The sequence below is a fragment of the Lacerta agilis genome, chromosome 11, assembly GCF_009819535.1.
Source record: "Lacerta agilis isolate rLacAgi1 chromosome 11, rLacAgi1.pri, whole genome shotgun sequence".
NCBI classification, from domain to species: domain Eukaryota; kingdom Metazoa; phylum Chordata; class Lepidosauria; order Squamata; family Lacertidae; genus Lacerta; species Lacerta agilis.
In genome coordinates, this window is record NC_046322.1 from 28,265,597 (window position 1) to 28,337,685 (window position 72,089).

Here is a 72,089-nt window from a genome sequence, read left to right on the forward strand (position 1 = left end):
CCCAGCCAGATGAGCGGGTTATAAATAAAATAATCATCGTCACCATCATCATCCCAAGTCTTTTCCTCCTGTAAGGTGCTCTGGAAAACAACGACGACGACGACACGTAAAGTAACTAAATAAATAAATACTTGTTTTCGGATGCCCTTTCTCTTGACACCGCCACCCCTCCCAATGCCCGCATGATACACGTTCCTTGCCTTAGTCAGGGACCAGGATCTTGCGCGGAGGACTACGACCCCCGAAATGCACCGGGCCTCCCCTCGGAGAAGTCTCGAGGGGCGGAAGTGTTGCCTGAGGAGAAGGTGGCTTTCGGTCGGGCCCGGGCGTCCTGTGGTCGTTTGCAAGGAGGGGCAACTGGCTTCGGGCAAAGAGCAAAAGTCCCTGAGAGGGGGTGTGGGGGGTGAGGGGCGTAAGTAGCAGGCAGCCATGTCGGAGGGAGGCGGCACCTGCGAGACCGACAGCGATGAGACGATAGTGGAGGGTTCCGTCCCTGAGAGCGACTGGGACGAAGTGGAGCTGCACGCTAGGAGGTGACACACGCGTTACAATTAGTTGTGCAAACACTTCACAGAGGCGTCACAAGTCACCCTCTGGGGCCGACTGTGTTTAAATACAGGCAAAGGGCGTATGGCTACTCAGAAGTAAGCCGCCCTGAGTTCAGTGGGACTTGCTCATCTGGTATAGGATTGCTGCCTGAAGGATATGCCAATTGCTTCTGTTACTCATTCAGATGCACGGTAAAATTAATTGTGTGTGTGGCCCTTCCGCCCATACAACCGTGCTAAATGGCTGCCTACTCTCTCCACATAACGCCCCAAACAGAAAACAAAATACAACCAACTACCCGTGGGATTGAAATGTGCCTTTTTTAGGCCCCATATTTGGAAACACGGTCTTCAGTCAAACGGTTCAGATAGGGTTCAGTTAGGGTTTACTCTAAAAACGGCAATTAAGGTTCACTGAAGGTGTGTGTTGCTATCCTTGCCTCCTCAAGTTCAGGAAATAGTGAGATCAATGGTGTTGGGGGCACAGGCAGCAGGTGCAATCCCTCTCCCAACACCACACACCAGTATTTCACAAATAACAGTATGTCTTGTGAACAGGGCTTCTGCATCAAGCTCCTGAATCTATATGAGGTGGCAAAATCTCAGATGTTTTTGGCAAGGCCTGAGCCACTAACTTCTCTCTCTTACCTTTACCACACTGCAGTGGAAATGTGCTCTAAATACCACAGCTCCTTAAAACATTCATATCAGTCTAGCTAAGTTCTTGGCAGGAGTAAACCCAGCCTAAACTCCATTTTAAATAAATAAGTAAATAATATAGAAATATTTGGTACTGAAGAGATAGGAACATAGTTTTCTTTCTCCCCCCCCCCATAAGATGTTATTAAAGCTTTTTTCGTGATACAATAAAACAAAAAAAAGGGGGGACTTCCGGTGTGAGCGCCATTCCGAGCAGTCGGGAGCTGTCTCGGTTCCGAGACAGCTCCGGTGCCTTCGGGGATTGGAGCTACCGCAACTGCGCTGCGGGCTCCGTTAAACCGCGGGAAGAGCGTCCCGCGGTCCTGGGTTTCTAGTGGGTGCCAGAAGTCCCAACCCTGCTCTTAGGCAACCCTTGTAAAAGGGAGGCTTGAGCGAGCGGGGCTCCGGGACGGCGCTGAAGAAGCCACCTCTAACCGAAGGCACGAAGCAGCGGGAACTGCCGGATTTTGAGCGCTCCGCTTTTCCTCAATTTGGATCCAAAACAAGGACTCTGTAAGTACAGAGCTTAATTTGAACCTAAAAGTCTGGAATTTGGCTTACGGAGAGAGATTTAAAATGAGGAAGTCCGTCTCTCTGACAGCGGCAAGATCAAAGTAACGTCAATGGAGCTGGAGCCGCTTAAGACTTGCTTTAAAGTTTAGCGCTGATTTTGTATACTTTAGAGAACCCTCTTGGTGGGGTAAGACTGAGAGTTTGATTGATTTCTTCCTGTGGATTATAAAGTAAAAGAGTGACACCGTTAACCCTCTGGCCAAGGAGCCTGGGTCGGTCAGGGAATGGCGGCTGCAGACCGGCTGGCGCAGCTGGAAAAATACTGAGACCCTATCACTTCCTGCCTACTTAATTCCCACGGTCTCCTTAGACTCAACAATGACACCAATCCAGGAAAGACTATTGCTTGAATTACAATCACTTCAGAAGAACGTTATAGAAATGTTTACCCAGATTGGAGCTACTTTGAAAAACTGTTCTATATATCCACTTGATAGAAAGGATGGAATGAAGGCTGACCCAGTGGAATTTTTAGAAGAGGAACATGCTCAAGTTGCTAAACAAGAAAGGCATCTCTGGTGTGAGAGGCGGGGAGCCCCTAGTGTGGACAGTACAATGAGCTTCTGGGGTGGCAGCCCAGAGGTTCAAGAACAACAACCCTGGAAAGTGCAACAAGAAGTTGAGAGTGGAGGAAAGAAACTTTGTGATGAACTTATTGAAACTACTTATCAAGGAGTCTGCTACATTCTGGAGAAGAAGAAGCTACATCTGAAGGGAACAACAGAAGGAAAAGAAGTAGAATTAAACATGAAGGAGATAATAGAAGAAGGAGAACCTGGTCTGGTGGAATGTTAGGGGGAGACTGGGGGGGGGAAGGCAAAGGGATGGGTGGTGTTGGACAGGAGGGGGGTGGGGTAAAGTAAGAATTAGTAGGGTTTGAAAGGCTGATCAAGGTACTCCAACACCAGAGGGAAAACGGATTATGAGACTGGAAGAAATATCTAGGTATTTGTTAAAATGTGATGTTTTTTATATATATTTGAAATTGGAATCAGAAGAAATATAGGCCACAGCATAACAAAGTTAAGTGAAGAGAGGATAAAAGAGGTAGAGATGTGTAATTTGATGTTCTAGTTGGAAAATAAGATTTTAGAGTTGAGATATGTTGTTAAGAATAAGATTTAAGGTTTAAGATATATTGATTATAATTGTAAGATTAAGATTAGGTGTGAAAAAGTAGATTTTACAATGTTACAAAGTTACTAAAGAAGATTAGAAATGAACGCAAAAGAAAGGATGTGAGGAAGTCCCAAGTTTAAGATTATAAAGAAGATTAGGATGAGGAATTGATTGTTTTGTTTGTGTCTATTTTGTGTAGTTTGTGAAGTGTGTGTGTATTTTGTGTATTTTATTTTGAAAATCCAATAAATTCTCATTAAAAAAAAAAACAAACAAAAGGAATGAATCTAGATAAAAACAAAGAAAAAAGGAAATACAGAGTCCTAGCTCTTAACCAGTGCTTTTTTTCAGGGGGTGCACAAGGGTACACAGTACCAGCACCTCTTTTTTGTTGTGTGGCATTTACTGTAATATCTTCATGGTGAGTACCAGCACCTATTTATTTAGGAAAAAAGCACTGCTTTTAACCCTTATCTCACACAAAAATAGTGGACCCTTCCAGCTCTCACCTGGGAGCTTTCCTGTCTTCTTCCATTCAGTCACCCTGGGAGGTTTTCCCTTCCCTGGCTCTTATCCAGGGTCCTTCCATCCATCCACAACCTTCAAGTGTGTGTAATCCTGAACCCCAATAACAGCCCAGAGCAGAGGACACCATAGTAAAGAGAGGGAGAGAAGAAAAAAGATAAAAAGAAGAGATGTATATAAGAAGAAGAAAAAGAAGACAAAAATATAAAGGACTTCTGATTCTCCGTCTGCCAGTTACATAGAAGAAATTATTTATCCTATGTTGTCTGCTTGCATTCCCAATCTCCTCAGGTAGAATGTAAAATGCATCCAGTCAGATATCCAAATGATAATTTCAAAAACAAGAGCTTTCTTCAAACAAGGATTCCTGGGATTCAGACTATTATAGCGTTATTTTAAGAATATCAGTGAATGGCAATTAATAACTAAATTACCGGTACCTTTTAGTTTATGCACAAGTAGTAAAGGGGTGGAATTTTTGTTTTGTTTTTAAGTGTAACTTATGTGAGAATGTTCCAGGTTATTTTCAGGAAGTACGTATTTGCATAGGATAGTGAGAACAGTTACATAAGTATGAATTTTACTAATCCTTAGGGTGTGGTTACTGAAGAATGTTGGATTATGTTAAGCAACTAATTGAGGAATGTAATTAAATATGTTATTCATTTTCATAGAATCATAGAATTGTAGGGTTGGAAAGGACCTGAGGGTTATCTAGTCCAACCCCCTGCAATGTAGGAACCCTGCCCACAGCCGTCCCTGGGTGGACTTGAACCACCAACTTTCTTGTTAACAGCCAGATGCACTGACCCATTGCACCAGTGGGGGTGATCATTTTTTTAAAAAGAAACAAGTTACTTCATGCAAATATGAAACAAACAAATAAATTTGCTGCTTTACATGAAAAGATACATTATATATTTCATTTCTGTATGCCTTATAAAACATGGAATTGTGTAGACTAGTGCCTGCTGTCCTGGTTTAGGTATTGTATCTATGCATGTCCTTTCATTAAATTACACTCTTGGAAATATCAGAGTTTGAAGACAGTGTTCAGGTGGACCTTTGTTGGTTCTTATGTAAAAATCTGAGTCATAATTCCATTTAGAAGTGGCATCGATCCATTATTTGAATATTGAGCTATATTTAGTTTATTAATGTCAAATCCAAATTCTGCTATTAGGATAAATATAGCATAGTTCTATGATAAATATAGCATACCTTGAATCATAGACTTGAACCATAAATTCATAGAGTTGCAAGGGACCCTTGGGATCATCATTCTAGTCCAACTCCCTGCAATGCAGGAACATTCAGATGTCCCTCATGGGGATCAAACCTTCAACCATAGCATTATCAGCAGCATGCTGTAATCAACAGAGCTACTATATGTGTTAAACTTCACATATTCATTGATCGGTTCATGATTAAAATATTTTAATTCGATTTTTCTTTTTTTACTTTGATCACCTAATCAGGACCAACCCAAGGCAACTTGCTGCCTGCGGCAAACACTAAAGATGGTGCCCTCTGCATTCTACATGCATAAACCAATTGATACGCAGTTCAATCTTACTTTATCATGGACAAACAAGGTGCATGTTTTACTGCACTACGGGACAGCAGGCTACCATAGGGAGTGCAGGGCAGTATGTGGGGCACATGCAGCTCTTTCCTCCAACACTTTGGTGCTGCTTGCTCACTGCTCCACCTGGTGTCTTTTCACTTCCCACTCAAATGTTGCAAAGCAGCAGCGGCACCATAGCCACCACCACCACCATGTATGATGTGAGCAGAGCAGTACATATGTGATGCCTGCTGGAATGCCTGCTCACCTGATATGGGGCAGGGGTGCCAACTTGAATAAAATATTTGGGGGGGGCAGGTAAGCCCCACCCTGCATAATTGATCACAGTATGTGGCACATGCATACCATTTGAATGCCGTCCATCAACATGTGGGGCAGCCACCCCTAATATTTTATGGGGGGGGCAAAGGGACATCGACCCCAAGGAGTTGGCTCCTATGATTATGGGTTTTTCCCATCAGTGCTGTCTCTGATATGTTGGGAAACATTCCACTTGCCCAGTCCAGCAAGCATCACTACTGGTGGGTTGCTGGCTCAGTAGGATAGGAATGGTGGAGGGGGGAGGACTCTGCGGAGTGTCTGTGGGGGCTACTCACACCCACAGCACCTCCTGCCTGGGTTGGTTGTTTCACTCAATCTAATGGTAGGGCTGGTTTTTTTTTTAATCTAATGCATAAAAAGTTAGCTCTCATCAATGTGTTGTAGGGGAAGAATAAGAACCTCCTCCCCTGCAGCTGAAAATAGCAGCAAAAGACGCAATGGAGAAATGGATCTAAATAAAGAGCAAGATTCAGGAGATACTACATGATATATATGGGATAAGATAAATTCATTTTAAATAAGAGAGATAACATTTCTTGTTCCAAGCTGGGCCAGGTTATTGTGTTCACCACTCAGGTGTGGCTTCTTTTAATAATAGAAATATTGAACAGGGAAGATTTATTACTATAGGTTCTGTATTAAATATCAGATGGTGTGTCATCTGTTCATGTAGTTAAAGGTGTAAGCAGATGTTTTCTGCCTTACATCTGCCAGAAATTGCATCAGAATGAATGGATGTACTTACAAGCAGGGTTTAATTAAAATCAGAAAACTATGACATTAATCCAATAATTACAACTTTCATCTAAAAATCACCTGATCATCTAATTTTGCAATTTTTCATGCAATATAACTCATCAACTGTGTTGGGCTGTTGAAATCCTATAGATTTTTCAGTTGCATAATTATGTTATTTAACCTTAATTACAGGTTGTTATGTTAAGTACAAAATGTACATTGTTCCAATCTGTCCTGGTTCCTTCAAACTCCTCACCTGGCTGCTACTTATTCCTTCAAACCTTGCTAAGCTTCACTGGACTTACAGTAGCTTAGTCTAAAGACGATGCTTTCTCATTTTTCTGTCTTGGTTTCCTTAACTGACAACTCTAATAAGTATTCTTCAAGTCATCAATATAATCTAATCTTCATAGATTCAAGGCAACCATGGCTTTAACAAATTGCCTGGTTGTAGACCTTATGCACCCAAGAATTCCATGTTGGCCAGTGAGCAAGCTGGTGGAGGATGAATGGAACTCATGAGAGAGCCCTTCTCTGTCAGTCCACTTCGTTTCTGTTCTAGCCATGAGAGAAGGAAAGTTCTTTCCTATGCAAATTCATCTGGAAATGTACAGTGCTAACCTATTAGTAGACTGATGACTTTTGTGGGTTTATTTACAAGGCTGAATTAACAACCATGCAATAACCATGCAGGGACATAACAAAGGAAGATCTGCCATTGAAACCAAGAATGTTTAGTTGAGATTCTTGCATTGCGGGGGGTTGTACTAGATGGCCCTTCCAGCTCTACAATTCTATGATTATATATTATCTTCTTCCCGCTGAATGTTCTGGCTGCTGCTGTCACTGTCTCCTCCTCCTTCCGTTGATAGATGCTGTCTATGACTTGTTGCCTGATGCAAGAGGAGGTTGCATTGCTTCCATCTCTGGTACCCCACTGTGGGGTGGTTCCTTTCCCTGCTCAATCACCTGCCCGCTCACTACCACCACCACATCTTCCTGAAAAAGAAAGTGCTTGCAGCTGAATGTCTGTGGTGGAAGCAAACAGTATAATGCTCCTACCTCAGTCAACTGGCTGTGGGCTGCTTCATTCTCCAACGGGTGGAGGAAGTAGTAGTTAAAGCATAAGCCAGGAAGGAGTAGCAGGATGACATTCTAGCATTTGCTTTGCTGGAATATTGTGGGCACACATACACAGAGAGAGAGCTCAAAATGCATCCACAGTGCTTTGTGTTTCTTTTTATATTTTGCCCTTACATGCTTGTTACAGAAGTGATAGAGAACAGTTCACTTCATATTTATAAAATGATTTTAATGGATATGAATAAGTAGCTCAGAACTTTGCAGGAGTGAGTCAAACCAGAATGCCTCATTTTTTTTTAAATCAGGACTGAATCTTGCAAATTAATTTCTAGATATCACCATAACAGGCTATTTAGGAATAGAGAAGCTACATTTTCAGAGGTAATGTGTTTAGGTGATGATGCTATCTCAGTGCTAGATGGTTTTTGATTGCTATCTAGTCAAGTGAATCCAACTTTGCCTTTGGTTTTGCCTTGAGCATTTGCCCTTTGTGGGGGTTTAAAAAAAAAAACCTGTATCTGTATTCCTCCTCTGTATTCCTAATCATATTCTCACGCACATTTTATTCAGAAGCAAATTCACCATGCTTACCTGTTTCTCAGATACTCAGAAAAATATATGGACAAATTCAGTGCTTTTTGTCTGGTGGTATGTACTGATATGCAGTACCAGCACCTCCACCCTCCTCAGAGCCTTGCACCTTTCCCCCAAAGCCCAGGAAGCTTCTGCCTGGCTTAGGGAGGGAGGCACGATGTTCTGGCAGTGTCTGAGAGCCTTCCCACCTCCTCCATAAAGCTTGCCCAGTTTTGGGAAGGAGGCAGGAGGGCTGCAGGATCCTGTCAGACTCCTCATACCTCCTTCTCAAAGCCTGGGAAGCTTCTGCCAGGCTTAGGAAGGGAGGTGCAATGTTCTGGCAGGGTCCAAGAGCCCTCACTTGCAGGCTGAGTACTGGCACCTTTTTTCTAGAAAAAAGCACTAGACAATCTACATCTTTCATTGAATAGCCCAAGCTTCAGGATTGTAGTCAGAGAGATGGCAAGGGAGGGCTCTTGGACCCTGCCAGAGCAATGTTTTGTTATCAGCAGTAAAACGATCATGATAGATTTGATGCTTTAGTTTTTTATTTGATTAAGAAAAAAGAATCGTTTTTCTAAAGCCATAATTTGTATGTGTCATTGCATCAGCCACCTGTCATGCAACACCAAGTGCAGAATTGGATAGAAAAAAGTTAGAACTGATTATCTTTTTACATTCCAATACTGTGCATGTTTGCTTGGAAGTAAGGCCTACTATACTCATTGGGACTTACTCCCAAGTAAATGTGATTACAACTGCAGCTTTAGTCTCCCTGATTTCAACTTTTAAAGTTTTAGATAACATATGTATGTTTTGTTTTAGAAAGAGTACCTTTTAAGCACTTTAGAAATCCTGATGATTTCATGTATTTGTGTGAAACAAATTGTTAACATACATTCATCATTATATCAGCTACAAATATGTGTGAAGGATCTGAGTAAAACAGAGATTACAATCAAGGCTAAATCACCCAAACATGCAAAGTAAATTAATCTTATCTGTTCTTTTCCTTTCTAGAACTGGGATAAACTGTCCTGTCATTGTTACAGGTATTTGCCAACTTGATCGTTCACCAGCTGCTATTGTACATGGATGATACAAGCTTTTTATCTGCATGTTTATATAATGGAGAGTAACTTGCTTAAGTATAGTTATTACATGGTTTGCAGAAAATATCAAACAGATATATACATGTATCTATACAGCATAGTAAGGAACTAAATGGCTTTTGGAGTTTCAGTCTCAGAAAGGAGTTTGCAATTGGCCTCCCACTGTTACTTTCTGTGCAGTTGTTTTACCTAATGCCTATTAGCGTGGTCACCTAGAACTTCACAAGGCATTGCAGTCCATTAAGAGGAAGGTTACCTAAATCCATTGTGAAATGATTTCTTCCTCCCTCCCACCCTGCCCTCATACTGCATCCCATAATTCTGGATTTGAACTAAATTGCCAGTTTTATATATATAGATATATATAGATATATATAGATCACCTGGAGGTACCTGTTCCTATAAGCCCTATTCAGGTTAAATAGGGCTTAAACTAGGGAAGGGTCACATACACAACCCACCCCCAATATATACATCCATTTCAGGCTCACCATTTAGCACAATGGTTTGAAGGAGGATTCTAAGTGCCTGTAAAGGGCAAACTGTAAATAGCAGCCACGGGAAAGCTTGAGCAGTCTTGGGGCCATGGAGAGTCCACAGTCCTGATGAAAATTACCTCTCTGAAGCTGCTATTTGTAGTTCAAGGGATGCTCCCACTGGTGCAAGTGAAAGCTTCCGGATACAAGTTCTGCTTGTTAAGTTACAGATTAATTTTAGGTGGCACACTAGGTATAAAGTCCATAGAAGCTTTATTGTGAGGGGAGGCTATGCTTTCCTCATAGGTGGTCAGAAGCTCTTCTTCCTTCAGTTCCAGGATGGCTAAATTTGGTATTAACTGTTTCCCTTCAAAGACCATACAATGTTTTAAAGGATATTCAAAGTGTTATTCATTGAAAATAAAGTTTAAAATTCACTTATTTGCTGTTGTTTTAGGTTTAGATTCTGAAGTGGCTGGATTTCTGGAAACATTAGACAGAAATGTACCGGTAGGTCTGTTAGTGTTCCCCTGCCCCCCCATTGTAACTATATAATCTCTGTTTTTCAATTAATTTATGCCTCATGGACCCCCCCCCCCCGGTGAAAACCTCTGAACATGTTTTCTCCATATATTTAAAATAAATAACTGTAATCTTAACAAAGATGTCATTTCAAACATTTAGTCTGAGTTTGAGCTTGCTGTTTTTATGCAAATCGACCAGCATGCCCATAGGAGGTGTATAATGATACTGTATTGTGATACATTCTTTCACAATATTGTATGGTGTAATACTTTGTAACAGGTCAGATTTGCCAACATAGTATGTTGAGTATTGAAAATGCACATTTGTAATTTTCCTGCAGTAGCTCCATTGGTCCTATTATGAGCACTGAACTAGATGTGATATTAATTGCATGAATGAAATTAACACACACATTTTTTCTTATGTAACTAGCAGTCTTGGAACCTTTGGGAAGGGAAGTTTAACTTTTTCTTCTCCTTGCCATGGTCCCGACCAAAATAGCTTCTTTGAAGCTGCCATTTGCATTTCAAGAGTAACTATTTTTGTTGGGACCATGGAAGAGAGTTTTTTTTTTTGAAACTTTGTGTGCTTGTGACACCCCCATCATTTACACAGACACCAATCAGTGCATGGCAATAGCCAAAAAACTTCGTGATTTCACTCTATCTAGGATACACACAAAAGATAACAGGGTAGCCACAAAGACAACATGCCACCCTCCCATGTGAAGACCTCCATAGCATAGTGAACAGGAAGGTGGCATCCCTAGTAACCATGTACTCCAAGTTTCTCCACAGAAAGGGTTTTGATTCCCTTGACATCCATGTTATTTTGATCATTCCCTGTCATCCTATCCAACCACAGTTCTCATGTCCACTTATTTGATTTCCTGTGTCTGCTAGCATTATCCCAGCAGATTTCACTCCATTCAGCCCCCTCTCTGCTGCTTGACTTGTCATAATATCAGCAGCACTCTGGAGAAAGCAATAAGATTATTGGAGCCCGCCATATTGCCTGTGGTGATGCTCTAGTAGTAGACCTCCAATTGTACTAAAGAAAAAGTTTTTCTTCAGCTTTTTTACAATGGGTTATATATGTTTTCTGGGTGGGTTCCCAGGCTAATAACAGGACCAGGCTTGAAATTTATTATTTGGTATTGTGTTATGGTACTTTATGCTGTGGAGCACTTTGATATTTTATGTAATTGGGCGTATAGAAATACTTTTATCAATCAATTTATTTTTTGCATTTATACTTTCCCATTAACTCACTCCTCTGGGGAGGTTATGAAAAATAGAAAATACAAGACAGAGAAAATTAAAATAAAACCAATTTTTAAGCAATACAAATCAACCCACAAAGCCATCTAAAGGCCAGAGAAAATACATAGCTTCATCAGTACAACGGCATCAGATGCCTTCACATCATAAGAAAAAATATAATAATGAATGAATGATACTGATAAAATACACATTTAAATGTAAAAGACTGATAACGAGTAAAGGTTGGCTGTAAGCTCCCTGGAAGCAGACTGAGGGATCATAAGAAACCATTAAAGTTTTTAGCTCAGTGTAGCAGGGTAAACCCTTTTTCTTTAAGTATCTTAAAACCATTATGTAAATATGCAGTCTAGAAAATTGTGCACTTTTGTCTCAGATTAAAAATAATATAATAGAACTGGGGAAGGTATGAAAACAGCTCTTTTAAAAAGTTATTTTAAAAAGAGCTATGAAGAGGAAGCAGCATTTTCTTTGAAGAAAGCTTTGCAAATGTGTGCTTTTGAGTGTTAAACTAGGATATGTTTTTATCATTAGCTTCCAGAGACTTTAAATGTTGAAGTGTATCCAGAAATAAGCCTTCTTTCTGGTATGGATGCAATAGAGGATTCAATTCCACAAGATACAGAGATGTCAGAGGTTTTTCAAATTGTTAGTAAGGAAGATATGACAGAAAACCATCCATTTCTTGAAACAGTGCAGTCAAGTATAAGTGTAGATGAAATAATGGCTGTGGAATTTGAAGATTTGATGGAACCACTTGATGATTCTGAGACCCCCAAAATGCTTGACATATTGGAAAATCAGGGCGGTGCTATGTCTATGCCTATGTCTGTAAATAAGGAGAGCAATGCCCTGCCTGTAGAGCTTCTCACAGCACTGAACTCCATGTCAGAATTTGCAGCAGCATCTGTCTGTCAGCCAGAAGGCAAGGGAAGTTGGTTCATCATCGCAGACAAACAGCTGACACCAGACCAAACAGATGGTGATTGCACACAAATAACAGATATAAATGTAAAATCTCAGCTTAATATAAAACACCTTGAAGAAACAGAAGCTTTAATGATGACCACATTGCCATATGCTTCAGAGGAACAAGTATGTATGCTTTAAAGTTGAAATGTTAGTTTACAATTTATATTGTAAAGCCCTCTTATTATAAGTTTACAGTTTGCTCAACCAGTCTTCCCTTTCTGTTTCTCCTTATGCAATCCACTGTACTCCTGACAACCCTCTCCATGGTGTGTGTGTGTGTGTATACATGTGCGTGCTCCTGAACAGTGAACAGCAGTGGGATATGGGGCTGCAGTGGGAAGGAAGAATAATCCCAAATCAGATGGAGGGATGTTACTTAAGTGAGAGCTTTGCTGACACAAGAGTCCTCTGGTTTTCAGGTGATTCCCTCTCTCACTGCAGCTTCATATGACATGGTCCACACTTGTACATGGGGCTGCAGGAAGGAGGCAAAAGAACAGCTGCCTTCCACTATTATTTTTAATTATTATTTATTAAATTTATATATTGCCTTTCATCTGAAGATCTTTTCTTAGCATCCATCTCTCTATTGAGAGACAACAGAGTGTGCCTCTGGGGGTGAGGTCAAACTGCTGGAGAATCACAGCACCTGCTGTGGCTGCAGAGACTGGTAACCAGAACATTTAGCACCAGCTTGGCTGCTGGAGTTTCTGGAGGGAGGTGTACAAGACACTGTTCAGCCATTTTACTTTACTCCAGATTTGTGTAGGGTTTACTCCTTAGCCTTTTCTTTCCCTAAGATGCCCACAAGGCAGCGGGTATCTTGAGGATCACAGGGCAGTTTATAGTATATAAATACAGAATGAAAGCACAAAATATATAACATAACAAAAAGAAGCAAACAAAATACATAGCATATCAAAAACAGAAAAACCAATACCCCCTCTCTCACAAACACATTTAAAAGATCATAGATTGTTTAATCAGCCAAAGCACAATAATTTGAAACAACCATATATAATAATCTCTTGTCTCCATTAATTATTTTAGAATGATTTAGGAAGCTGGCTTATACCATTGGTCCATATAGCTCAGTATTGTCTACACTGATCGGCAGCATTGCTCCAGTGTTTCAGACTGAGGGTATTCCAGCTCGACTTGGAAATGCTAGAAATTGAACCTGGGACTTTTTGCATGTAAAACAAAGACATTGTAGTCCCTCTTACCAAATGAAGCACCCTTCAGACCTATTTCCTCCCCAGAAGCTCCTACAAGGAAGTCCTCACCCAACTCAAGTGCAACTGAAGGTTCTTTGGTGACCAGCACATTTAGTCTGTCTTGATAATTTGCCTTTGCATGTTTGTTTCTGATATGTATGTGTGTATGAAGAAATGTAGGTTGTGCATCGTCACTAAACAAATCCATATATTTATTACATATCCTCTGTATATCAGTACCGGCAACTCCCCTTTTACATGCATTCAAAGCATGTGTGACCATTCCTCTTGCACAACAAGGCATAAAAACTGTGTCTAACAATCTATTGAGCCTTTGCAAATGCAATCCCATAAGCCCTTGTGCAAACTGTGGCGAGTTGGAGTTTCAGCAAGGAGTTTGGAGGGTGTTTGCTGCCTTTTTCAGCGGTGTTCACGCAATTTTACTTAAATGTGTGGTGCCTCGGAACACAACCCCCGTGTAAATGGGGAGTTGTGTTTATATCAAAACACCAGTTTCCAATCCCTCTCTTTTGAAAAAGTGTAAAAATATTTTTAAGGGTCTACTGAAACGGTAACTGAGGGAATAAGAATAGAGAACACCAATGCTCATTGGTTTGAAAACATGCCCCCTTGTGTATATAGTCAGCATGGGTAGTAGGTGCTGCGTTAAATGATGTTGTTGTGTGAAGGTTTGTACAATTGCAAACTGCTATGTACACTGTGAAAAAATTACCCTTGTGTGTTTCATAGGGTGTGTGTATACACAGCCCCAGAACAGACAAATGAAACTACGTTTTCACACTGCACATAGCTGAACTATGAAATTTGCTCCCACAAGAGGCAGTGATGGCCACCCACTTGTGTGGATTAGACATTTTTGATGGAGGGTAACTAGCATGCATAATGGCTGTGTTTTGCCTCCACTGTCATAGACAGTATCCCCCTGTAGAGCTGTTGCTGGGAATCACAAGTGGAGAGAGTGCTGTTGCATCCAGGTCCTGGTTGTGGGATTTCCATAGGCATCTGGTTGGCCACTCTGAGAGCAGGATGCTGGGCTAGATGGGCCTTTGTTCAGATCCAGCAGAGCTCTACTTGCACGGTTACACTCAATGGAACAGCAATTACACAGACTGTAGGTAACAACAAGGAAAGAAGCATAAGAGATTTTCTCCCCTTGGTTGCTCCAGGGAATGAGGAAGATAAGTAGCAGCAGAGCACTCAGATTTCTGGAACTTACAAATACAAAGCCAGATAACTGGTCTGTGCTAATTTTCATTGCATAGTTCTGTGAAAGAGTTATAAAACAGGCTTAACTTGTTGATTTATGTTGCTTGAATTGGACAAAATTGGTGGCATGGCATTCAGTGGGATATGCTATCAGCACACACTGGTTAGGAGGAGGATGCAACATTGCACAACATTTCCAGTTAGTAATATTGATAATGAACTTTAACATCCAGAACTGCTAGACCTATGCCATAGAAGGAGTGCTTGCATCTAAGGCAGGCAGCCTGAGGCCCTTTAGATGTTGTTTGACTCTGATCATCACTAACCACTGCCCATGCTAGCTGGGACTAATGGATGTTGGAATCTATCAACCTCTGGAGGGGTACAGGTTCCCCATTTCTGTTTCATTAGCATGTTCTTTTCAGTGACTGTAGCTCAACTGCACCTGTAGTTCTGCCATAGCACTGTTTGGTCATATTAGAAGATAACTCAGAAACAGTAAAATGCAGTGGCTCACCTTCTAGGTGGAGTTAATAGAGCTATGTTGCACCTGTTTTTAAAGATTTGCACTGGCTGTCTGCTTTGTTCCAGTCCAAATTAAAGGTTCTACAGCTGATGTATAAAACCCTAAATAGCTTGGTAACTAAAAACCTGAAGGAGCAACCCAAGAGTTAAGATCCTTAGTGTCCTGCCAGTGGGTTTTATACATTTGCTGGTGATGCATGTGTAGGAGTTCTATGTACTCCTATCCTGGCTTTGGAACCTCCTGCCACTTGAAATTTTGGAAGTTAACACTGATATTCAGCTTACAGTTTTGTGATGCATAGTTTTTTTTAATTGAGTTTTTTGTGATTTTATGGTTACTGTTATTTTAATAAAATGATGAGATCTTCTGAGGAGAGGCAGTGGTGTGACCACTCCTAAAGAAATCAGCTCTGGGTCCTTTGGATTGAATCTGCTATTGGCCAGTTGTCAATACAGTACTCCCTTTTGGGGGAAGTTGGTGGAGGGGGCCATGGTGGAGCAACCGCAAGCATTCTTGGAGGACACAGATTATTAAGATCCATTCTAATCTGGGTTCAGGTCTGGCAGCAGAACTGAGTCACCCTTAGTCACCCGTATGGATTACCTTTGCAGAGAGCGGGACAAGGGGAGTATGACTTTGCTCCTACTTCTTCATCTCTCATTGACATTTGATACCATCAACCATGAAATCGTCCTGGACCAGCTCCAGGAAATGGGAATTGGGGGCACTGTATTACAGTCATTCCAATCTTACCTTCAGGACTGAATCCAGAGAGTAGCATTGAGAGTTTGCCTTTTGATCCCCTGGCAGCTACATTATGGTGTAGCTACATTAACTGCAATCAACATTAATGTCTAAGAGATTCTACCTTCAGAAGATTCAACAGGAAAGCTGTTGTCAAATCCTCCAGATGCAGTCACAATGCTGGAAACCCCTTATAGATAATAGTATCAGGAGGCAGCAATGAAAACCATCCCAATGAAAAGGAAATGCAAGAAAGCAAAGTGGCTGTCCAATGAGGCCTTACAAATAGTGGGGAGAGAAGGCAAGCAAAATGCGAGGGAGATAGTGAAAGATACAGGAAATTGAATGCAAATTTCCCAAAAAATAGCAAGGAGAGACAAGAGGGCCTTCTTAAACGAGCAATGCAAAGAAATAGAGGAAAACAACAGAATGGGAAAAACCAGAGATCTGTTCAAGAAAATTGGAGATATGAAAGGAACATTTCGTCCAAAGATTACCATAATAAAGGACAAAAGTGGAAAGGACCTAACAGAAGCAGAAGACATCAAGAAGAGGTGGCAAGAATACACAGAGGAATTATACCAGAAAGATATGGAGGTCTCGTAAACCCCAGATAGTGTGGTTACTGACCTTGAGCCAGACATCCTGGAGAGTGAAGTCAAATGGGCCTTAGAAAGCAGTGCTAATAACAAGGCCAGTGGAAGTGATGATATTCCAGCTGAACTATTTAAAATTTTAAAAAATGATGCTATTAAGGTGCTACACTCAATATGCCAGCAAATTTGGAAAACTCAGTAGTGGCCAGAAGACTGGAGAAGATCAGTCTACATCCCAATCTCAAAGAAGAGCAGTGCCAAAGAATGCTCCAACTACTGCACAATTGCGCTCATTTCACACGCTAGCGAGGTTATGCTTAAAATTCTACAAGGCAGGCTTAAGCAGTATGTGGACCGAGAACTCCCAGAAGTGCAAGCTGGATTTCGAAGGGGCAGAGGAACCAGAGACCAAATTGTAAACATGCGCTGGATTATGGAGAAAGCTAGAGAGTTCCAAAAAAAAATCTACTTCTGCTTCATTGACTACGCAAAAGCTTTTGACTGTGTTGACAACAGCAAACTATGGCAAGTTCTTAAAGAAATGGGAGTGCCTGATCACCTCATCTGTCTCCTGAGAAATCTCTATGTGGGACAAGAAGCTACAGTTAGAACTGGATATGGAACAACTGATTGGTTCAAGATTGGGAAAGGAGTACGACAAGGCTGTATATTGTCTTCCTGCTTATTTAATTTATATGCAAAATTCATCATGTGATAGGCTGGACTGGATGAATCCCAAACTGGAATTAAGATTGCCGGAAGAAATATCAACAACCTGAGATATGCTGATGACACAACCCTGATGGCAGAAAGTGAGGAGGAATTAAAGAACCTTTTTAATGAGGGTGAAAGAGGAGAGCGCAAAATATGGTCTGAAGTTCAACATCAAAAAAATTAAGATCATGGCCACTGGTCCCATCACCTCCTGGCAAATAGAAGGGGAAGAAATGGAGGCAGTGAGAGATTTACTTTCTTGGGTTCCATGATCACTGCAGATGGTGACAGCAGTCACGAAATTAAAGGCGCCTGCTTCTTGGGAGAAAAGCAATAACAAACCTAGACAGCATCTTAAAAAGCAGAGACATCACCTTGCCGACAAAGGTCCGTATAGTTAAAGCTATGGTTTTCCCAGTAGCAATGTATGGAAGTGAGAGCTGGACTACAAAGAAGGCTGATCACCAAAGAATTGATGCTTTTGAATTATGGTGCTGGAGGAGACTCTTGAGAGTCCCATGGACTGCAATAAGATCAAACATATCCATTCTTAAGGAAATCAGCCCTGAGTGCTCACTGGAAGGACAGATCCTGAAGCTGAGGCTCCAATACTTTGGCCACCTCATGAGAAGAGAAGACTCCCTGGAAAAGACCCTGATGTTGGGAAAGATTGAGGGCACAAGGAGAAGGGGACGACAGAGGATGAGATGGTTGGACAGTGTTCTCGAAGCTACCAACATGGGTCTGACCAAACTGCGGGAGGCATTGGAAGACAGGAGTGCCTGGTGTGCTCTGGTCCATGGGGTCATGAAGAGTCGGGTACGACTAAACAACTAAACAACAACAATCATTCTTATGCACCTTAAATAGTTATGTGAATAAAATATAACTGAAAATTGGTACACCTTCACAATTTTAAAAATTATTGTTCATAACATCTATTTTTTGCATTAAATAATCATCTACACTGAAGCTATATGCATACAAAGAAGTAGAAAATTATTTCTATAAAATATTTTACATTCTAAAATAATTGGGTATGTGAAGGAAATGCAATGTGATACTCTATTCCCTCCAAAAGCCCCATCCAGCTCAAGGAAGAAACACAGTATTGTGTAACTAGAAAAAGCACCATTCTTCACATACATTGTACAGCTCAGTTATCTCTTTTCTTATGAAGCAAATGACATCTAACCTTTGTCAGAAAAAATTAGGGGTTATGGTAAGAGGCTGTCTCATTATAATTTTACTAAACCTATGATGCTAGTCCTGGAAGATCTCTAAATTTGACAGTGATTTCATTGTTCATACTTTTAAAACAGAAGTTTAAATACATGTAGCTGTACCTAGGGCTGCCATATTTCAGTGTAAAGCACCTGGGTTTTCCTGGACATTTTTCTGATTTACAAAAATTCCACCCTGACACTATTTCCGACGGATGAATCCGAGATATGTCCAGGAAATCCCGGGTGTATGGCAGCCCTACGATGTACCAATATGTTTTACTGCTCTACTGATAATTTTGACCTCTTTTATGATTGTTATTTCACAGGTTGGCTGTAGTCAGAATATGCACAAATTAGTCCATTCAGAACACCAGAATATTTCCTCTTGTGACAGACCAGCTGAAAAAGGAGATTCTATTTTAAAGGATAGCAGTTCATGTGAACAAACTATCCAGGTTGCTCCACGTACATTAAAGAATTCAGCACAAAAAAGGAAGAAGCTTACTCTAAATGATACTGATCCTACTTCCAGTTGTCAGTTTCTAGAAGGGATGCATCAGAATATACACAGTTTCGAGGCTCAAACAAGAGAGTAAGCTAACGCTTTTGAATATGATATAAATTTTTACAGTGGTTAATGGGAAAGCCTATATTTAATCGAACATTTTTACCACTTTGAGATATTTTATATAATGTGTTATGGAAATGGAAATAATAATATAAATAAGTATATCCTGAGAAGGTTAAAAAAAGTTTCCATGTGAAGTTTGGGTGAGACTAAATATACAGTTTTCCTTATCATTTTCAATAAAAATGTTTTAAAATGTATATGGACATCATGCGGAGTATAGAGAAATGCATTTGGTAATTTAAATTGTTTCGTTTGTCAGCAGATCTGACACTAAAGATAAGGAAGATGACTGTTCACAGATGGGAACTGGATTATGCCACTTCTCAACTACAGATACAAATACTAAAGTTGAGCAAGTGAGGAAAAGTCAGAGGATTGCCAAGAATAGAAGTAACCAGTGTTTATTTTATCTTCTGTTTGTAGCCTGAAGGACATATGCTTTCCTTCCCTAAATATGTCACTGTGACAAAGTGTCCCAGTTCATGTTACCATTTCTGGGCGTTAACAGAAGCTCTGCGTCCATTGCTATGAATTCTCTGTCTTGTACTGGGTTGGAAGAAACTATTGTAACCAAAAGTGGAATTTAATTAGAGCAAGGGACACCTTCATTTTCTAGGTCTAAGCAAGAAGGCTTCACTGGCATTTCCCCTTACTCAAATCTAAAGGCCAAAGTGCTAAACTCATGATCCTCAATATTACCTCAGGTTTGGGGTAGGGGATAAAATTTGATTCAGTTAAAGGTGAACCTACCTAATTTGCACTTTTTAAAACAATATGCGAACAAAAAAGCCTTCTTTTGAAATTCACATTTCTCTTAATTTTGCAATGTTGCTCTCACCCCAAATTATGTGTACGATAATGCTCATACTAGGGTAAAGTGTACATAAAAAGGCATATATTGTATCAGTAATGTACAAAAATAAATTGCAAAACTCTATGTATTGGGCAAAATTGTACACAAACATGCATATTAAGAGAAATTCACACTTAAAGGCGAATGAATTTCAATGAAGACATTTTAAATTTTGTTTTGCAAACTGATGCAGAAATGTGGAGATAAGAACTTAAGGCTACAAAAATGAGAAGCTGAAAGAAACCAAAATTGATTGATTTGTCCATCCCTATGCCAGATTCAATTTTACTACATCATCCTTATTGAGTAGAAAGCTTTTAGGGCTTGGGCATGCAGTTTGCTCCTTGGCCACTAGAGTCAGTTCCTATTACTTTTAGAAGACATTTTTTTAATTGGAAGTGCATCATTATTTGAAATCCATGATCACTGGGTTGGGCATGAAGTATTCATAATGAGGGGAGGAAACATGTTTGCCTATATGAGTAGATGCTGTGGGGAACCTTAGTTGATTGGGAATTCTCCACTGTATCCATTTATATCACAAACACATATTTTAAAATATTAAAATTTGCATATTTATCATGTAGGATACACATGCATACTAAAACAGCATTATGAGTCTGTTCTGCATATACTATTACTGTCTTGGTTTGTACAATAAATCTGCAAGTATCAGGATAAAGTAATTAAAAGTTAAAAGCACAGTCCATTGATACATGACTTCTTGTTATCCAGCAGAGGGCAATGGATATAGTACTTACCAGTAGTAACTTTGGATTGGCAACTGGAAGTTTTGCTTTAATTACCGGTACATGTATTTATTTAGTACGTGCATGTGCCATCTTGGAATTTTTTTTAATGTATGGGGCAGCTTATAAATAAATGCATTTGCTAAAATAAATAAGCTAAATTTGTTGCCTGCTGTTCATGATACCCTTTCAGATGTTTGAAAAATTGAGTTTAATATGCATATTGTGTTAAATATGCAACTCAGATATTTGATATTAAGTACATGAATAACATTAGTTGATGAAACAAAATAAAAATTAAAAAAATCCTTCTAGTAGCACCTTAGAGACCAACTAAATTTGTTCTTGGTATGAGCTTTCGTGTGCATGCACACTTCTTCAGATACACTGAAACAGAAGTCACTAGACCACGGGTGTCAAACACAAGGCCCGGGGGCCTAATCTGGCCCGCCAGACCTTGTCATGTGGCCCGCGCGCACCTCCCTCCCTCCCGGCGCCCGCCCGCCCGCACTGGGGAGGGAGGGCACGCGCGCTCACTGCACGCACGTAAACACACACGCACAGGCGCGCGCACACAGAGCAACCTCCTTCCCCTTCCCCCTGATCACGTGCCCCACTGCTGCCGGGACGGTCACCAGCACCACCCCCTCCCTGCATCTACACACACACACACACACATAGCCGCACAGCTGGCCTCTCTTGTTCCGTCCGCAGCCGGCACAGGCGCTTCCCCTCCGGGAGCCTTGCGGAGAAAGAGGCGCCGCGGCGGGGAGGAAGAGAGAAGTAGCAGCCGGCGCCGATCTCCTGTTTCGCCACCGGCGGAGGATCCTTCTCCTTCCTGCTCCTCTTTCCTGCCGCCACCGCCTGGAGGTAGCTTTTCTCCTTGGCGTTGCCGGCCGGCTCTCCTCCCTTTCCCCGCGCGCCCTTGCGCCGCTCTCTCGGGGGGCCATGGGGCTCCTGTCGCAGGGCTCCCCGCTGAGCTGGGAGAAGACACAGCGCCACGCGGAGCACGTGCGCAAACACGGCATCCTCCAGTTCCTGCACATCTACCGGGCGGTGGGCGAGAGGCACAAGGACGTGCTCAAGTGGGGCGACGAGGTGAGTGAGGGCCGGGGAGATGGAGCTGAAGACCGGATGGATCCAAGAAGCTGCCTTCCTTCCTTTCCTCTCCTCTCCTTCCTTCTTTTTTTCCTCTCTCTCTTCTTTCTTTCGTCCACCCACCATGGCGCGCTTTTGCTGCTGCTGCTTCAACTTCAACACAACAACCTTGGGAGGTAGACCGCTGGCGGCTCTGCCCTCGCCCAACACCACTGCATGGTGCACATGTTCATAGCTGTCAACTTTTCCCTTTTCTTGCGAGGAATCCTATTCGGAATAAGGGAATTTCCCTTTAAAAAAGGGAAAAGTTGACAGCTATGCATGTTGCATGGGGAGCGAGTTTACTGGGCGTCGACGGGGTTTGCCCTGACGAAAAAGTTTGGGGTTGTTATGGTTGTTATTGTTATTTGTTAAATTTGTTTGCTGCCCTTGGATCTCAGGATAGTTTACGACATGAAAAAGCACAACATACATAATAAAGCAAACCAATAAGACACACACACTCACACACGTGGGTTCCCTTGCACCCCCAATTCTGCTGGTTCACACTCAACCGAGACCATTTTTTGCAGTGTGAAACCTGTGTCACCTTGGAAAGCCACAAGCACATCCGATTTAAAGCTTGTGTCTCACATTCGGTTTCAGAAGTGGTTTAAAAGGCTTGTATAGCATCACTTATGAAAATGCCCTTCAGCTTCCCTCCTGCATGTAACAGATTGCTTTGTGCCTGGGTCTTCTCACATGGTGACTATTCAGTAGGCATGGTGCTTGTTTACTAATTAATGGGTTTGTGTATGCTAGTCCTATCAGAAGGGCCATGATTTACACCAGTGCCACCGTGCTCTCCTTTCACCGCAAGTTAAAATGATTGAAGTAGTGCACGGAGTGGACACATAGTCCTACAGATAAAACCGGCCCTTTGAGGGTGACCAAACTGCTAATGCGGCCCCCGATGAATTTGAGTTTGACACCCCTGCACTAGACCCTTATATATAGTGAGAGGGTGGGGAGGGGTATGACTCATAAGGGTGGTGGGAATGGGTGATTGGTGTTGGTAAACCTGTTGACGACTGCAATTGGTCTTACAGCAAAAAGCTTTTTCCTATCAGCCAATCACCCATTCCGACCCCACTTCTGAGTCATACCCCTCCCCACCCTCTCACTATACAGTATATAAGGGTCTGGTGACTTCTGTTTCAGTGTATCTGAAGAAGTGTGCATGCACACGAAAGCTCATACCAAGAACAAACTCAGTTGGTCTCTAAGGTGCTACTGGAAGGATTTTTTTATTTTTTTAATCTGTAATTAATGATACATTTCACCAGAGCTTTCCAAACTTTTCACATTGGTGACACTTTTTAGACATGCATCATTTTGTGACACAGTAATTCAGTTTTACTAGCAAACTAGAGGTTAAACGAACCCCTTTCCAGCCCTGGAAGGAGTGCCGTGAGCATTTGCCTGGCACATCTACACCCTGCAGCCAACACACTAACGTGTCACAACCTATAGTTTGGAAAGCTCTGCATTAAACCATGATTCATAGAAGCAAACTAATACTATTAGATTAGATTACACAACAATAAGCAACCTGCAATATTTTTGCTTATTGCATTCTTTTGTTTTGTGCATATTTCTCAGGGAGGCAAGCCACTTGGAACGGTTCCTCTGACTCCTCGTATAACTACATTTCATTATCCAAAATCAATAGAAGAGATTTATTTGGTCAGACATTGTTGCACAGAGCTGCTGTGGAAGATGACCTAGATGGTTTACGTGCAATGATAAAAGCTGGTGGAAATGTAAATACTCAGGATTATGCAGGTGAGCATAGTCTCCAATGTTAATTTCATCCAATGATGAAATAATAATGTGTAATAATAAACTTGAGCAAGGCACAACTTAATACTAAGCATGTTTACTTACCGTGTGTTCTGTGATATGCTTGTTTTAGAAGTAAGTGCTTAGGGCTGTGCCTGTGATTCCTGTTAACTACCATTTTGTGAAATGGTAGTTAACACAAATCATTTCCTGTTCAATCCAGGAGAAAAGGGGGAAAGTCTGGGAAATTGAAGCCAAACATAACTGTGCATGAAGGGGTTCAGACCACAGACCTGTGTTCCTAGACTCAATTAGGTCATGCTCCCACCTCCGATGAGGGCGGAAATGAAGCTTCTTCTCTTTCCTTTCCTTACCCTCTTTGTGCCTTGTAACCAACCAGGAAGGACATGTCTGAGCTTGCTCCAATCTCAGATCTCATACTTGAAACTATAGTCTGTATTGTGCATCCAAGTATATTCTACCTGTGTTCACCTTTGGATTTTGTAAGTAAAACATTTTAAAACTTACTTAACAGTGTGTGGTCTGTTCATTTTCTCATTACTTTCCTGATGGACATGTGGTAATATGCCTCCAGCAGCTCCTGCTTATCCTTTAACCTCTGGAATTTGAAGGAGAAATGTGGGAGGGGGTGTCTGAATGCCAGGATGTTTACAAAGAACTGTTCGAAACCACCATGGTTTGCTTTGAATTCCCAATAATCAGGGCTTCAAAGGGAAGCATCACCTGATATTACTATGACATCAAGTCATTGACGGGTGGGCAGCCCCAGCCACCTGTCAGCTTTGGTCTGTCAGCAGTTGGGGAGATAAAGATTTGGTCCTCTGGCCAGAAACTTTCTTCACTTTATTTGCACGACCTTTTGGTATGTGCTTGAATTTCTCTCACAGAATTAACTGTTGGCACCTTTAGCCACCATAGCAGTTCTAAGATATACAATAGGTTGCTAGTGTTCCATTCCTCCCCTTTCCACTACTAATCCCTCAAAAACCAGTCATAGTCTCCAGGAGGGGAATGTTTTCTGGCCAGAGGGAAGTGTTAAGTCGTTAGAAAATAATCCTATAAAATATATGGCCTAAATTCTAAGAAAGGAACACATTGTCCCATTTGGAGAAATTAAGTATTTTTTTGATGCTACAGGTTGGACTCCACTGCATGACGCCAGTCTTGCTGGGTTTTGGGGGACAACAAATGAGCTTTTAAAAGCAGGAGCTGATGTTAACTGTAAAGGAAGTGAAAAAATAACACCATTACATGATGCAGTTAAAGGTGGTCACTATAAGGTAATGCTTCTGTATTTCAAAATACGTTGCCGTTTATCTTCTACAGAAAGCCACAAGGAAAGACATTGTTTTTCCTTCTTAAATATACAGATGCTATTGTTTTGGGGTGCTGCTGCAGTGGAAGCTGCCAACCATGTGACAAGGACCAGGAGGCAGGGATTAAAATAGGGAAAATAAAGATTTAGAGGCCTGGTCCATTTGTTTTTATGTATTGGTTTGTCTGCAAAAAAAAAAAAAAAATAGTGGGTAGCCCATCTCCAGATAATTTCTGGATACGGAAATCACCCAACCTAGTAGTTAGTTATAAAGAAGCTTTGTTATCTCTTGTTTTGAGCTCTTGTCTTGCACCATCTAGTGGAAAAAAGAAAGAAATAACTGTTTCTCTTTATTTTTCAAATGATTGAGAAGGTTCAAGAGTTCTCGTATGCAATAAAACTTCTGCAAGATTTGCCATCATTTCTGCCTGAAGTCCTGTTTAGCTGTGGAGAGTACTTACCTGTCTGAAGCTGTTCCCAAGTACTGGGAGTCTTTAGTTCACTTATATTTAAGAAATACCCTTTCCTTTCCTTTCCTATCCTGTCACAATTTGCATTCCTTCCATTTTTGCATGTATTTTGCTAATTTTATCATAATTAGCTTTACTTAGAAAATCGGGGGGGGGGGGGTATTTATTTTAGACATTCAATAAGACATCTGTGGAATGTAAACCTAGACTAAATTGATCCTGTTTCTCTCTTCTAAAAGAGCTTACATATTCCATTAGTCTTCTGCGGTGGTATTCAACTGAGTTTCACTCAGAGTAAACCCACTGAAATTACTTGACCTAACTTAGTCATATTCATTAATTTCAGTGGGTGTCCTCTGAGTAAAACTTACCACCTCTGATTTGTAGATTTCTTAAACCATCTACCATATTTTACATAAGAAGTGTGAGTTTATTTATGACAGTGTTGTAACCGCTCCTTTTTTGTTTTTGCTGACAGTGGCAACAATGTTTAAATTTGATTTTAGGGACCTAACAAGTCAGAATGCTGCACAAGCCTAGTGGTGTCCAGAGCCATTGAATGTTGAGAATGTCAGTCTTCAGGGACAACATAGTAATAAAGTGCTCAGGCCCTAAAACCGACTCCTTTCACATTATAAGTGCAGAGCAGGAAGGTTTCATGAAGATGAAACAAAAGCCTGTTCATTTTTTGTTGAAACTTCCTCTTCTCTTCATCAAGTTTAATAAGTGCTCTTGTTCCAGGCTGTCTGAGCCCCAAACAGAACCATTTCTGTTAGAGGCTGAGGATGAGCTTCATCATTTTGTTGCAGGGTCTTACTTGCTCATATTATATCTGTAACTATAAAATTGCAATGAGCAACAGCGGCTTTGACTTTTAGTTGCTGTGGAGCGACACCTGTGGCTGTTCTATATGATGATAAACTGTATGTTTAGGGCGATTTTTTTATGTTTGATGCTGTATTGTTTTTAATATTCGATTGGAAGCCGCCCAGAAAAGTGTGAAAGCGTTAGGAACAAATGTTGAAACATCTTTACCTCTAGGTGGCAGAGTTACTACTTCAGTATGGAGCTGATCCACTGTTCAAAAATGAGAGAGGGAAGAGTGCTTTAGAAGAAGCAACTGACATGCCTGTGAGGAAACTACTTGCAAGATTTATAGCTAAATCTAGAAGAAGGTCAGGTAAGAAAGAGCTATATTTACACTGACACTCATTCACAAAGGAGCTACAAGAAATATTTTTACTCTAAATTTGAGATTTGTTCTGTATGCAGCTAGGACTTTGTCAGCATAGCTTCACCAGAGCACTGGAATATAACAAAATGACATATGTATACAGGATTTGTGTTTTGGATTAATTAAGAAGGAATTGCTGTCAAGTGACAGTCAATTTTACAATATATAGGGCATGCATTATTGTAAACTTCAATGGAAGCAAGATGTTTTTCTTAGCATTTTCATATTACAAATCTAGTAATGTTTTCTTTGAATTTTATTCCTCTATGGCAAGCATCAAGCTGTATCACACAGCTCCTCCAGATGTGGGTAGCACTTCCAATTTTTAGTAAATAAAAAAAAACTTATCTCAAATTCATATTCATGGAATAAAAAAAAACTGATGTAAATTTGTTGAACAAATCTGGAACTATGATGAAGTTCTGAAACTGGTGTGTGTATTTAAGGTAGCTAGAATCATACATTGCAAGTGTGAAGCAGCTGTAATGTTTTATTTTGATCTGTGCAATTTTGTAACGTGCGAAGATCTGACACATTTGATTCATTTGTTCTTTGAAAGCTCAGCAATGATTGGCAGAATGATAACACTAGAGCAAAACATGGCATCCACATTCAACAAATAGCCCCCAAAACTCCCCTCCTTCTGAGCCTTGAATGCCCCCAAATATGCTACCAACAGGCGCTTTCCAAGCCTGAGAGTCGCAAAGGTCATCTTGCATGGTGAGGGTCATTTTGCAACAGCAATGAAGTGGGGCAGCCAGCAATTTAACAAAGCCATGGGAATATTTAAGACTGAGGGCTTTAATTCAATAACATCCTGAGCTCCACCCTTTGTAGAACTGCTGGTCATCTGAGCTAACACAGTATAGGTCTACTCATGAAGGAGCCGCCTGCCTCTCAGATGGGCACTGTGCCATATAGCCATTGCCCTGTCTTGGAACTTCATGAGGCAGCACTCTCTAGGATTTGGAGGTGGCTCATTCTTAATCTCCACTTCTGAGTTTTGGTCTTGCTGTGGCAAGGACCAGGGGTCCCCAGTGCCAAAGGGCCTGGGCTCAGCACCACTGTCATCACATCCTGCCTATTCTTCTGTCATGTTCTTCAGAGAGTCCTCTTTCTGGGTCCTCTTTCACAGAAGCCTCCTGCTATGGGAGCATGACAAATATCCATGTCAGAGAAGAGTTCAGCTGGGGTAGGATAATTACAGTGGGACAGAGTTATATTTTTCAGCCAGACTAATTTGCTGGGTCTCTTCCCATTCCGCTCTTTTTTGCTGTGTTGCCTCCTTTGATCAGAGGTTGAGTAAGAACCAACCCAGATTGTGCATGTGCTACTTAGTTCTTCCACAATGAAATCATTGTTGTTTAAGAAGAGGTTTGACAGCACCTTTGGGTGACAACCTTTGCAGTATTTAAGAACAGAGCTTAGAGACCAGCTTAATTCCATTTTTGCAATGAAAATGACTGGTGTACAGCACATATCAGTGACCTGCATGGTCATTCAGCTATCAGTTACTATCTCTATCCCAACTTCAGACAGGCTATCAGCTGTTCCACATAAAAAAATACCACACACTCATTAATTCATAATTTTATAAATGTATTTTTTAAGATGAAAACTTGGAGAGGACTTTTTCTAATAGTTTTTGTGTGTCATTAAAATTCAGGCTTAAAAAGCAGATCAAATATCTTCCTTCAAATGTATTTTTAGCTGAAAGACTTCTAGACGACACAGTGAGTGGCCAAAGTAGAATTGAGAGCCAGCCTAAGGTAAAAGTTAATAATGAATTTTCAATACAAGTGAGTAGTGAATAGTCAAGTAATAGTCAAGGTATTTTATTGCGGAGGATTTCTGAAGTGCTCTTCAAGGTCCTAACCATAATAATTAGTTTCTAACTAGTAATATGAAATGCATTCAACCAGAGACACTGCCAAATTTGAGGGTATTGTCTGTCACCCCACCCCACCCCGGACCAGCTGCTATGCTCTTCTTCCTTTGGAAGCAGAAGGGGATGCCACTTACCTTAAATGCACGAGGCAGCCAAAGGTTGTTTAATTATTTATTATTACTCTTTAAAAGGAAGGATTCCCACCACTTACATCAGCGTGAGTGTCTCTACACCCATTGCCCCCACCTACACTTCTTAGAAGAGCTTCAGTTCTGGAGGCAGCATGGTGCTGAAGCCGTTCCAGAAGTGTGGCTAGAAGGAAGCAGCCAACCACAGTTTCTGGAGCTGAAGCCCTTCTAGGAAGGCCTTTTTAGAAAACTTAGGCAGAGCGAATGGGCATCGAGAGATCCGCACTGTGGTGAGCTATGCAAGCCTCTCTTTAAAAAGTTAAAAAATAATAATAAAATAAGGGGAGGAACCCTTGGGTACCTTGTATATTTAAAGTGAGCAATAGCCCCACTTTCCTCTCCTCTCCCAAAGACTAAGCCTCCTCAGCTTGCTTGTGGGTCCCCTTAGCTGCATGGGGTCCTCTAATTGCCACAGAGCTACAAGTTGAACCCTTTTGTCTTGATCTAGCAGCACTACGGCATTTATTTAGCATAGCGTGGAACTGATTTTTGATTGTCCTGTGGTAATTCACAATCTTTTCTCTTCCCTATTGTTATCAAAACCCATTCATGTGAATAAATATTGGGTGGGGACTAGGAAATATATCCTGGCCATTATTTCTGTTTCTCTTCTATTAACACTGTTTTGCTTTTCCAGGCAAAAACATGCTCACGTGAAAGAGTTCACCATACATCTAAGGAAAATACTAAGGTACTAAAGCAACAGAGGGTAAAGCCGGAACAAACTAAGAGAAAAAGGACTTCACAAAGAAATTATGCTTCCAAAATGTGCAATATTTGTTCATTAGTGAACGCTACAACTTTTGAAGGTACATGTCTGGTTTCAAAGGTAAAGCAGTCAGTCAGAGGAAGGCCACCATATTTAGGTGCATCAGGTAACAAAAGAATAAATGGCCAGAGGAAGGACATTCAGAATGGTCCTGCAACTGATCTTACATTGGTCTCAAAAAGAACAGTTGGATCTTCAGAGTATCACCAGTATAATTCGAACAGAAGTTGTGAAACTGGAGAAGACTGTAACATGGCAATGGGGTCAGAAATTCAGCAAAAGAGTGACTCTAATAATAGTATTGATGACTGGACATCAGAAAGAAATGAGGCTCTTAAAAGCACTGAACTGGCAGGAGCAACAAAAGATCAAGCAACTAATTTCCATACTGTCACATCACTGAATCCTGTTGAAGAAGAATCTGCTTTACCTTCTGAAACTGAAGTAGTAAATGATCCTAATTTGGATTCTACACACTTCTTATGCAAAGACATTGGTTTGTCTTTGCAGGAGGAAAGCCAGTATGCAATGAAATATAATAAAGGGTCTAATAGTCTTAAAGTTGTTACTTTAGAGGACAATCTTCATACTGCTGAAAAGAAGCATGTCTGGACAGTAAGAGAAGACATCATTATTCCTGCTTCTAAGAAAAATAGAACACTAGACCAATATATGCATTCTGAAAACTCTGTAGATCAGATTAATCTGGACAACCATAGTTTGGGGCATGAACTGGGTGTGCAAGATCCTTTATCTATAGCTGAATCTGTCTGTTTAGAAGAAAACCCATTTGAGTCAAAAATCCTAACCATCTCAATGTTGCAAGAAATTGCACTTCTCAGTGATTCAGATTGTACAGTCCATTCTGAAGAATACAATTTAAATGCAGGCCAAAACCCAGGTGAAAACACCTCTAGAGCTGCTGGACTCTGTAATGGACAAGCAATTTATGATTGTATGGAACTTTCCTCAACAACTTCACAGAGTATTAATAGAGTTGGTGTTTCTGAAAGGCCCGGCACTTGCAGCTTCAGTGAGCAAAGATTTTCAACTCCTCCTGTGCCTGAGGGCATTATGATGGGAACAGCAGAAGGAAATGTTGGGAAATGTTGCTTTGAGAGAACAGGAAATGGTCGTAGGACTGAGAACAACAAAGTCCTCCCTTTACAGATGCTGGACAAAGACCCATTCCAAGGTAATCCATTCAGAGAAGATAGAGAGATTGCTGAAAATGCAGTGGTACAAAAGGAGAGGTGGAGAGAGAAAAGCAGACATACATCTAACTTCCATTGTGATTATTTTAATGAAACGTTTGCCTGTTTCGCACCTCACATTAAATTAATGTTAGCATCAACTGGTTTAACGTGAACAAACAGCATGCAGGTGCTTCACTCCTGTGCCTCCATGCTTTCTGGAAACAAGCCCTGGTCTGATTTGTCATGTCATTTGAACTCAGGCTTGTGGTTTGTTTCCCCAAAACAAAGCATGAACAGTAAGCCAAGAACAAGGTTTAGTTTCTTCTCATAGTTTGGAGAGAAACAAGCCATGAGGTCAGATTTGGGTAGCATGAAAAGCCAGCGCAAGCCTTGTTTCCCAGCAGGAGCAGGGGAGGAGTAAAGCATTCACAATTCCAGCAGTAGGCACCAGTATGTTGCTCAGCCACATTAAACCATAGTTTATTTTAACTACAGCTTAAGGTGATGCATGAAACAAGCCATTGCTACACTATCTTTCGTTTCAAAGTAAGCAATAGAAATGTTAATAGATTTTTATAGAAGCATTTTGTAATAATTTTCTGTGGAATCTTAAAAAGTTTGGTGAATATTTCAAGAGCAGCAGTCAGCTCATACTAATTATGTCTGTAATAATATACTTTATGGTATTTTCATTAACATTCTTCATGGAGACACTGCACTTTTTTATTCAACAGATAAATCACTACAAACTCAGATCCTTGAAAAACGTTACAGTGAGAAGAATGATAAAGAACATTCAAACAATACTCCAGATGTATCTTTACAGTCAAGTGAATTAGAAACTATCCAAAGTAAAAGAATGGATTCTATATCCATTGAGGATTGCCAAAATGCACATTTGTGTTCTAGCAGTAGTGCAACTCCTTTACAGTTTAAATCAACTGAGAAACAGCAAATGCCACAATCATTAGGTAAGACGGGTATGGTTAACCTGTGGCCGTCTTGATGTTGCTGAACTACAACTTCCAACTTCCCATTGGCTGTACTGGTTGGGGTTGATGGGAATTGTAGTTCAGCAATATCTAAATAAGAAGAGGTTAACCCACCCCTCAGGTAAGCAATTAATAAAATTGCAGAAATGAATGTTGTGGTTGGATTGAGTCAGATTCCCCTGTCGCTTTGAGATTGTTCAGACATACCTTGGCCTCCAAAAGAATATCTGAGACGCAGCTGGGAGAGGACTAAAAGCAGGGGCAGTGTGTCCCATTTCACCGAGGTATCGCTCCCACCACAGCCTCATTTACCTGGGTCTTGCAGTGGCACCCATAAAGTGGAGATGATGGTGGTGGGTTCTGGCAGCTTCTCACAAAATCTTGCATGAGATCTCATGAGATCTTGGTGGAAGCCACCACCACCACGTCCCTGCCAAGGAAGGGCAGCCACAGGGACACTTTCTCTTGGACTTCTACCGCCTGAGGTGGCTGCCTCAGCTTGCCTCAGGGGTGGGCCAGCCCTGACTCAAAGCTCATACAGTCCTTCCTTTCTTCCTTCACTCGTTTAAGATTCTAATTTAATGGAATGTCCCACATATATTTAAAAGGGGAATCTCCTTGACATTTTACATATAAGCACAGGTATGTTGGGTGGGAGTCTTCATGATGTTTCCCTTTTATCTTAAACTTCCTAAGGATCATTGGTTATAATGGATAAAATAAATCACTCTGCAATGCCGTTAAGTCTTCTAAAGCTATTTCTCCACATTTGTGGTATGAAGTATTTACATTTGTGCCTTGCTTAGATTCATTCTCTTTTAAGTTGTTGCTCTTCTCCATTTTCTCCCCAAATTTTATTATCTGTAAGGTACACATGATAAGGCTATATGAACTCATGGTTATTATATATACATATACATGTACATATAAATATACTTATATATATATATTTGTGTGTGTGTATATGTGTGTATGTGTGTGTGTGTGTGTATACACACACACACGCACACACATATACATATATACATCCATATATATATATATGTATATATATGTATAGATGCTGTCTAGTAACAGAAGACTGAAGAATACGGACTAATGTTATATAAACTTTAGGAGACATAATTGTTTTAGGTTTACACAGCTGAAGTTCAAAAGGTTGTTAATGTTGACACTGATGTGTGAATATTTTACACCAGTGTCTTTGAAAGCATGTTTTGGCAAGTGGTATTCCTTTAAAAAGTATTGGCCAGCATCTAACATTTGGTGTAGCAGTGCCCCTCAAAATACCTTATGTAATTATTAATGAGTGCAAAATATGTCTTTAGACTCTTCACATTCTAGTGAAAAGGAGAAACTAGCTTCTTCTAATCAGCTGCTGTGTACCATAAAACCAAGAATAAACAAAACAAATGCCAAAGGAGAAACTTGTTTGCATCTGGCTGCTAAAAAAGGAGATTTGTCTTTAGTGAAATCTTTAATAGCATCTGGAGCATGTGTAAATCAGAAAGATAATGCAGGTGTGGTATTATTAATTTATAGTTTAAATGTTTTCTGCTATGTTGTTACCCTAGAATCATCTCTCTCTCCTCTCTCTCTCTCTCTCTCTCTCTCTCTCTCTCTTTCTGTCTCTCTCTCTTATAAAATTATCTTCTTCACTGCCAACAACAATGTCCAAATAAGGATGCTTCATGGTTATATAGGATTAATATTATGCTCCATGGATATGCACACGCACACACACACACACACACACACACACACACACACACACACTGATATATACATATGGATACACACACACACTATATTTGAACAGATGTCTGGTAGATGAATAGGTGTGCACATATGTAAAGTGGCCTGGATCTAAAGAGCTATTGGAAAAAAGAAATTTGGGTGGGACTTTGAATTGCTTTCTATGAACAACAGATCATAAGCTGCCTTCAAAACTCCTCTCAAGTTCAAAGTGCTCTTGGGCACCTGGAACAAGCTGTACAGTTATTTGGTCCAGGCCAATATAGTAAAATTATTACATATTATTAGATGTGGCAACATGATAATGGGGCTTTTCTTCAGTAGCTCCCCATCTGTGGGGTACAAATATCTTTAGACACCAGGCTCCAACTTCCCACTTCCCCCAGGCTTTTGACTAATTAAAAAATTTAACTGAGTGTTAGGGTCATTGTTTAGTTTGTTATTATGCTACATATTTTTGTGTTTTTTTTACATAAACCACCCTGTGATCTTTGAATGATGAATGGTATCTTGATAACAACAACAGCAACATTAGGTAAAGGCCCATGCATCTTACAGACTCATATCTTAACTCTGGTTTTACTAGGCTGGACAGCAATTCATGAAGCTTCCATTAAGGGCTTTACTGAGATTATCGAAGAGCTACTCAAAGCAGGTGCTGATGTGAATTCTAAAAGCCTGGATGGTGTTTTTCCAATTCATGATGCTGTTTCAGGCAACCATTTTGAGGTAATGTAGTGCTAACCAGCCTCTCTCACGTCCACAGTCTGTTTACCATCTTCAAAGCATGTTTCATATCCTAATTCAGAAGGACCTATTTGAATTAATAAAGGGTTTGCCAACATGACAACCATAGGGTTCACATGTGCCTGCAGAGGCCTTCATCAGAGCCCACTGTGCCTCCTCCACCTCATTGAAACTCACCTTGACAGAAGCATTCTGTTGTAGTCCATAGACAAGGCTGTGGTATGCACTTGACTGTGATGTAGTGCTTACATCAGTTTCTCTGGTTTGCAAGTATGCCCACAGCCTCCAAAATATTAGCAGCCTCTGATATAGAAGGCACCTTATTTGAAGGGTTTTTTATGTCTATGGCCTGGGTAGGGGCGGGGAAGAATTTAGATTTGGTTGGTATTTTTGCATTATAATGAGAACTATATAATTTCACTTCTCAAACTGATACAGAAACTGAAACATGACTATCTTTTAAATTCAACACTTCTCTGAATTTAGCGGCACAATTGCCCAACCAAACAATGTGTACAAAAATGCTTATATTAGTGGAAAGTGTGTTTAAAATGCATGTATTAGTGAAAACAATATATAAATTGCATATATTAGTGAACACATCATATAAATTTTTATCTTGAGGAAACTGCTTGCATAGTATATATGCGCATATTGGCATATTTATAAGCTAATACTACACTTAAATATGTTTATCAGGAGAAATATGCACTAACATGCTGACTAGTTTTCATGAAGTTTTTTTTTTGGGGGGGAGCATAAATTGCTGCAGAACCGAGTGTGGAGTGTGGAATTTAGTATTCAAAAAATGAGAAAATGGGAGAAATGAAATTGTCAGATTTCTCCACCCTTAAGCCTGTCTGCATTTAGCCTTTGATAGAGTAGGTAGTGACAAAACACAGAGTCCAACTTAGGTTTTGCTTCTGGATTCTTTTATTTTCCCAGCATCTCTTGGGAATACCCCCTTTGTACCAGATTATTGACTATCACAAATCCTTTCCTCTTCTAATTTCCTCATCATTTTTCAGTTAGCAACATATGCAACAATGTATATTCTTGTTTTAAACTGTGTTTTTACTATAATGTTATTGTGGGTTTTTTTTTTGTAAGCTGTTTTGAGGTTTTATTATCCTGAAGTGGTATATAAATGTTGTAAAATAAAATAAATACAATTTTAAAATGAATTGGAAAAAGGAAGCCGAATGTCTGTTTCTGAACTTAACATTTGGCCGGTCTCTGGACTATTGTAAGAGCAGAATAAGATGAAAAAATAGTAACTAGACCATAGGAGTGGATAATTAAGAAATGTGTTGCAGGCAGCACAGTGTCTACTACTTCATGGTGCAAACCCAAATGAGATGGACGGCTGTGGGAACAATGCCCTGGATGAAGCCACCTGTGACAAAATGAAAGAACTCCTTAAATCTTATGGTGCTACTGAGACCAAAGAGGCTCATTGGATAAGTGATGTGCTTGGTATGTCCCTTCCTTCATATTAACTGCAACTTCCTTTATCCTTTTAAAAAGCATCCAATAGCATGGCAAGCTTACGGAAGTTACTTGTTTTCCAGCACCCTGGCCGTATTGTAATTAATTCTCCATTTTAATATGTTTTAAGTGGATTTGATTTTTAGAAGAAGGTATCAAATGATAAATACACACGCGTGCATGTGCACACCCAGATTTCCCCCCCCCCCTTGTATCTAATATACAGTATGTGTACTCAAGCTGATACTATGTTGATTTGGTACATTCCTAACTTATTTTGAAACTATAATCATTATTTCTTGATTTAGGCGAAGAAGAGTTACACACTTCTAGGTCTAGAAAAATCCGTAGTAGTTGCAGTTGCTGTGAAAAGGATAACGTGGTTTCACAGCTCAATTCAGCTGAACAGAGCTGTGACACAGTGAGTATAGATAGCTGAGCAGTTTTGTTTCCATGCATTACCATCAATTGTGGCCTGTATGAAGTTGCTGAATCGTGAATTATGGTTGTGTTGTGTGAAGTTTCTGTTCACCTCTTGGCCAAAAAAGGCCCCAAAGGCAGCTCATAAAACTTATAAACACAAAATCCAAACAATACAATAAGATACAACTTACACAAGATTTAAATAGTAATATTTCAATAACATATTCAAAAGAAAGGAAATTAAACCCAAAGAAATCTCCCACTTCATGAAAGCAACCCCTGCCTATGCCAAAAGAGAGCAGGAATAACCTGACTCCTCCTTTCCCCTTTGGCAGCCATTACCCAGTCAGGGAGATGCAGAACAGCTCACCCCTGACTATTCTGAGCACAGTCTTTTCCTTGCATCAGGACTAGGCAGCAGCTTCTTATAAGAGTTCCAGGCAAAGCTGCATGCACAAGGTATATTTCATTATCACAAAGGATATTCTGCATGTCATGTTATTGTGTTGCACAGGAAAAATGGAACTAATTCCAAAACTACTCTTCCACTTGTAGTTGTGTTGTTTTTGCCAGCATAAGTATTATAGAATCAATGTATCATTGCATGAACTTTTCCCCTGGTGCTTGCACTTCTGCCTTTTGCTGATGGTTCTTTGGATTAGACCACATGTTTTACAGACAGTAAGTAGCAGCACAAACCTTCATAACAGTAAATTACTGTACACCTTTCTCTCTTTGTAAGTTGTGTGCACCTATCCGTCCAACACAGCTGGCTCAGGTAAAATACCTGGCATCTTTCCAAGTTCTCATGTTTTAGTTCAGTTCCAGACTGTCTGTCTTTAATAGATTGAACAATGATTTGCATTTGACAGAATGATTGCATCAATGAAGTATTGCAGAATATAGAAGAGAAACAGGATAGACTTTTGCTCTTTGAATTAAGAAGCCAAAGAGATGCAGGTGTGGATAAATTGTATAACCCATGAAATATTGGCTAAATGTGTGTTCCATTGTTATGTTGGAGTAACAATTTTTTAAAACTCCAAAGTTGCGTCTTGGATTCATGTTCATAGATGCTGGAAATATTCCCATTGTAGTAAAAACTGGTGAACCTACTACATTGAACAGGAGCAAACTTCTGAAGCTTGAGACTCGAACTGGAGCAATTGGGGGCTGCCTCAATATGATCCATCCCAATCCTGTGTTGTCTTGAATTGCCCCAATTCAGTTCAGGATCCAGTGTATAACTCTAGTGGAGATACAGGAAGCAGAGGGCATGGTCCCTAAAGATAGCTTTCCTTAAGAAAAGATGCCACCATTGGGTGCTGCCTTGTTGGCACAGGGTGGCAGTTCCTGCCTAATTGAGGTCCATCTACCTTCCTCAGTTTAATATTTAGGAGGAATTTAAAAATATTCCTGTTCACTCAGAAGTTTAATGACTGAAAGCTACTGAAGGATGCTGTTCCTGCCAACCTTGAATTGTTAGCTGTGAAGGTACAGTCGTACCTCAGAAGTCAAACGGAATCCATTCTGGAAGCCTGTTTGACTTTTAAAACTTTTAGAAACCAAAGTGCAGCTTCTGATTGGCTGCAGGAAGCTCCTGCAGCCAATCAGGAGCCACAGAAGCCCCATTGGACATTCGGGTTCCAAAGAATGTTCACAAACCAGAACACTTCCAGCTTTTTGGCGTTTGGGAGCCAAAATGTCCGAGTACCAAGGCATTTGGGATCCAAGGTATGACTGTATTGGATTGTTTTTTTTTTTTTTTTAAATTCATTTTGCTATTTTATTAGTTGCTGTTCTCAGCTCCTTTGGGTGTAAGGACAGAATAGAAATAAATAAACATTCTCAGTGATATTGGCATGGATTTTGTATTGCATACAAAATTGCATACAAAATTGTATAGCGTTGTAAAGCAATTTGTAGAATGAAATTTGCTTTAAAAAGCTCAAGAGTAGACAATACTAGCTGATTTCTCTGTCACTTTGTTTTAACTGCCATATTTTTATTGCCTCTGTTACAAATTATCAAAAGGAGGCATGTCAGTTTAGACTATTAACTTGTTAAATCTGTAAATGTTGAACAGATCTATATATCCAAGATCTATCTCAGATACAGAACATTTTGAATGCTGTACTTGCCAAACAGAAATCAGAAAGGGATGATCTTGCTAAGAAATACAGGTAGGCAGAAGAAAAACTGTAGGCTATTCTTTTCTTTATAAAATAGAACATGGAATTATTATTTTTTTACTTTGAAATCAAGCAAAATTGTAATATGCTACCAACATTCTCAGAACCTTCATCAGTTTTAAACCTTGTATATCTCCTATTAAGTTAAATCAATCCTGGTTCTACAAAAAGTAGTAAAGATCTGGTGCTGCTTTGGCATCTGTTTTTAGCTGTTGTGAGAATTATGCTTTTATTTATTTGTATTGTTTTAAATAAAAATCAATATGAATAAATTATTTCAAAATAGGATTCTGCCTTTAAAAAAATGTTTGCTACCTTCATTTAGGGTGGTTTAAAAAAGCTTTTGTTCTTTGCAGATTTAGATACAAATTGACCTGATCCACCTCCTGGATTAATACATCTCTGAATATTGTGGTGCAATTCTCAGCTTTAAAAACAAAAAAGGAGAAGCATGCAAAATGTGTATACTTTAGGATAGAATACATTTTCGCATATATATTTATGAGAAAGTATGTTTTGGAATACACATTTTAATGCAGATTCTTTTTTTTAATCTTTTTTTTTAATCTGCATTTTAAAAAAATCTACATATTAATGCAGAAAGAGATGTGATGGACGTATGAATGAACACCTATGAGACTAACCTAGAATGGAAATAGATGGATCTGATCATTATGCTTAGAGGCAAGCCTTATTCTAGAATGGAATGGGTGGTTCATTTTAAACAATATGTATTTTTCATGGAAGTTCAATTGACTGTTCAATTGTTTTAAAATTTGATTTCAGAGCTTCTGCAGAATCTTTTAAACAGGGAGCCCTAAGGGAACAGGTAGCAAAGCTTGTTTCCAGACAAAAGAGTCTTTTGCTCATGGCACAAAAGCAGAAAGAACTAGGCCAGAAAATACAGAATTATAAGAATGCGAAAAAGGAGGCTTCACATTCAGCAAAATGTGTCCCAAGCACACGTGGCTCTTATGAACGCAAGATCACAGAAGATGATCCATCTGGGAGAACAGCACCCTCCTCTGATATAGCTATAGGCCTTGAAAACAGTTGGGTCACAGACAATATTTATTTAGATCAAGAATCCAGCCAGTATCCAGACAGGTCTCTGAATATGTCAGGAGGGAATGGAAAAGAAAAAAGGCAAAAAGCAGTTGGTCCCAAAAAAACAGCGTCTGAAAACAAACCCAAGGAATATAACATTGAGGAGTTAAAAAAGGTAACACATTTGAAGTGTGTTAGATCATACTATAAATAATACTATAGATCTGGCAACATTGCCTTCAGAACATGTAGTTTGCCTTATTCAACAAACACACATAGAATATATCAGTGGCACTACAGAGAAGCAAATTCCCAAGAATATGTACACTAAATAGTTCAGCAACTAAAAGTACTGTTGTCAATAATAATATCAGTCAGCAAACCACTGAAAGTCAATATGTTTTCTCTAATGTGTCTTCACAGCAATGTTCATATGTAAGTGAGGATTTGCAGATGCAGCCAGAATTAGAATCTACACACAGCTATCTCGCTACTCATCAGAAAAACATCCTAAAAAATAGACACTCGCTTAATGCTAATTTAGAGCCTGCAGGGATATTTTCTCATGTGCTATCACAAAGCAGAATCAGCCCAAGTTCTTCTCAATATTCTGACAGTCAGAATTCTGAAAAACAATTAAACTTCAAAGCAAGCAGAAGGAAGAAAAATCAGCTATTAGATCTGCTCGAACTGGGAAAGATTAAGACCGGAGATGATGTTCTAGAATTCACAGTACAGGTAGATTGTTCAGTTGCAAAGCAATGTAAATATCAATGCAAAATGTATAACCCCCCCCCCCCCCACAGTAATGAATTCTTAGCAAAAGCTAATTGATCATTAGAAGCAACAAGTAATCCTGTGGCACGTTAAAGCGAACAAATTTATTATGGCATAAGCCAATGTTATCTGACATTGCAGGTATACAAATATGGTTGGGGGTGAATTGTGAGGTCAGGAGGAAATGATGCCTAAATAACGTTGTAATGATTTTGCCTGCTCCATTACTGCATTGTTCAGGCAACATATATGTTATAATACGATCAGAACCTGGTTCAAATTCTAGCATTAAAAATAAGTATTCAGAGTTTGTTTTCTGGCCTCTCTTCCCCTCCACCCTGATCCAGCTGGGTGCTAAAATTGCTCTTTGGTCCTGTATTATCAAAAATAAGCAGGAACACAAATAAAGGCTGGCCTATGCCATTTGATTGTGCTATGTCCTAGCTTAGTGTCAGAAGAGGGTGTGGGGCAATAACACAGATGCAACTATGTCACACAACATGCGTTACTTGCAAAGAAATGCAGTACTGTAGTGCCTGTATTTTCTCCATCCTCTGGCCTTCCCTTGCAGCACTATGATGGCAGCAGATGTACAGCAAACTGCAGTTTTTCCAGTCAGCTGCTTAGCTGGGGACAATTTCTGCTTATTACAGGAAGCAAGTGCACAAGGGGGAAATTGCGAGGCTGGTATGATAGAATTAGCTTCAGCTGCTACTGACATAATAGTTCATGGTCTTTGTAGTCCTGTGGTTTATAGAGAGGAGGAGCCATGTCTTGTGCTGCTACCTCTAAGGGGTAAAACTGTCTTGTGCTGCTACCTCTAAGGGGTTTAAAAGCTTGAAGTGCTTTTAAACAAGCCTTCCAGGGGACTATATCTAATTAATACGTCCCATTTATGCAATTACCTCTGTGCAATGGAACTCCCCCTCCTTCTTTCCCCAAACATAACAGATTTGGGTGATGCACAGGAGAAGGAGAGGGAAAAGGAGTTACCGGTATGTTGTGCAAGTGGAAGTCGTTGTGTGAATGGGACGACTTCATGGGATACAACCTAATGTTTTCAGGTATATTTTTTTCCAGGTGTGTACAGCTTGTGGCTTTTACGCTCCATAGGTTTCCCCGTAGAGAGTAGAGTTCATATTGTTTTCCTGGCTGTTGCCATATTCCAGTCTGTGAAGGGTTGACAAATACTGTAGACGATGGGGTGGAGGTGCTTTTCAAGTGAGACTGTAGGTCTCTTGGGAGCTGATCAGCTGTGAAATTGCAAGAGCTTTTGGAACCTTCATTTGATCTTTTGAATGTCATAATATTTTTATTCACTGTTGAACAACGGATTAATCTTAATGGCAATAGTGCTAGTTTCCTTTTTTCAGCCTTGGCCCTAAGTAATAGGGGCCTCCGAGGGTCTTCTGGCGGTTCCCTCACTCCCAGAAGTGAAGTTAAGGGAACCAGGCAGAGGGCCTTCTCAGCAGTAGCACCGTCCCTGTGGAATGCCCTCCCATCAGATGTCAAGGAGATAAAGGAACTACACAGTTTTTAGAAGTCATCTGAAGGCTATATCAAGAAATTTTAAATGTTTGATGTTTTATTGTGTTTTTATATGTGTTGGAAGCCACCCAGAGTGGCTGGGGAAACCCAGCCAGATGGGCAGGTATAAATAATACATTATTATTATTATTATTATTATTATTATTATTATTATTATTATTCTGGGATCTCCTCTCTCTCTCGCAGATTTTTTCAGTAAGCTTGTGAAGTTGTTGTGCAAGTTCAATTTCTCCCACTTTGAATATTTTGGCAGATATCCCATCAGGCCCACTGGCTTTGTTGTTTTTCGTTTGATTAATAGCTGTATACAACTCTCCCAGATTTGGAGATACTGCAAGATCATCTTTAATTTATTTTTGCGGAATTTGTGAGAGGACCTCAGCAGCTACGGGGGAGTTGCGGTTAAGAAGATGCTGGTAATATTCTTTCCAGCGCAATGCAATAGCTTCTTTATCTTTTAGAAGTGTGGTAGCATCTGTTTAACATAGGGGGCGTATACCATGATTTATTGGCCCATAGATGGTCTTTGTGGCTTTAAAGAAACTCTGTGCATCATGAGTGTCCGCTAAGTGCTCGATCTCTTCAGCTTTTTTTATCCACCAGATGTTATTTAGTTCTCTGGTTCTTCTTTGAAGCAGTGGCATAGGTTTTTTCTTAGTGGCGCAGTTTCTATCCCTTTGCCCAATCTGAAAGGCTTTAATTTTCTTGTCAATAATGTGTTCAATCTCACTATCATTCTCATCAAACCAGCCTGGTGTTTCTTGGTTTGGCATCCAATAGTTTGTTCACAGTGTGCAATAATGGATGTTTTTAGCTTGGTCCATTGTTCCTCAATGTTATCAGGGAACTCCAAAAGCAGATGGTCCTTAAGAGTCGTTTGGAAGCAATCCTACATAATAGGATCTTGAAGGACTTGAGTATTCATTTTGCACTTTGGCTTCCTTCCTTGAAGCTTGTGTTGAGGTATAATCCTGATAGCTACCATGGAAAGTATTAATTGGTGATCTGTCCAGCAGTTGTCAACACTCGTCATAGCTCTGGTAAGGAGCACATCATGGTGATCTTCAGCTCAGACAGTTACATAGTCTAAGAGGTGCTGGTGGTTCAAAGTGTAGGGGGTTATAATTATTAATTGTTTTGTGTTCCTTGTTTTTGTTTTTGTTTTTAAATTAGGATTTCAAACATAAAGCCAGCCTTTTGGAAAATGGTAAAGTCAAAGCTGGCAACAACTCAGTTTACCAAAATCTGGTTCAATGGATTAAAGCACTACTAGGAAGTGACATTTCTGTAAGCTGGAAATATGTATACAACAAGGTATGCTCATTGTTGTTTTTAATAGGTGACAGAAAATTTAATGTTAGTGTGAAGTTTGTTGCATGAAAGTGAGCAGTGTAGTGGTAGTTTGAGCACAGGCAGGCAGGCAGTGTCAGGAGCGAGTCAGCAATAAATCACATGGTATAAATGAAGTTAACTCTTTGTTAGAAGAAGCAGGATCTGCTCAGGTGAGCCAGGCCTAATGAGTACAGCAACTGGTTCATTATCATCATCATCATCATATTCTGTACGATTCATTATTATTATTTTTAAGGAAAACTGCCATCAACTAAAAAGTGTATTTTAAAAAAATAAGCAAGAAAAAGAAGGGGAAAAGCTGCAAAGCATTATAGTCCTGTGTAGTCTTCTGCATTTGACTTTGGCTTTTTGTTTTTCCATTTTCCTTGCAGGAAATGTACAAAGTAGATATATTACTTTGACACGGGCTCAATATTTCTTGATGCATTTTTTAAAAATGAAGTCAATAACTTCTTTATTGACATATATTTGCCTTTATACAGGTCACATACTGTGGAACTCTGTTATCAAAAATTATTGCTGAAGTTTATGTTTCTAAGGAACCAGAGTTAACACTGCAACAAAATAAGCTATTTGGTATGTGCTGACTAAAATGTGAATTCCATTTAGATGAAAATGCCCCCCAGAAGGACAGGGTTTATAAATGCTCAGACTTCTACTGCACACTTTTTCTATCTTTAATCACAAATTATGGACATAACAGCATTTTTAGTAGAGCCATGCATGTGCCTCAGAAATGCTAAGACAAGTTTTCTCTGTTGGAAATGTTATGGTTTGCTGTGATTCTCTCCAGAGCGAAGCTAGTGAGTTAACCTACATGGGTTGGAGATCCTATAAGTGCTAAAAGAGTTAATGGCTTAATTAAACTTGTCTTTGCTGGAATTTTTGTGAATTTAATCCCGTGTTTGTGTGGCTGAGGGAAACAGGATTCTGTAGAAGTACTGTCCTCTAGTTGTTCTTGGGAATAAGAAATATTAGCTTCAGTCAAAACTGTTCATGTACACACAAGGAAGGCACTGTTGTTGATTAAAATACCTACAGTATTACCAACTTGTGCTTAGAGGTATCAATATTGGGTAAGGGAATGTTCTGATACAAATTAGTAACTGTTTATGAACTTCAAGTTACAACTTCTATTTTTTAAACAATAATATTAAATAAATCTTTTAAAATTATGTCCAGGTGATATATGATCCTAGTATTGATAAGCAAAATGAATAAATGGTACTGCTCTATTTTCTGGAGATGTCAAAAATAGTGAGGGGATTTCTGCCATTTGGAGTGAACCACATACCTAGCAATTTCTTGGAGGAAAGATAGTATTATTGGACAGGTATATTTCTCTTGGCTTGCATATTCCCCATGACTTCTTGACATACACAAGAACAAAGCCACCCCTTGCCTAATCCACCAATTAGGAACAAATTGGCAGGCCTGCTCTAAGTTTTTTAATAGGCTGAACACAAATCCAACACTAGCAGGTGCTGATATGATAAGCCTGTGGTAGATGTGAAGGGCTGGGAGCTTGATAACAGATGAGACAAGCAAGAACCAAGGACCAGAGGCAGCAAGATGTACCGGTAATTGTGGACAGGATGAAGGTCACATTCTGCCCAGAGGATATGATTAAATGGTTAATGAATGCCAAAAATAAGCAAAATACAGGATCAGTCAGGGAACAGAAGTATATCTATGATAAAGCAACAAGTTGCTCAGACTGAGGAGTTGGCTTGGAAGTAAAGGTTTATAGGGTCTGGTATGTTTCCATTAGCTTTTGAGGTCAGCTGACCAAGCTGTATGATCTACTGATAGCATCCAGACTAGCACTGTCACCTAGAGGACACCCTTGACTCGCAGAACCTGGCCCTCCCCTGAGGAACTAGAATGCTGGTGGCATAGGAATGATGGAATGTATTGCAGGCTCTGGTTCAAGACTTCCCTTGGCTGGCATGTTACACAGATAATTTTGATCTTTTTCAACCAGGGAGAAACTCTACAAGATGCAATCATAGCCGAGGTGCTCAGTACCACTGTTTTAGTCATAAGGCTGCTTCCTCTCAGAATGCAGAGAATATAAGGCAGGAAACTGCACCCTTTCCTCAGGAAGAAGTGGAAATCTCTCTGTCCCCTGAAACAGAAGCTGAGGAAATAATGACAGCAGTCAGTGAAATAAGTAAGTGAAATAAGACCAAATACAATCCTGTTTTGTCACAAGTTTGTCGCAAGTAAAATTTTGGTGGTAGTACTATTGCAAACTCTTGGTCTTGGCACAAAAAATATTAGTATGCTGTTGAATTGTACCCTTTTTCTTTCTGCAAAACATGCATTTTCTGTTTACTGCTTCAGAGCCTGTGCTATTAAACTATTGCTGTCTTTAAATATTCTGTAGTTTTTCCTAATTCAGTCTAGTTTAACTATGAAAGACATTTTACAAAGCCTTACCTTCTACATTTATCTGATTTGCTGTATAATATAACAAATATAACAAATATATGTAGGACATTGTATATCTTATGAATCCACATACCGGTACATATTGGATAATCGGGAATGAACAGCAAAGCCAAAGTAGAACATTTAATTATCTAAACATATGGTTGCAACCTGCATCCTTTTAGAGATACTCTACATCTGCAGTGAATCTTCCAAAATAAAGCTTATTGCTCTTTAAATAACCCATACTAAGGATATGCATTTATTGATGGAGTGTTAAATGGTTTTGATACTGAAAGACTTAATCAGGATTTAGTTCTTAAAATGGGGAGAGCATCTGGATAGTGACATATAATATCTGTTTTAACTGAGAATCTTCTTCAGGGCATTATTGTATTTTTAAAACATCTGTTTGAGCAGAGTTTTTCGGCCTCCTCATAAGCAGCTTCCCTAAGGGTAACCTACCGTGTTGCTTTTTGTAGCTAGAGGTGCTTACACTCATGTAAAATGAAGTGTGCAAACATAATATGAGACGGGCAACTGTATGTTTCAGTTTTCACGGGGAAGATGCTCTTTTGGAAGAACTGTAAAAGCAGATCCAGACAATCCTGTTTCTTTACTAAGAAGAAAGAGGTTATACCTGTGTATTCCATCTTAGAAACTTGTAACCATTCTACTTGTGGTGGATGAGTGTGTGTTTATTGTTTATTTTTTTAAAAAAGTGTTGCATGCCACCCAAATTTCTGAGTGGTGTGAGATTCCAGGGGTTTCAGGCACTTCTCCGGGGTTTGTATTTCTGTTTGGAAATGAGTCACAATGGATACAGTGGTGTCTTCATGATATATGGTTTATTTACACATACCGGTGTATATACAACCTGAGCATGCGATGGAGGGGTTCACAGCATCAACACCCCAAAAAAGTCTAATTTCTCCCATAGCCACAGCCTTGGATTTGAACATAACGCAAACATTGCTCTCAAGCGTTGCCCTGATTTTCTCTCCAGCTTGCTGCTTTACTTCTAAGTTACATCACTGCAAACTCTCAACTCTCACCTTTGTCTTTTTCTAAGTACTAGGCAATCACCTCAACAGGAAACTAACCTGGCTTATATTTTAACATTTGCTGGATCCAGGGATTAGAAGGGTCTCTGCACATAGCCTACTTCCCTCAACCCCAAACTTATAACAGAAACCTCTTTAAAATTTGCTATATGACCCAACTTCAGTTGTGTTGGTACTTCAGTGTACAGTCATATCCCATGTTACAGCTGCTGCGGGTTACGTCTTTTCGGGTTGCGCTCCGTGCCAAACCCGGAAGTACCGGAATGGGTTACTTCCGGGTTTCGGCGCTCGCGCATGCGCAGAAACACCAAATTGCATCACGTGCGTCTGCAGACACGGCGCAGCAGGATACGAACACTGAGGGTTGCGGATGTGCCTCCATCACGGATTACATCCGTAACCTAAGTGTCCACTGTAAATTTGTATTCCTGTTCACTAGGTGGCTGCTTATATTATTTGTTATTATTTATTTGTTTTTTAAAATGTATATACCACCATTCATCAAAAGACCACAGGGAGATTTGCAACGTAGAACATACAATAGTAAATTATATATATGAATACATAACATAATATCCATACAAGAATATGGATAATCAGTGCTTTTTTTCTGGGGGTACTCAAGGGTACACAGTACCGGCACTCCCCCCAGAAGAAAGGGCACTGGTTAAAAGTGCGGCACTTACTGTAACAACTTCATGGTGAGTACCAGCACCTTCTTTTTCTAGAGGAAAAGCATTGATAACAATATATACCGGTAGTAATAAATAATACATAATAGTACACAGTGCTTTTTTGGTTTAAAAAAATGATGTACCAGTACTTAAATTGATAAAAGTGTCATGGTTGCCCACACAAAATGGCTGCCATGGGCAGCAAAAAAAGAGATGCGAGGGCTCCATGCCAGTGAGTACTGTCACAGAAAGCAGAGGTGAAACTAGGTTTTGTTTCACCTGGATCAAAGACCCAGTTTGGCACACCCACCCACGCGGATTTGCACACACACACGCACACAGGCTGGGAGCCTCCAATTACTTCACATTTTCAGGACTGAATCCTGGATTGTAGATATGTTCTGCTAGGTTCTGATGTGCTTCAACTCAAATAAAACAAATCATTTTTTTGTATCCTGTTTTGAATACTTTGTCCTTTTAATTTAGAGGGGGAAAGTGTTTTGGAGAATGAATAGTTAAATTGATTTTGGAGGATAGGAAAACAACATGCAAATATATATTAAAAAGTTTTCCTTACAGTTTAAAATATTTTGTGCGTTTGGTGTTTTTGTCAATGGGTGTGCAAGGTGTAAAAAAACAATACATGAATTCAACAATTCTGTCATGAAATGGCTTTATTTCTAAATAAAGAGGTATGGAGTCAATCATTCTTATCTGAAAATCATACTTGGATTCTCTTATGTGGAAGCTCTTTCCCTGTCCTTAAATGCAGAAAATAATAGATTTTGTTTAAGAGAGTAGGAGAAAAAATCACACCGCACATGTGCTATGACACACGAGCTAGCACTGGTTGCTAGCTTAAGAAATTGGGGTTTTAAAACATTCCTAATACTTCATGCTAGATATTTTAATTTAGTGTGTTTCATCTTTCTAACAGAAGTTCCCTACCACCTTGATTCCTCAACACCACCCAGGAGATTTCTACAGTTCAACAGCAGGGTACTAATAAAGGATGAAGAATTTATGCCAGGTCATATAATGGATCAGTACTGGAACTTCTATGTCCATTGTGAGGGTTTTGGATTTTAAACGAAAAAATAGATAAACGTTTTGCTTCTCTATCTAGTAAAATTTAATGAGCTTAGGGAAGAGGATTGTGTTGTGTTTTTTTGAGTTTTATTATTGCACCAAATCTTTGTTAGCATCACTTTTAAAATACAAAGGGAACCTTGTTGTGTCCCAACAGATGTAAACTGTTTGAGAGCTTTTAGTAGGAGACCAGGTGGGGGGGAAAGATTATGGGTATAGATAAGGTTGAGAAACGGCTGTGTGGTTACAGTTGCTATGCACTTTGACCTTGATATGTCTCATTATGGAAAGGAAAAGTCTGATGTGATGAGATGGTTGAAATAAAAAAAAATGGTCAGGATGGCACCGGTTGTTATTACTGAAGCATAGACTGAGAGAAAATTAAAAGCATTTCAGGTGAAACAGGTGTTGAGTTGTGGCCTGAGCTCCAGCCTCTAGGTCACCAGTGAAAGTTTAGTCTGGTTATCTTTAGACAAGGTTGACTCAAATTGTCAGCATCTGCGAATTTTGATATGTCAGCCCTAATTAAAGAATAGGGAACAAATGATTATCTCTAAAGAGTCCTACACTGGGTCCCCCCCCCCCCAGTGGAAGACTCTTTCAGACTCAGAATCTAATTCTAAGATAGCAAACCTTACAACACTGAACTGAGAATTGTGCTCACCTCTGTTTATACACACCCACATAACCAATAAAGGATAATTGGTTTCAATTACTTTTGTGGCTAATGTTTGTTGTTAGTGAAAGTTTTTGTAATGCAACCTGAAATCTCATTTTACCTCAAGCTTCCATTTGTAGCAGGATGAAGCTGTCTTATTTACATTTCCTATCATGGGGCCACATTTAGCTCTTTTATAAGGGGACAAATCCTAAACAGCTTTCAATGGAGCTCCACGACTAAGTTATAATACAGTATTTTGAACCTCCATTTGAATCCCATCTGTGTGAACATACCATACAGTGAAGATTTATAGAGCTTTCTTTCTTTCTTTTTTTAAAGGAAGTAATTCCTTTGGGGATTTTTCACATTGAGCTGGTCCCAATGTAAAGCTATTCATGGTATTGTGCAGTCCCTCTCCCCTTCCATCTCTTACAGAAAGTTGCTAGCATTATCTGTGATTAGTGTTGGTGACATGTAAGGTAACATAGCCATGGTTAAGGCCTGTTGGAGAATTACGGTAGTATGAGAGCAGGGAAGGCTTTGAGAAGAAAGTGTTTCACAACCTCCTCCCAATATTCTAGTCACCATAAAGTGATTGCAGTCTTTGCACTGGTCCAATGAGATATTTTTAAAAAACACCACACTTATTGGATTATATAAAATATCAGTATTTTATGAAATGCAGTATCTTGAAATAAACAGAGGTGAAGGCTTAATTATCAGTGTCATTCAGAAATATCCACGGGCATTCAAATACAAGGCGAAAATACTTTTTAATCATTTTGATTATAATCTCTTTGAGCTTTTAAACCCGGGAGCTACTTTATACTGTGCAGTATCTTTTGGAGGAGGGATGGTGTTTGTGTTACATGTGAATTATTTCCTACTTCTTTGCTAGGGTATCTGTAGCAGATACAGCTGCCATAGCCAGAGTTGAAAATGTTTTGGGGCTCTTTCATGTCAGATTAAACAACATTTTAAAGATGCAAAATGAGATTCTTGCTTGTTAACTCGTTTTGCTGAATTGCTATCAGCCACATATGGAAGAGTTTCTCTACTGATTATCTGATTGGCATATAAACTGGTGTACGGAAATGACTGTTGACTGGCTTAGGCAAAAAAGATACTGGAGATAATAATAGAGAACAAAGTCTGTGGTAAGGAAAGTTAACAAAGTTAACACTTTGTTAGAAAGAACGTCTAAGGTTTCAGATGTCCCAAACTGTCGTGTAACAAAAAGGTAAACTAGTTTGATGAGTAAAACAATGTTATTTTAGTTGAATCTTGGTGGTTTTTGTGTGTGTTTTGTTGGCCATTCAGGTCCTGTTGCACTTTAATTACACAATTATAACACACATACTGCATTACTTGTTGAAAGAGAGCAGTGGTTCATATTCATCTTTTGTTGCAGGAGAATATTGTATTGCCTATGAAATGTACAAAAGATTTATCTGAATGTTACGGTAGATTTACTTCACTGTTCACTCAATTTGTTGCTTATGTTGTTTTCTTTTATGTAAGGTACCTAATAAATTAGGAACATGCCAACTGCAAGGCCTTGTTGCTGCATTTTGGATTAGCTTTGTTCCTACAGGAGAACATAAAATCAAGATTTGACATGATGAGTATGAAGTAAAAGCTTTGGCTCGCAAGCTGGCTTCTCGGTACTAAAAAAGACAGACACCATTTGTTAAATATTGTTTCTTCTGTATTTGATTTACTAAAGTTTAAAATGTAATTACATTACCTTCTCTTTTCTTTTTGAAAGGAAAGGGGGGAACTTTATTGTATAAATTTAGTAGATCAGTGCAAGATTTTATGGTATGAGTGGCTGCTGTTCTGGTGGGGGATAAAATTCAGATTCAGAATCTAGGAGACATGTGACTGTGTTTTAGTATGTAGATAAGCAGTCTCTTAGCACCATGGTCCAGGATTTGTTGTTACAACTCTGACAGTGTTGATTAGTGAAACTGTTTTTCAACAGTGTCACTGTAACCACAAAATCCACTAAGTTGTAGATTTCCTTTGTTGGGGAAAAAATCTAATTGACTTAATGTCTTTGTGATTTCTGTTTTTATTGTGTAAGCTGCTTTGAGACACCCTAGTGCAAAAATGCAATAAATAATAAATACTGAAAAAGCATTTTTGTAATCAGTTTAATATCGCTGGTCATTCAGAACACATTGTTCTCTCTTGATCACCTAGTACTCTGTTACCTGTAACTGATACACTGGAAACAAATAAAACTAGGCCAGTATCTAATACTTCCGTAAAACCAAAGTGCCTGTTGTTTGGACATACTATTCTACTGTACTACATTGACTATTAAAAATTATTCATGAAATATCTGAACACATAAAGTGCCCATTGGGTGGGCAAGCTTTTTCTGTTGAGGGCCACATTTTTCAGTGGAAATCTGTTGGGGGCCACAGCTAGTGGTAGGAAGGGCCAAAACCAAAAGTGAACAGGGCCACCTCTTCTCTCTTTTTCTGCCATCTACTTTTTCTCTCTGGCATCCCCCTTTCTCCATGTCCAGTCAGGCTCTACAGGCCAGGGACAGATCACCTTTGCAAGAGATTTGAACTGATTGCTTGCAGATTACTTTTTAAATTATGCCAAGATCTAAATAATGCTTGTTGCTGGTCTATCCAGTCCTGCATTTGTCTATCCTTTAACTGCCTCTCTAAGGATGGTACTCGCATTACTGTCTTGGAGCACAGTGAGATTGTTTTTTCTTTCATTTCTGGTGCATTTCACATCTCTTTCCCTCCAGCTGTTCATATCAGCATGGCTTCATTGGTGACAAATTCACTTCTGTTGGTGTACACACCAGGGGGTGTTTATGGGCAGCGATGTCTTTACCTCATGCAAATGTGTTCGTTCACACCTTGGCTAGAGACAAATTAGAAGAGCTGCTTAAGAACTGCAGCCATGGTGAAGCTAGTTTGAGAAACAACTCATCAAACAGTATTACCGGTATTTTATTTAAAAGTACAGGATACATAAGCATTTTTGACAAATGTCATGTGAACAAATTCAAAACCCAGCACTGGAAATGCAAAGTGCACAGTGTAAACACAGCTTAGATCTCAGATCAGGGCCGTCTTAGAGGGATCGGCCACTGTGGCGTGGTGATCCCTCGGTGCCCCCGGCGTGCCGCCTCTCCGCCCGCCTCCCTCCCGCGCTGGCCGCCCCTCGGGAGGGGGGTGGGCGAGCGGGGGGTGAGGGGCGTGGCGCGGGGCTTTGCGCGCCCTTCCAGCGCTCCAGCTGGGGCTCCAGGAGGCGAGGGCGGCTGGCTTTCAGCCCGCCCATGGGGGCGGGGGCAGGTTGGGGAGGCGGCGCCCGGTATGCCGGTGGGCTCACGGGGGCGCCCCTGGGGGGCCCGGTGCCCTGGCGCAGCGCGCCACCAGCCCCTATGGACGAGACGGCCCTGTCTCAGATAAGAGATGAGCCAGCCATACTACTTAAATCCCTTGTTTGCGAGAGACACCAGGGCCTGACTTTCTCCTGGACATGATACTGGTGGAAGCGGGGAAGCTGACTTCAATTATACAACTGCAGCCTGAATTTAAGACCTGATCTTACATACCAGCATTTCTGCATAAAAAAAATCTCACGTTGAAGCCTGTGAGAAGCTGTCTTTTATGAGCTTCAGTGTGCTGATGCTCAGTCTCTGTGCATGCAATGCAGTGCACCCTCAAGCTTCTACCCATTTACTGAAGGGGGGGAAATACAGAATGGGCGAGATTAAATGACATTACACTGCATGTGCATCCTACCTCCTAGCAAAGTAGCATTTATAGGATTATCTAATTTTAGCCTCACAGCAACCGTGAAGACATATACACATTTAACTGGGAGTAAGCACCACTGAGTACAGTAGGAACAGGAAGCTGCCTTATACTGAGTCAGACTTATTAAACTAGCTCAATATTGCCCACACTGACTGGCAGCAGCTCACCCCAGCCAGATGGGTGGGGTATAAATAAATTATTATTATTATTATTATTATTATTCTCCCAGCCTTACCTGGAGATGCCAGGGATTGAACTTGGGGCCTTTGACATGCAAAGCAGATGCTTTACCACTGAGCTATGGAGTTTCAAAGTGATGCTGAAGCTACCAACTTCTGAGTTGACAGACTACATATGCTGTTACATCCACTACATCTTGGGTAAGGGAAAAAGCACTTCTACTCATGAGAGGCTTAAATGCCCAACAGAGATGATGGGTAACCATTCAAGGATTTATTTTATTTTTAACGTGTTTCACTGCTCTCCCAGCTGCATAAAAAGACCATTAAATTGTTTTCTTTTAAATGAATATTATAATGTAGTAAACCACATTTTAGCACTCCCCTTCAGCAATTAAAAACCTCAGCGCAAGGCTCAAGCCCAATCAAAACAAATTATCGGTTGCAGCCAGTCTAGACAATATGCGTGATTGAGGCTGCATGCCATCAAAAGCTTTCCGAAATAATAAAAAAGGAACATTGTATTTGCTACCAAGCGCTTACAAAGTATCAGCTCTGGGGGAGGAAGGTCTCCCAGGAAGGAAAGAGGGAGCGATAACACGCCTCCTTATCATTTTTTTATGGGTATGTGGTGGACAAATCCCAAGTTCCACTTTTCCTGACGAATAACATTTGCCTATGAAATACGATGTCGTCTGGGAGGAACAGATTAAAAAGTCCAGCTTTGCACACACACACACGGAGGGCAATGGAATACTGGAAACTTTCCAAATTTGCAACTAGTGGAATTGGAAACAAGCAAGCTGATTAAAACACTCAAATAATTACTGCGCGCTTTCCCCCCCCCCCCGCGCACCCACCCTGGCCACAGAGCAAAAGTTGGAGGAGCTAGCCTAAAGGGGATTAACTGGCTGCGGCGACACAGCCGGCCCTCGAGATCTGCCTGCCAGCGCCTGGGTTGGATTTCCTCGCCCTCCTTCCTACTCCGCAGCCGCCGCGCCCGGCCTCTTGGAGTCTCCCAAAGTCGCCTAAGCGAAACCTCGGGAGCCTTAGCGCTCTGCTTTCCCAATAAGTCCGTAGCAGTCCCGAAACAGCGCTGGGCAGCGCAGGATGGATGTTCCGTGCCAACCAGAGGAGGTGCGGCGCTCTTCCCCGCCCTTTCCAAACACATAAACAAGGCGGTTGGGATGGGAACGAGCTCGATATGGAGATTCGTTCCTAATCTCGGTCTCTGCCTATCTAGGTCGCCTAGACAGCAAAGAGAAAACACGTTCCTGGAGGTGAACCAGAAGCTTTAGGGGTTCGATGCCACCCAGGCTGTGAGCAGGGGGTTGGACTGAATGACCCTCGGGGTCCCTTCCAGGCCAGCTCTAAACTAGTTCTATGATTATAACACTGCAGAGGGAAAGGAGGAAGAGGAAGACTGGCTTTAGTTGTTGTTTAGTCGTATCTGACTCTTCGTGACCCCATGGACCACAGCACGCCAGGCACTCCACACACACACACAAATATAACTGTGCTCATCCTTGCGACACGTTTCCTTTATTTCGACATTTGCATTTCGAGTTGGACTGGAATAGCCTGGCGTCTCCGGGCCAGCCAGGGAAGGCCCGGCCAGAGGGCTCCTCCCGCCTTTCCCTTCCCATTTTTCCCCATTACAGAAACAAGGGAAGGCAAAGGTTCGTGACAAAGTTCTCCAGCACGCCCGTGTGCGCTCGCGGGACGCCATGAAAGGCTCAGTCAGAGAGCTCGGTAAGGGGCCTCCGGGTGGGGAGAAGAAACGGTGAGGAGCCCGTTGGGTGTTGTTGGCGGCGGAGTGTTCCTGACTCGAAAAAAAAGGGGTCACGCTGCTGCTGTTTTGGTTTCTCTTGGGCTGAGCGGGCGGCAGCGTCGCTCTTCCTCGCTCAGGATGAAGGAGGTCCCGGGCGCCCCTCCTCCTCCGACCACGTCATGGGGTCCTCTCCTTCGCGGGAGCAACAGTTCCCGCGCACTCCGTCTCCCACAGACACGCTCGCTCGCGCGCGCCAATGTGCGGTGGGGGCAGGGAGGAGAAGGAAAACTGCGCGGCGGCGGCTCTGGGTGCGCCGGCCACCAAGCCAGCGGCAAACATCTGCCTGACTTCACAGCAGCCGCTGGCACCGCCGGGACAGACAGGGCCGGCGCCTAGTCGCTGCGCTCTGGTAAGTGCCGCGTTCGCTGCTCAGGAGGGAAAGAAACTTTTAGATGTCGTTGTTTGCCCGCCTTTCTTGCTTTGCTCTGAGGGGAGTGCCCTGAGGAAGCCGCTCGGAGTGCGGGGCGGCGGCGGCACTGAGGGAAGGGCAGAAGGAGGAACTGGAACTGTTTGCCTCAAGAAGGAAGCGGCAAAGGGCGGGCGAGGAAGCGCGCGCGAGGTCCTCGCGGTTGGCTTTGGGGCTCAGGAGAAGGCGCAGCCTCTCAGCCCCTTCGTTTCTCCCGCGGCAGAGCTCGGCGCTGCCAGCTTGTGCAGGGACGACGCTCGGGAAGCCCCATTTCCTCGGGACAAGCAAGCACGTGCAGGAGGAGGAGGGCGACTTCGGACCTAGTAATTTCTGCGAAGTGCCTGTGCAGTTTATCGCGCGTGTCTGCTGTTCGCTTTCCCCGCTGGCTAACAACAACCCCGCGTGGAGTTGAGGCGAAGCTCTGGCAAAGAAACCAAGGGCAGGCCGGCTAGCCCCTCCCTGAGATATCGCTCGGATGGTTGCTTACATTCCTTCCTCTCTCAGTTTGGCATGTGATCCTCAGTTCTTGCAAAACAGCCGGTTCGCTGAGGAACGAGCGGACAGGTAAGGCTGGGGCGCTTCACGTGACCGCAGGAGATGCTGCTTTCCCTTCCAGAAGCTTGCTCTCGCTGCACAAGTTTCGGGTCACTCCCATCTTGCATTGGGCAGGTATCCGGCTAGCATCAAACTGAAACTTTGGCGTCCTGGGAGGGCCAGACCCGAGAGGTTGCTTGGAGTAGAGTCGTCCTCTGTGGGATGAAGGGAAGCTTGCTGCCTTTCAGTGGCCAGAGGCCCTTGCTTTTATTGACCGAGTGATGGGCAGACAATCAACAGGTGCAGCTCCTACTGTATATTTGTGCTTAGAAAAGAACTCCAGTTCTTGCTGATTCTTTTTTTTGTCTCTTCTGCGGTTGCTAAAGGTGCAAGTCCTCAATCTTTATAAGGAGTCATTCTCTTAAATTTTAAGGGGTCACTCAAGGGAGTTCCACTTGGCCCTTTGGGTAGGGGTGTGGGGGGGTACTGAACTCAAATGTGCAATGCTACAAGCTGTCCAGCACCTAAGTAGAACCTCACTACACATCTGCATTTTCCAGTTTTATAAATTTCATGTTAAATGATTTTTGACCTCTTGATCCAAGTAGCAGTTGTCTGCCCCATGGCAATAGTTTTTGTTTTTTGTTTTTAGTAGAGGAGTTCTGGAGTTCTGAAGGCTAGGTTGCAAAGTCCTCCTTGTCCTAAGATAATCAAAGGCACAGGGTAATGACGTTTCTTGTTGAAAGAGCTTGACCCTGGCTTTCAGTGTAGTGTATTGTGAGTAAAGTAATGTTCAGGGGAAGTAAATAAAGGGGGAGGGGGAAAGATATGCCTAGCTGTTGAGAAAAGGCAGCTGTTGTGCCATCTTTTAAAAAGCCTTTTCTGGACAAGTGGAAGATGTTGTAGACAAGTGGCACAATGGAGTTGAATTAGAAGCCTCCTAATTGTGAGAATGAATTAGGAAAAAGCCAGAAAAAGCTGCTTAGATAAATGGTGAGATTACGGTCTTGGAGGCTTTTAGTGTGATATTTGTAAGACATGTTGGAAAGAACAAAAGTGTGCCTTGGTATAGGATAGCGATATGGACTAGTTACTTAGCTGCAATCCTATGGATATTTAAGTGGGAGAAACCCCCCACTGAGCACAGCAGGGCTTGCTTCTGAGTAAACACAGTTAGAGTTATGCTAGATAGGTCCTTCTGACATTGAGGTTCTGTAATTCTCAAATACAACAGCAAAAGAAACGGCAGCATCAGGGTGCTACACAGAATTGCAGTAAGTACTGTCCCTTGCTTAAAAGCACTAAGATAGAAGATTACCACTGCAAGAGTTAGATTCAGGTAGGTAACCATGTTGGTCTGACGCAGTCAAAATATATACAAAATTTTTGTCCAGGATCACTTTAGAGACCATGAAAGCTTATACCAGGAACAAACTTAGTTGGTCTCTACATTGCAAGAGTTAGTTATTTAGGTTTGTGCACAGTGAGACTTTGCTGTAATGGACAGCACTCCCCCTCTCAAACTACCCACTGCAGATCCCTCTTCTCTCCCAAAAGCTGCCCACAAGGGTTGGGGAACCCTTTGGAACAGTATATGGGGTATTGTGCAGAGGGCAGCAGTAGGTAGGCGGAGTGGGTGGACTGACAACAAAAAATGGATGCCCTGCCCTGCTTCACACAAACACAAGCACTTTCCACTACTGCACCACCAACAATGGATCACACAGACTAGGCTTTGCAATTTCCTGTAAAATGACACTGGTTTATGCCCTTCTCCAATGCTTGCAAGTCATTACGCAAGTGGCATTATTAATTTGGTGTGGTTAAGTGGATTGAATTTTAGACTTGGGAACCATGGACTCATTAGGTAGTCTTTACCTAGACAGCTTCAGATTCCAACCTACAATTTTGCGATGTTGAGAGCATAGACAAGTCAACAACTGCAATGTGCTTTCGGATATCAAGAGTACTGTGCAACATAAATGATTTGGCATTGAAATATTTTTCCTATCTGGAACTTAAAGTTAACCTTTCTGATGAACGGTCCCTATAATAAAAGGGCAGGGTGGTGTTGTGTTTTTTAACGCACCATGAGCTGAACATGCAAGACTGTCACCTAAGTCTAATTAATTACTGCTGTTAACCTTAATTGATTCAATTAATCACTTCCTGGCTTTTGAAACCTCAAAAATTTAAATGTAACTTGTCACTTGGAAAAGATGCATGCAACCTTTGTTAGAATAATTTCCACACAGATACAAATTCATATACACCACCAACTTTACTTTTTCACTAGAAGATGAACCATGGAATTAAAAAACAACAATCCTGCATTGTATATCATTGGTATTTCAGTGACTTCAGCTGAGTAACTGAATTATAAGCAGGTGGGTAGCCGTGTTGGTGTGCCATAGTCGAAACAAAATAGAAAATTCTTTCCAGTAGCACCTTAGAGACCAACTGAGTTTGTTCTTGGTATGAGCTTTCGTGTGCATGCACACGAAAGCTCAGACCAAGAACAAACTCAGTTGGTCTCTAAGGTGCTACTGGAAAGAATTTTCTATTTTGTTTTGAATTATAAGCCTTTGCTTTGCTCCCATTCTTTAATTTTCAAGTGACTCCACTGTGCACATGAAGCTGCTTCACTGGCCTGTCACTAGTCCAGCAATATCTGTTCATAACTGAATCTCCAGGGTCTATCTCAGCTCAGAAGCCTGACATCTTTTTAACAGGAATTGCCAGGGATTTAACATGGGTCCTTGTGCATTCAAAGCATGTCCTACCACTGAGCTGTGGATTGCTTCTTAATGCCCCCATAGCTGTGCTTTTAATAGCAGCTTAATGTGCACACATTAGCAGGTGATAAAGTTTCTCAATGTTGTTAAAAAGCTTTGCCTGATGATTTTGCACATCAAACACAAGAGCAGATTAGGTTGTTTTTTCTTCTGCAGCTCAATTCCTAGCTATGAACAAAAGTAGAAAAAGATTTCAGTTCATTTGTGGTATGTGGGAAGATCTAGCTGGATACTTCTTGTATGATAATTTTAACTTTAAGTAAATCTTAATTACTGTAAACCTCATCTTAAAAAAGAACTGCTATTATAGCCCATAATTAGGTGCTAATTACATTTTTCCTGTTGTCTGCTAACATCCCTATGTTCTGACCTGCAGCACTGACACACTCAGTTTCCATTGCCATTTTCTTTTTCTTTTTCAAAGTAAGGATTGTGCTGAATAAAGTTGCACACAGTCTTTGTAAGCAAAGAACCTAAATTTGCAGGAAGGTCATATTTGTCATTTGTAGCTCTTAACTGTATTCTTTGGCTTTGCACTATAGTCATACCTTGGGTTGTGCTTGCTTCAGGTTGCGCGTTTTCATGATGCGAACGCGCCGAACCCGGAAGTACCAGAACAGGTTACTTCCAGGTTTCAGCATGCACGCATGCACAGAAGCGCTAAATCGCACTTTGCGCATGTGCAGAAGCGCCAAATCGCGCCACACACATGCGCAGATACGGCACTTCAGGTTGCGGGCTTTTCATGTTGTGAATGCGCCTCTGGAACAGATCCTGTTCGCAACTAGAGGTACCACTGTATTTGAAATCTGTATGCTTAACAATCTAGGGTTGCAGTCCTGTACAGTGGTACCTCAGTTTACAAACTTAATCCATTCTGGAAGTCTGTTCTTAAACCAAAACTGTTCTTAAACTGAGGCACGCTTTCCCTAATGAGGCCCCCCACTGCTGGTGCCATTCCACTGTTCAGATTCTGTTCTTAGACTGAGGTAAAGTTCTCAAACCAGGACACTATTTCCAGTTTTGCAGAGTTTGTAAACCGAATCGTTCTTAAACCAGACTGTTCTTAAACCGAGGTACACACTTCCGTAGGAGTAAGCCCCTGTGACCTCAGTGGAACATACTTCTGGGTAGACATGCATAGAATGGCACTGCCACGATGGCATTAATGTAGTTATCACTTTTTGAGAACTAGAAGATTTCTCTGAAATAGTGGTGTGTGAAGGGAGGAAGGGGAGTAACACAGTATTACGCAGAGCTGTAGCTACAGGGGTGGGAGGGCTATCTGGGTTTTTTGCCCTGGGTGAAGCTCCAAAGGGGTGCCATTGAGGCTCCCAGTGTGTGTGTGTGTGTGTGTGTGTGTGCAAATGTGTGTGGTGTGTGTGCCAAACTGGGTCTTCAACCTGGGTGAAATAAAGCCTGGTTTCGCCCCTGGTATTATGCCTCACATTGAACAGGAGGGCTTTTGAGAGTAAGGATGGAACCACAAATTACAAGGGAAACAGGATTCCAAAAGTGGAGCAGGCAAGAGGTGGGTGCTTAATCCTTTCCCCATCTGCTGATTGTATGTTGTGAATGCTTGCCAAGCAATTTTTAATCTCCTGTTCTCAAGCTGGGATTCCAAAACTAGAGACAAACCTGACTGATGGGGGGGGGGAGATCAGCCAGTGGTGGGGGTTGTGCAGGTACATGAGAGTACAGATCCACATCCACTCCAGACATTTAGAGAGCACAGTGACTTCCCCCAAGGAATCCTGCAGTTTGCTAAAGGTGTTTGGAACTGTAGCTCTGTGGGAAGTAAACTATGGTTCCTAAGGTTCTTTGGGGAAGCTATGTGCTTTAAATGTATGGTATTAAGGGCTGTAGAACAGGCAGAGGGCCTTCTTGGTACTGGCACCCGCCCTGTGGAATGCCCTCCCATCACATGTCAGGGAAATAAACAACTACAGTATCTGACCTGAAGGCAGCCTTGTTTAGGGAAGTTTTTAATGTTTGATGTTTTATTGTGTTTTTAGTATTCTGTTGGGAGCTGACCAGCCAGATGGGTGGGGTATAAATAAATCATCATCATCATCATCATCATCATCATCATCATTATTACTTTATTTATTATGTAGCCAAATAATTCCCACTCCTAGCAGACCTATTGAAATTAATAGACTCTTAAGTTAGTCATTTTCATTAATTTCAATAGGTTGGCTCTGAGTAGGACTAACATTGGCTACAACTGAAAGAATCATTAGATTGTAAATAAACCATCCTTCACTTGCTGACACTTCCTCAGAAACGACTCCCTCCTTTTTTTGGCAGATAGGAATTAAATTTGCAGGTGTGTCTGTCTCTCTTAAGGAGAAGGTTTTATCACCAATTTGCTCTGTACATGTGTGACTGCGTTATACACACACACACACGCGCACACACACACACACACACCATACACACACAGTGTGTTATGGTAATGCTGGTGCAAACCTTATGGGCGCAGCTCCTGCATGTGAAAGAGTATCCATAGGGTGGAACAGAACCTTCAGCGTGTTTCCCTGCTTGTTTCAATTGACTGAGGTCAACATGTGTTTAAAGCGCTGTTACGCCACTTTCAACAATTCTTTGCTTCCCTCAGTGAATTATGGGAACTGCAGTTTGTTAAGGCTGCTGAGAGTTGTTAGGAGGCCTCTCACAGAGCTACGGTTCCCAGCATCCTTAACCAATTGCAGTTGCCAGGATTCTTTGGGGGGAACCTATGAAGTGGTACAAGAGTGCTTTAAGCGTGGGTAGAGAGCTAGATAAGGATATGAATATGCCCACAGGCTTCCTATTCCTTTTAATTGCTCTGCACACATGCCAAGATTCAAGGGTGCATTTGGGTGAGGGTGAGTGAAAAATGCAGACTTCTGTATGCCCTGTGATCAGTCTCTGTGCCCATTTGTCAGGGGATCAGGTCCTTTGTCAGTTTGTTTAATTTATAATTTGGAGGACAATTCTAAATATTAAAAACCTTTCCTTCTGCTTGTAAACCAAGTGAACAAGTAGGACCTTCAATAAAATGTTGCAGGGTGGCATCTTCAAATATCTGAAGGGCTGTCACATGGGAAGCAAGCAAGCTTGTTTTCTGATGATCTAGGGGGTAGGAGCCAAACTCATGTATTCAAATGAAAGGAGGTTCCAGCTAAACACTGGGAAGAACTTTATGATGGTAAGAACTTTTTGACAGTAGGAACGGACTGCCTCCTTCATTAGAGAAGTTTTTAAACAGATGTTGGATGGCCATTTGTCAGGGGTTCTTTAGCTGTGATTCCTGCATTGTAGGCAGATGGACTAAATGACCCTTGGGATCCCTTCCAACTCTTCAGTTCTATGATTCAATGAATCCTCTTGCTTTGGGTTGCAGCCAGAGAGCCACACTGCCTTTCAGGATACTTCATTCCATTCCCACCTCCCTCTGGTTTTCCACATCACAAAGAATCTGCCAGCATTCTGTGGCCATTAAGTATTCTTAGTCCTCATCAGGCTGATTTTGAGCCATCCCCCCAATTTTTAAAAATACTTTTGCAAATGTTAGGGTTTCTCAATAACCTCCCTTAAGTGTGCGGATGTTGCTATTTTGGAGCTATTCCTATACTGTATATGATTGGCTGTCTGAAGGAATTAAGGGATATGTTGCAGAAGAAAATTATTGACTGTTAATTAGTTGATTATCTGAATGAAATTGCCCAGTTGATCATTTGAAGGAATTAAGGGGCAACTTAATCATTAATAATGGAAATGAACCAAGAGACTGTTGTAGCCATGGCAGTAATCTTTTCCTATAGTTAATTGAATATTGCAAATTGATTTATGATCATGAAAGTTTAATTAGATTTGAGTAGTGGAAACAGGAAAATAGATTCATATTTTGTCTCAAGGAGGCTGAAAACTGGAAAGCAAATGCAGGCAATTATGTAAACTATGGTTCTTAATTTAAAGGAAATAAAGAAATTTTGCAACCAGGATGATGTTTTTAAAATGTTTTTACATATGTTTTGCTGATGTTTTTAAATATTTCTTGTAAACTGCTTTATATTACAATCAAGTGGCATATAAAGTTTGTTGAAATAAAATAGGCACACAACATGGTTTCTTCTTGCTTTTCTTATACCCCCATAACTTATGTTTTCTGTTACTCTTCTCCTTTTTTATTTTTGTGTGTTTTAAGCACTAAACAAATAATAAACATTTTTAAAATAATAATAATAATGCAATGTTAAATTTAAAAGTTAAGATTTAATGTTAGCATGGTGTCAGCTTGTGCAAGTAACTGTGACAGAAGGAAACTTTAGTCTAAGATAAGCCAGATCCTTTTTTTTTATTTGTCTAGGGAAGGGTGAAGAAAAAAATTCTAAAAGCTGTCTTATGCAACATAATCCATCATGCTCCTTGAAACACCAAAACAAAGATACTAATGATAGGCTGCCAGGTTGAAATTCCAGTGCGAGTCACAGAGAAGTTGAAGTATCCAAAAAAATAGATGCTTGTTTTTAAAAGGCATAAATGTTATGTGGTATTGACCAAATGATGAAGAAGCAGTATTTTTCAAGGCTGCAGTGTGTACACACTTTCCTAAGAGTAAGCTCCATTACACTCAGTGAGACTTCTGAGTAAAAGGGTAAAGGTAAAGGGACCCCGACTGTTAGGTCCAGTCGCAGACGACTCAGGGGTTGTGGTGCTCATCTCGCTTTACTGGCCGAGGGAGCCAGCGTACAGCTTCCAGGTCATGTGGCCAGCATGACTAAGCCGCTTCTAATGAACCAGAGCAGCACACGGAAACTCTGTTTACCTTCCTGCCGGAGCGGTACCTATTTATCTACTTGCACTTTGATGTGCTTTCGAACTGCTAGGCTGGCAGGAGCTGGGACCAAGCAACGGGAGCTCACCCCGTCACAGGGATTCGAACCACCAACCTTCTGATCGGCAAGCCCTAGGCTCTGTGGTTTAGACCACAGTGCCACCCGCGTCCCAAGACTTCTGAGTAGATGTGCGCAATTCAGAAAGTAGAAAAATGGATTGAATGAAAAGTTACAGTTGCTGGAAACTTAAAGAACTTAAAGTGTGTTCTATACTGTTATACAAAGCTAATGAAAAAATAGAACACTGAGGCATTGCCTAAAGCAACACAGCACCACCCCAAGCATGTTTACTCAGAAGGAGTGACTCCCACTGAGTTCAGCTGGACTTACTCCCTGTTAAGTGTGTTTAGGGTTGCAGCCTTCTTGGCTGATAATTAGTTGGAAATTTTACAATCCATAGTGTTCCCACAGTGGCTGACCATAGGCCTGTGGGAAGCCTGCAAGCTGGACATGAGTGCAACAGCACTCTGCCCACATGCAATTCCCAGCTGCTGGTATTCAAATATAGCTTCGACTTCCATGAATTTGTCCAATCCCTTTTAAAATCATCCAAGTTGCTGGTTATCACTGACCTACTGTGGGAGTGATTTCCATAGTTTAACTGCAGTGCATGAAGAATTAGTTTCTTTTATATATCCTGGATCTTCCAGCATGGATGTCCATGATTTCTAGCGTTATGAAAGGGAGAAAAACTTAACTCTACCCACCTTCTTCATAATTTTCTAAACTTCTGTTATGTCACTTTCCCCTCACCTTTTATCAAACTGAGAAGCCACCAACGCTGCAACCTTTCCTCATAGGAGAGTTGCTCCATCTAATTATTTTGTTTGCCCTTTCCCAAACTCCTTCCAATTCTACAATACTGCTTCTTGAGGTTGGGCAAGCAGAACTGTACACAGAACTCCAAACGTGGCCACACCATAGATTTGTATAATGCCATTATGATATTGGCAGTTTTATTTTCAATTCCTTTCCTAATGATCCCTAGCATGGAATTTGCCTTTTTCACAGCTACCACACACTGGGTCAGCATCTTCATTTGCTATCTAATCTGACCTCAAGGTCTTGTTCCTGGTCAGTCATTGCCAGTTCAGACCCCATGAACATGTGACCTTAAGGTTTTTTGCCCCAACATGCATCACTTTACACTTGTTTACATTTAATTCCATTTGCCATTGTACTGCCCATTCACTCAATTTGGAGAGGTCCTTTTGAAGCTCTTTTTACCATCTCCTTTTGTTTTAATGACCCTGAAAAATTTGGAATCATCAGCAAATCTGGTGACCTCACTACTCACTCCTAACTCTAGATCGTTTATGAACAAGTTAAAATTGCAGTGCCAATTCTTGAAGGACTCCACACTCTCTATCTCTCCATTTGGAGAACTGTCCATTTATTCCTACTCTCTGCTTCCTGCTACTTAACCAATAACTGATTCACAAAAGGACTTCTATTATTCCATGACTGCTAAGCTTACTCAGGAGTCTTTGATGAAGTTCCTTGTTGAAAGCTTTTTGAAAGTCCAAGCACACCTTGCCTCATTACAATCCATGTGCTACTTCATGTAAAAACACAGAAATGTATTTGTTGCACCATACAGTAAAATGTAGGCCAGAGCCATTGTCCACATGATGTACCGTATATACCCGAGTATAAGCCGACCCGAATATAAACCGAGGCACCTAATTTTCCTACAAAAACCTGGGAAAGCTTATTGACTCGAGTATAAGCCGGTTCACCTTTGCCGGTGTGGAGGAGGAGGAGGAACGAGCAGCCCGAAAGCAACCCTTTGGGCTGCTCCTTCCTCTTCTTCTTTTGCCAAGTTTGCATTTATGCGAGCAGTTCAGGAATGGAACAAAGCTGCCTGGGGAGAGTAAAGAACCGCTGTTCTTGTACACTTCTTAAGGAATGGTTGACTGGGGAGAGCGGGTGGTGGCACGAGCAGAGACAAAGGGCTTCTTTCTCGCCGCCCCCACCGCCCGCCTCACTCAAGTATAAGCCGAGGGCAGCTTTTTCAGCACAAAAAATGTGCTGAAAAACTAGGCTTATACTCAAGTATATATGGTATTTATGTATTTGAAGTCTAAAAACTATTTCCCAAAGTAGAGTTCACAGTTGCATTCAAAATTCAGATTGTTATGTCAGTTCAGGAAACTATTTTAAGACATCTTAACCCCCTTTTTTCTTTGACCTTAACAGAAAGAAGTGTTTTTCCTTCATACTTGCATAGAATGGCTGCATACTTGAAAAAGAGAAATTGGTCTAGAGCAGAGCTGATACAAATATGGGAAAGAACTATTTTGATGTAACCCATCAGTTTACATGGTGACTACAAAGTATCCTACAACCCAGCACAAAGGAAACAGGATACAGAGAGATACAAAAGGTAGGTCTACAAATGCGGTGGGTCTAACCTCTCTAGAATCCTCTTTGAAATTCATATGTTGCATATTGCAGTTGGGATATTCAAACATCAGACAGCTTTATGGGTCATGTGGCCAGAATGACTATACCGCTTCTGGTGCAATGGGTCGCTGTGACGAGTGCCCAGAGCGCACGAAACACCATTTACCTTCCCACTGCAGTGGTGCCTATTTATCTACTTGAACTAGTATGCTTTTGAACTGCTAGGTTGGAAGAAGCTGGGAAAGAGCAACAGAAGCTCACGCTATCGTGTGGATTCGAACAAAAATGCCCGGGTGCCAGGATAGCACCTGATGTCTCCACAGTGTGGAGGTGCATGCCTGGGGATCCTTGGATCTTGGCTGTTTTCCCACACTAGCAACACATCTTGTAGAATCATCTCTGTTATATTTTATCTGCACAATCAGAATGGATTTCAGGAACCAAAAAGCTGTATTGAAAAATATGACTTTCAAGCCGTCTGGCCCCAAAATGGCAACTAGGCATTCTGTTTGGGTGAGGTTAACCCTGGTTTAAGGAGCCATTTGGCACATAACTGAGTTTCTAACACTGCTTCATGTTGCTGCATGTTGCTTTTCTTGAAATGAAACCAGCATTTCCAGACTCATGACAGCAGAAATAAACCTGTTTGGGGGTGACTCAGAGATGTTTGGAAACAACAGGAAGGCAAGCTAACAGGTTTGAATTTTGTTGGTCCATTGTGAGTAAACACACAATTAGGAGAGGAAAGTGGCTATGTGGAGGCTTCTTGTTAACTGAAAGTTAGCTCTATAAGCAGAACACCTTATAGTGCTGGTATATTGCCTTTACATGGAAGTTTCCTGTGTCCAGTGCTGTGTTGGGAAACTCCAGAATGCTTACGGCCTGTGCAGTGAGCCATTCATGCAGGGAGGAAAGAGTGTATGACTCAATTTCCTTTGTTTTGTATAAATCCTAACAGGGAAAGCCCAAACTATAGGCTTCCTCAGCCCTCAATCCTTGGTAAACTTGCATGATTGCAGCACAAGCATATTAGTAATGCCCTTGAAATGAATAAAATTGGGGTAGGCCAAGGAAGCAAAAGAACCATAATGGTAATAATGAAATTGGAAGATGACATGCTTAGCTCTAGAGTTGCGAGGGTTTCCTGTTAGTATTGTCAACCCCTGAGTGTTAGTGCTGAGACTTTATAAGGGCTAAAAGTGATTTGTAGGCAACAGAATATAAAAAGTAAGACAAGCCCAGTCCCAGCTTGAAACAAGCCCTTGTGTATGTACTGTATATATGCAGAAGCATCTCCAGGTAATTAGGTATCTCCATAGACCTGGAATAAACAAGAGAAATTTAGCAAGGATTTGGCAATCCTTTAGCACTTCTTCTCCTCTGTCATATAAATTACATTATACATGTGGCAGGGAGAAAAGACATGAAACTTTTTTTTTTGGCAGCATGACGGAAATCCATAAAACTGCTATAGACACAAGCAACATAAAATTTGCAGTAGATTTGCTTTAATCATTGTAGTTATTTTATGCTCTCCTTTTCCTGAAATAAGGACAAGTTAATTCTTGCTCATTTATATAAACAAGAGATGCATGAAGCCTTGTGACACACACACACACACACACACACACACACACGGATAACCTGTACATTTGCACAAAATGTTTTGTGCTTCATTTGTGGGGGTGTACAACTACAAGAAATCTTGCCTGGTACCAGTTGGGCTATTTAAAGATTTGTGACTCAGCTGAGGTGATAATTTGATTAAAATACTTTAATGTTACTTAGCACCTCTTGCCCAGAAAAGTATCTAAGGTGTAAATGCCTGTTTACATCAAGCAGTGTATTTCAAACTTACGTGAGAAACCAGATGGAATCCTTCAAAGAATGAGAACCATCTTAGAGCCCAACCCTACATAGGTCTACTCAAAGTAAGCCCTATTTTGTTCAGTGAGGATTACTTACAAGTAAATGTGCTTTCAGCCCAACCCTACAAATGTCTACTTAGAATATGGTCTACTGTGCATGGTGGGGTTTACTCACAGGTAAATGAGAATAGGATAGCATTTTTAGGTTTCAATCCTATCCTTCCTTACCTGGGAATAAGCTCTATTGAACACATTCATTTTCTGAGTTAATTCAACATGTAAGGTGGGCTAGTCCACCTCCCAAATCTCTTTCCTATTGACCTCCACAAGTTGGGGGCAACTTTGTAAATGAGGAAAAGATGAGAAGAGTCTTGCTCAATTAGGCCAAGGGTCCATCTGGTCCAACATCCCATTCTCACAATGGCTGACTTGATGCCTATGAGAAACCCACAAGCAGGACCTGAGTGTAACAGCCCCTTCCCACACTGAGAGCCAGTGTGGTGTAGTGGTTAAGAGCGGTAGACTCGTAATCTGGGGAACCAGGTTCGTGTCTCCACTCCTCCACATGCAGCTGCTGGGTGACCTTGGGCTAGTCACACTTCTTTGAAGTCTCTCAGCCCCACTCACCTCACAGAGTGTTTGTTGTGGGGGAGGAAGGGAAAGGAGAATGTTAGCCGCTTTGAGACTCCTTCGGGTAGTGAAAAGCGGGATATCAAATCCAAACTCTTCTTCTTCTTCTTCTTCTTCTTCTTCTTCTTCTTCTTCTTCTTCTTCTTCTTCTTCCCTTCCTCTAATTCCCAGCACATGGCACTCAGAGGCACACTGCCTCTTGACAGTCAAGGTAGAACATAGTAATTGTGGCTAGTAGCCTTATTTTCCATGAATTTGCTTAATCCTTCTATGGATCCATCCAAGTTGATGGCCACCAGTACATCTTGTGGTAGCAAATCCCATAGTTTAACTATGTGATTTATGAAGAAGTGCTTCCTTTTGTCTGCCCTGAATCTACCAACGTTCATCTCTATTCACATGCAGAGTCACACCAAAGAAGAGGCAAGTGACACATTCTAGTCAGGCAAAAACACTTGGGGTGCAAAGCAGGACCAAGTGAGGGGGTGTGGCCTGGGGAGAGTCCAAAAGGCCAGACAAAGAGGTCTGGAGGGCCATATTTGCCTCCACCCTGCACACCTGAGGTTCCTCACTCCTGCACTAAACAGTTCTGATGCAAACCAGAAAACTAGTTCTAGTTATAGGTAGGTAGCCATGTTGGTCTGCTGTAGTCGAAACAAAATAAATTTCATGCATGCACATGAAAGCTCATACCAATAACAAACTTAGTTGGTCTCTAAGGTGCTACTGGAAGGATTTTTTATTTTTATTTTTTATTTTGTGCAGAAAACTAGTGCCTCTCATTTTGAAAGGCCAAGTGCTAAGTAGCCCTAGGATCAAGAACAGTGTAGACCCTCATTCTGTGGCAGATTAAAGATTGTGAGTTTGGAGTTAGCATGATCTCATGCATCACATAAAACCTTTTGAGAAACTGCAGCTAAATCATTATGGTTTTTCAGTACACCAGGGTTTCTGAAGATGGTGCTGTTTATAGAATAGTTTGCCTTATACTTAAAACTCAGCCTTCTGGGGTTTAGAAAATGAGGAGCCCTGCTAGTCCACATGATGTTAGCTGCAAGCAAATATATGGCTATATCCAACACTTATTCTGGAGCTATTCAGAAATTATGTTGGTTCACAGTTTATGTATTCATCAGTCTGTTTGAGGGCAAAGCTCTCAATTTGTAACAGGTTTTGCATAATAAAGACTGTACAATGCACCCACTGTACAGTATTTGCTGAACAAGGCATCGTGTTGCCAATCTCTGTGCATGTGTATCCTCTGCTGACGGTGTGTTTCTGAACTGCCTCTTTCAACAAATCTGTGAGGAGCCAAACCAGCTGCCTGGTGTTTCCCTTGCTGCTGACTGAATGCCCAGGCACTTGATGTGAGAGGACTCCTTTTCACGAGAAAAGGAATTTTTGAGGCTTCAACCTTTATGCATAGTTCCATTTAAAAGCAGAGAGATTGGCATCCTGAGTATGTTTCATCTAACAATAAATGTTCCCCAGCAATGTTGCTGCTAAAAGCAATATATTTGGGTGTGGATCACTGCATGCCTTTGTTTTATTGTTTACAGTAACAAAATTACTGAGTTTTAGGAACACCCAGCGTTGTGTTGTCCCCTACCCCACCAATACTTCATGAAGTTGAAATATTGGCGCAATTTTGTTTTATTTATTTATTGAATTTATATACCACACTAGACCCACAGGTATAGCATTCACCTGTTGCCCCACATGGCTGTTTTTATAAAACATTTTTCTCAGTGGATGGGTTACATTAAGTAATATGTTTGATGTTGAACGTGTAAGTGTATGTCTAGAGACAACGGATTAAACAAAAATCAGCAGATGTGCTGCTGGATAAGTGTTTAATGGTTCTTGTATTTGTTTAAAAAAAATAAAAAATTGTTTTAAAAAATATGCACGTTGGCACATAAAAAGGAAAAGTCTTATTATTAAGGAAATGGAGAAGAAAAGTAAACCCAGGTCAAAACTTTACAAAAGTACAGTATGTTAAAAATAGCAGGGTTTTAAAATACTGCAGTGGAGGGAAAACACAACAAATAACAACTGTAATCTTCACTAATCAATTTATATAGCAGGGGTAGCCAATGTGGTGCCCCCCTTCCCGATGTTTTAGACTACCACCAGCCCCAGTCAGCATGGCCAATGTTCAATGATGAGTTGTAGCAGAAGAAAGGTACTGGCTTTTCTACCAGGGATGGAGAACCTATAGCCTTCCAGGAACTGTTGGATTCCAACTCCCATCAGCCCCAGCCATCATGGTCAGTAATGATGGGATTGTGGGGGCCACCCCTGATATATCCACAAAAAGTGACGGTAGACATGTTGGCCATTAAAAGCATCTTCAGGTGCAGTGTGGGAGGTGGCAGATGTTCCTGTGAGGTGCTGTGCAGATTTCAGGTTGCCTCTTGTGAAAGAGAAATGCTTTGTGGCCATTTTAGTTGGCCTACTAAGGGTATTGCGCTAATACGGATTTTGATTATTCACCATTCTTCTTTGTGAAGAGCTGGCCTATTTTACCCATTTCTTTTGAAGTTTTATTCAATGCATCAGCAGAATCCTTTGTGCTACCTATATAGATGTTCCCCCAAACTGGTAAAATTTTAACCGTGACATTTAGCCTCTATACAGACTACCAAATCTCATTCTCTTTCTTGCTTGTCCAGCAATAGCACCAGCATCACTGTTGAGAGGGGTCTCTGGAGGCTCCCTGTCAGGTGTAACTTTGCTCTTTCACCACTGAGGAAGACAGGGCAGGGAGGAGCCACAGTGGGTGATGGAGTGTGACTGTCCCTCACGCTTAGGACAGCCTGGTTTCTGCTTCAGTCTGTCAAATCAGTGGATACTTCACTAGTTCAGCATACTAGCCCCAGCAGATGTGGGTGGCGCTGTGGTCTAAACCACTGAGCCCCTTGGGAAGGTTGGCAGTTCAAATCCCCATGATGGAGTGAGCTCCCATTGCTCTGTCCCAACTCCTGCCAACCTAGCAGTTTGAAAGCATGCCAGTGCAAGTAGATAAATAGGTACCACTGTGGCGGGAAGGTAAATGGTGTTTCCGTGCACTCTGGCTTTCATCACGGTGTTCCGTTGCACCAGAAGTGGTTTAGCCATGCTGGCCACACAACCCAGAAAGCTGTCTGTGGACAAACGCTGGCTCCCTTGGCCTGAAAGCAAGATGAGCGCCGCAACCCCATAGTCTGCTTTGACTGGACTTAACTTTCCAGGGGTTCTTTACCTTTTTACCTTTTTAGTAACCCCAGCAGTAATTATGACAGCTGATACTTCATTTCATTTACTGGTCGGACTTGGGATTCAGGAAACAAAGTTTTGTGTAAAGTTAATGAATCATATTTAGTTGGTGGTGTTTTGAGATGATCGTAAGGAACTGTAGAAGCATCCCATTAGAGCTGCAGTCTTGTCAGTGTTTGTCTCATATGTGAAAAGTATAGAATTGTCTTTAATTCCTTGGCTGTATTTTCTTTCTTTTCACAGAATGAAGAGACATAAATGCTCCTCTAATTATCCAACAAGACGGCATCTCTTGATCTTGTTTTTAACAGCGTGGCTGCTCTTGCTGCTGAAACTTCTCAGAGTTGAGCTGCTCCCTCACAAAAATATTTATTTTGTAGAACCATTTTTAAGCACCTCATCATTTGTGAAAAACAAATATACATTTTCCCAAAAAGACACCCAGTATGAGATTAACTGTTCCTCCATATATAATCAGGATCCTGTGGAGATTGGGAAAACTTTAGAGATAAGGAGACAATCCATTGTCGATTTAGATGATGAAGATGTTGTAACAATGACTAGTAACTGTCAGCTGTACCGTGCAATTAGAGGATATCATCTAAAGCCCGTCTCTCTGGAAGAGGAAAAATTCCCATTAGCTTATT

The 72,089-nt window shown here is 41.0% G+C and overlaps 2 protein-coding genes across 3 annotated transcripts in view; both read left to right on the plus strand.

The window, feature by feature from the left end:
- Positions 1–411: 411 nt before the first annotated feature.
- ANKRD31 (ankyrin repeat domain 31) lies at positions 412–48,397 on the plus strand. Its single transcript, XM_033164752.1, has 20 exons — positions 412–533; positions 8,788–8,819; positions 9,813–9,865; positions 11,695–12,255; positions 18,709–18,974; positions 19,273–19,403; positions 23,355–23,537; positions 24,693–24,835; positions 26,382–26,520; positions 28,285–28,380; positions 28,497–28,516; positions 29,228–30,614; positions 31,350–31,586; positions 38,107–38,203; positions 38,999–39,434; positions 39,683–39,997; positions 42,758–42,898; positions 43,420–43,513; positions 44,922–45,110; positions 48,046–48,397. The coding sequence occupies exons 1-20, from the start codon at positions 430–432 to the stop codon at positions 48,195–48,197; spliced, it is 4,776 nt and encodes a 1,591-aa protein (XP_033020643.1). The 5' UTR covers positions 412–429; the 3' UTR covers positions 48,198–48,397.
- Positions 48,398–54,878: 6,481 nt separating this feature from the next.
- The window catches only part of GCNT4 (glucosaminyl (N-acetyl) transferase 4), an 18,349-nt gene continuing 1,138 nt past the window's right edge, over positions 54,879–72,089 (plus strand). Inside the window, exons 1-3 of one of the 2 annotated variants that reach the window (XM_033164447.1) lie at positions 54,879–55,632; positions 65,480–65,666; positions 71,686–72,089. The exon at positions 71,686–72,089 is cut by the window's right edge and continues 1,138 nt beyond it. In XM_033164447.1, the coding sequence (XP_033020338.1) occupies positions 71,687–72,089 (403 nt within the window). In that variant the 5' untranslated portion in view covers positions 54,879–55,632; positions 65,480–65,666; position 71,686. Of the gene's footprint in view, positions 55,633–55,712; positions 55,903–65,479; positions 65,667–71,685 lie in introns of those variants that run through there. The other variant, XM_033164446.1, reaches the window with a different exon arrangement.

Bases quoted from the DNA above. Each gene is read 5' to 3' on its own strand.
- ANKRD31 (XM_033164752.1), top strand. From the start codon at position 430: ATGTCGGAGGGAGGCGGCACCTGCGAGACCGACAGCGATGAGACGATA. The intron at 8,820-9,812 runs GTATTTGCCAAC...CTGTTGTTTTAG, and splicing joins CTGTCCTGTCATTGTTACAG to GTTTAGATTCTGAAGTGGCT. The intron at 43,514-44,921 runs GTATGTGCTGAC...TTTTTCAACCAG, and splicing joins GCAACAAAATAAGCTATTTG to GGAGAAACTCTACAAGATGC.